At 51.7% G+C, this 61,090-nt stretch overlaps 7 protein-coding genes and 1 pseudogene across 7 annotated transcripts; 2 read left to right on the top strand and 6 right to left on the bottom strand.

Annotated features, from left to right (window-relative positions):
• Positions 1–1,068: 1,068 nt before the first annotated feature.
• Positions 1,069–3,228, bottom strand: LOC100899860 (innexin inx2). Its single transcript, XM_003747248.2, has one exon. It carries the CDS (start codon positions 2,982–2,984, stop codon positions 1,857–1,859), a length of 1,128 nt encoding a protein of 375 aa, XP_003747296.1. The 5' UTR covers positions 2,985–3,228; the 3' UTR covers positions 1,069–1,856.
• Positions 3,229–7,303: 4,075 nt separating this feature from the next.
• Positions 7,304–8,661, bottom strand: LOC100900141 (innexin inx2-like; annotated as a pseudogene).
• A 682-nt stretch (positions 8,662–9,343) lies between these two features.
• Positions 9,344–11,652, bottom strand: LOC114828423 (uncharacterized). The gene is made up of 6 exons (XM_029112559.1): positions 11,610–11,652; positions 10,675–10,806; positions 10,197–10,369; positions 9,734–10,007; positions 9,532–9,622; positions 9,344–9,383 (listed from the first exon to the last, which is right to left on the bottom strand). Exons 1-6 carry the CDS (start codon positions 11,650–11,652, stop codon positions 9,344–9,346), a joined length of 753 nt encoding a protein of 250 aa, XP_028968392.1.
• Positions 11,528–14,837, bottom strand: LOC100906279 (uncharacterized). Its single transcript, XM_003747289.2, has 6 exons — positions 14,651–14,837; positions 14,413–14,535; positions 14,021–14,280; positions 12,945–13,905; positions 12,491–12,826; positions 11,528–12,400 (listed from the first exon to the last, which is right to left on the bottom strand). The coding sequence occupies exons 1-6, from the start codon at positions 14,687–14,689 to the stop codon at positions 11,849–11,851; spliced, it is 2,271 nt and encodes a 756-aa protein (XP_003747337.1). The 5' UTR covers positions 14,690–14,837; the 3' UTR covers positions 11,528–11,848.
• Positions 14,838–15,793: 956 nt separating this feature from the next.
• LOC100906134 (lysine-specific histone demethylase 1B) lies at positions 15,794–20,255 on the bottom strand. The gene is made up of 15 exons (XM_003747288.2): positions 20,130–20,255; positions 19,847–19,987; positions 19,630–19,766; positions 19,246–19,493; positions 18,947–19,084; positions 18,633–18,837; positions 18,344–18,521; positions 18,033–18,228; positions 17,727–17,947; positions 17,514–17,643; positions 17,140–17,354; positions 16,936–17,016; positions 16,646–16,829; positions 16,370–16,533; positions 15,794–16,226 (listed from the first exon to the last, which is right to left on the bottom strand). Exons 1-15 carry the CDS (start codon positions 20,253–20,255, stop codon positions 16,026–16,028), a joined length of 2,565 nt encoding a protein of 854 aa, XP_003747336.1. The 3' UTR covers positions 15,794–16,025.
• Positions 20,256–21,644: 1,389 nt separating this feature from the next.
• On the top strand, positions 21,645–24,668 carry LOC100899481 (oxygen-dependent choline dehydrogenase). Its single transcript, XM_003747245.1, has 11 exons — positions 21,645–21,878; positions 21,961–22,166; positions 22,263–22,449; positions 22,597–22,751; positions 22,845–22,949; positions 23,058–23,225; positions 23,349–23,496; positions 23,580–23,716; positions 23,784–23,961; positions 24,053–24,275; positions 24,367–24,668. The coding sequence occupies exons 1-11, from the start codon at positions 21,767–21,769 to the stop codon at positions 24,530–24,532; spliced, it is 1,785 nt and encodes a 594-aa protein (XP_003747293.1). The 5' UTR covers positions 21,645–21,766; the 3' UTR covers positions 24,533–24,668.
• Positions 24,669–26,985: 2,317 nt separating this feature from the next.
• CCT5 (chaperonin containing TCP1 subunit 5) lies at positions 26,986–29,530 on the bottom strand. Its single transcript, XM_003747246.1, has 3 exons — positions 29,306–29,530; positions 28,616–28,768; positions 26,986–28,482 (listed from the first exon to the last, which is right to left on the bottom strand). Exons 1-3 carry the CDS (start codon positions 29,408–29,410, stop codon positions 27,112–27,114), a joined length of 1,629 nt encoding a protein of 542 aa, XP_003747294.1. The 5' UTR covers positions 29,411–29,530; the 3' UTR covers positions 26,986–27,111.
• Positions 29,531–31,280: 1,750 nt separating this feature from the next.
• Positions 31,281–34,038, top strand: Smu1 (Smu1 spliceosomal factor). The gene is made up of 9 exons (XM_003747244.2): positions 31,281–31,313; positions 31,813–31,879; positions 31,964–32,107; positions 32,185–32,350; positions 32,451–32,681; positions 32,784–32,999; positions 33,127–33,458; positions 33,549–33,650; positions 33,725–34,038. The coding sequence occupies exons 1-9, from the start codon at positions 31,288–31,290 to the stop codon at positions 33,974–33,976; spliced, it is 1,536 nt and encodes a 511-aa protein (XP_003747292.1). The 5' UTR covers positions 31,281–31,287; the 3' UTR covers positions 33,977–34,038.
• The last annotated feature ends 27,052 nt before the right edge of the window (positions 34,039–61,090 follow it).

Below are 61,090 nucleotides of genomic sequence, written 5' to 3'. Positions count from 1 at the left end.
GTCAGCGAGAGGAGCTCCTATCTCTGCTTAAGAGCGCAAATGCCTACCGCAAGGTCACTCCGCGTCGTGATGAATATAAGCTTTAATCTTGATCTCCTGGGACAACATGACGAATGTTTCATGTTGCGGCTCACAAAAAAACAGTTCTTCTCGCCGTTATCGTTTCCTTGAGAGTACAGTACGCTTTCTGTGTCATTGTAGAGAGGGCACTCGATCTTGATCAATTCACTTCCCGCAGGTGGAGTGAAATCTCATCCAACATTGGGAAATGAGTAGATATGTAGATCCGAGGGCTCAGGCTCGAGGAGAGGAACATCGATCATCTGCCCGAGTTGATGATGCAAGTTCCGTCCCTGTTCCTTCTGCTTATATCTGATCGTATATTCCCGTCATGGAGCAGCTTGAAGTTGGCATTATCAGTTATTCGATGCTGGTTGGTTGGTTGCTTGCTCTCTTCCCTTCATGCCGATCTTATGGGATATTTCGACGGCGTTTTTCGCTGAGACACGATTCGAGCTCCACGGAACGGGAATCGTGACTGTGAAAGTGTGCCGTAGTGGAGACCAGTCTGGAGAGCGTGCCTTGCTTGATTGCCGATCTATATAGGGGTCGAGACAGGAGAACGTGTCGCCGAAGCAGACAGCCGAAAGAATGAACCTCTACGTTTGCATCGATAAGGGCTAAATGAACTTGAACGAGCCAGCTGTCGCTGAGAAGCATCTTATTCCTTGCTAGCAGCTCGAATTTCAGATTTGTTGCTGCCGGGGGGTTTGACGTAATTCGAATGCTTGAGCTTTCGAACAAAGTACGCGCAGCAGTAAAGGAGGGGGATTCAGTTGAACACTTGACTTGAGGTTATCGCTCGAGACCTTGCGCGGAATTTCCGAAAGCCAGCACACCGTTTCAAAATCGAAGATGCTTCGCTGTAGCAATCTTCGCTTCAAAGTCAACGAATGACAATTATCCGAGTGTGTTCTGCAGAACTTTTTAAGTTATTGTTCGTGAGATGGCTTTCGCGGACTGAGGGCTTTCGCAAACACAATGAGAGAGCGAAAAGCAAAACGAGTTTTTTCCTACCAAAATATATCTTTATTCATTCTCGATTTTCCGATGATTGTCGAATGATGTCGTGGCTCCGGCAAGTGCCCATATATATTCATTCATATTTAACTGCCGTATCGATCGCGTTTCCATTCATTGATTCATTCATGGATTCGTCTGTTTTTTTCTGCGATCGCTCCACTCGTCTCAGCTAGCACAACAGATGTTCTTCATCCGTCCGTTCCTCCCTACATTCGCATCGTTCTCGAGAGTGCATGCGACTGTCTAGTCGCTGGAATTGCATTCACGTTTTATGAGTGAGATTCATGGTCTCGCGTGGCTTGAAAGACTGTCGGGTTGAGAGGAGCCCGCGTTGTGGCCAACAATGGAGTAGTAGAGTTCGTTCGTACATTCGCTCGTCGCTCGCTCGCTCGAATCGTAGAATCGTTTGTTGTCTACACGGAAATCTCCATCCGATCGATGCTCGATCATTTATTTGTACACTTCCACACACTTATACAATCACGCACGCTCATCCTTCATCAGATCATCTGTGCACCACACATTGGCCGGCTCGTATTCCGGCCGGCGTAAATCTCGCGAAATCCTCCCCTCGGAGAGATTTCCTCAAGGCGAAGACTGCCGTTTGAAGCTAGAATTACGACGACGCAGCGAAATTTCGGCGCGTCCTTCCTAAGTTTCCTAGTTCGATGACGATGATAATTATCTACCTTGGTTCGCAGTGTTTCTATGTTTGAATATTGTCCTCGGAAAATATTGCAGAACTCCGTTCGATCGGGAAATCACCGGAGTTTTCATACACTCGTGGTGTTCGATTCGTTCTCCTTGGTGAGGAGCCGAGATCCGTCGGTCGTTGAGAATTCCTGCGAAAGTTCTTGGAGGAAGATTCGGAAATGTACTGGGTGCATGTTCTTCGACAACTGGTAAACCAGGAACCAGTCGGCGGCGCGGAGACGTCGCATGACGCTGTCGACCGTCCGGCGGTCGGTGATCCTCGCCCGGTTCTTCAACAGAATGTGACGTAGACGCGGCATCATTATCGTGGCCAAACGATAACCGACCGCGATGCCCGTTCCCAGAGCCAGAACCACCCACCAGAACCAGAGGAATATGTAGATCTTCTCGTTGATGATGTTCTGCGCCAGAATGCACAGAGCGTCGTACTTCTGCACGTCACCGGACGTACCGAACATGTGGAATGTGCATTTGGTCAAGCGGGGGAAAATCCGGGACATGGGGTCGTTCCTCACCTCGGGATTCATTTCGCTGTGCTTGAGCACATCGGTTCCGTACGTCGTGAACATGTTCCCGAGGAAACGATCGGTGAGGAGAATTTGAGCGACCACGTTGACGAAGTTCAGCGTTTCGGTGAAGACGTACGCATAGAAGTAGCAGGCATGCAGCCCCAAGTGGGTACTAATGTATTTCGCCACGACGGCGGCTTTCCCGCAAACTTCGTTCCGGTCTTTCACAGGGCAGTCGAGGTCTTGAACGAGCTTCTTGACGAGTCCCCCTTCGTAGAGCTTCCAAATCCAGTGAGGCGCGTAGAAGGCCATGGCTTGCAGGAATAGAACGAAGCACACCCATTGATAATACAGGAAGTATGTCTTCCTCTCGCCGGGAGTGAACTTGTCGATTCCGCTGTACGGGACTCCCTTGGGTCCGACGGTCTTGTTGTAAGCCTCTGGCAAGTTGAAAGTTCCGTGCAGCCAGCAGAACGTTTTGAGCACGTTGTTCGGGATCGAGTCGTGCTGCACGCAGCTGATCGGGTCGCCGAAGTACTGCGTCGACGTCACCAAAATGCTGAAGAACACCAACAACAGCGTTGTCGCATTGTAATGCAACCTGAATAACTGATTATCTATGACGATGCTGTGGAGTTTCACCACTCGGCCCAGAGGGCCGGCGAGCAGATTGAACATGCTGGCAGGCGCTCACAGCTGACGGCTACCACGGCGGATTTGCACGACCCGAAGGGTTGTTTTTCCTTGATTTTTCCCCAATCACAGTCACACTTTCCGGCTCCAGACGATTCGTTTCCCCCTCGACCACGTTCAAGAGGTTCGAAACCTGCTAAAGATGGCGTCGTATCAAACCAATCCAAGACCGCATAACACAGCGCGGCGTTACAGGGAGGCAGCACTGATGGGGCCGTTCGTCGCCGCCGGATCTGAGCGGGCCCGACGCGCCATGTTGAACGAGGGCCAAAGCGAAAACAGGAGAGGGCCGAAACAAAAAGCAACAGTCACTTCGGCTCATCGTGGCGCCCTCCGTCGGGAGCGAATCAAGGCTCTTTTATTTGACAGACCAACGAGTCACGCTGAAACTACGCATGGGGAGCGGGGAGGATTCGGGCGCGACTTTGTCAGCGCGCAGGGGCGTAAGGAGGGGGGGGCTAAAGGAGCTATAGCCCCCTCCCAGATGATCCCTTCGTAATGCTGTAGTATAGGAGCAAATCGCCATATTGGATTTCAGCCCCATGCGGAGACCCGATCTAGCCCCCCCAAGAAAAATCCTGCGTACGCCACTGTCAGCGCGTGTGATTTAACGCGGAAAGCCTCCCAATCCGATGCGAGCCGAAGCAAATCGAGAAACGCGTCACATCGGGGAGAACCTAAGCCGTTCGTGGCCCTAGACAACTGTATGGGGGAGTCCCCCCTCGAGGCTCGGAGCGACTTACACGATAGGTCGAGAGCGTCGTCTCTGACTCGTTTTGGGCAGAGAATCATCAGTCTAGCTCTTGCACACCGGAAAGAATCTTCTCGGATTACCGACCGAGCTGTTGTCATTCACGCAATTTGCTTGGTCTCTCCTTCGATTCACCGGGGTACAGCGAGGAAGTTCACGCTCAGTGAACTTGGCAAGCTCTTTTTTTAATAATTTCTGCCATGATACATAGGAATGCGGAGTCACGGCGAGGCTAGAGAAGGAGTCAGAACGAATCGAATAGCGAAAATGGAAATGACTACACGGCAGCTGTACCACTCCGATCTGAAAGTCAGAAAGAGCGCGATAATATTCTGGTGTGAGAAGTCGGGCCGAAGCGAGGACCTGCTGGCACCGAGAGCACTCTTCCTCATAAATCAGAGTTTTTTTTACTTCGTTCCTGACATCCCCGAGAAAGGAGCAAATCGAAACGAAGTAAGTGCGAACGCCGCTGTATAATGGTGCGCGCGTTCCAATGCAAATCCTAAGTCCGGCAGAAGACAAAATACGACGCGAATCCCTCGCTGGAGAATCTTTTTCATCACCGACAGCGTCACTTCAGGAAGGCCCACTACCTCAGGTCTATCCATTTATCTATCGCTTCGGAGTCACAGGCAGCTGGCAGCATTCCCGAAGCCGCTTTTTCAACATTATGGTCATAATCGAACCTATGTCTGACTGTGAGATTGAAATCATAAGTATGATCGCGGTCATAATCGCCCGTGTGATTATATGATAATAATCATCGTCATAATCACAGAAATCACCGTTCTCACAAGCATGCGTATGATTATGATCATAACCTCGGGCAGGTCGGTATCGTTTCCTATCGGGGGCGCCGTTCATGAAGAAAAACGAGATTCACAGTTCTCTTCTCTGAGCAGAAATACGAATCACTGAGTAGCTCTCGATTGATACACTGGCTTGGTGTCGACATCAATGTTTGTTATTCTCTTTCGACTCGAAAAACAGAAACAGAGAGACAGCACGTGAAAAGAGTCGCTCGTGGGTTCACGATAAATTACTCGAATCGGAAGAGCATTCATATCATCCTCATGCTGTCGTAGCTCCGAGAGTCTGAGACGTCGCTTAATGTCCCACGGAACAGCTCGGCCGTGGCACGAACTGAATTCATTGTCGTTCTTGTTGGGGTTTCGGATGCACTAGCCTCCGCCTCGACGGAGCTCTGGAGTTCCGAAGAAATGGATTGGTTGCTTCTCGGGCGGTCGCTGTATGTATATGTATGGTTTCCAGTCTCTTGGGTTGGAGAGTGTTTTATGATTATATGATTATGTTATTTATGATTACGGTCACAATCATACGAACGAGGGCGATCACGGCAAAATCATATTCGTAATCATGACGGGAACATGCTCAACACTTCAACTTGAAACCGGCTCTTGGGAAGCGATGGGTCGGTCGGTTGACCGGCAACCGGTCGTCGAGCGCTTTGGTCGTTCGCCTGAACATGTGTCTGTGTGAGTCTTGCAGCGGGCAATGGCCGCTCGCGGCTTTGCAAGTTACCAGCACGGCGCGCTCGGGTCAGTGCCAACTTACCACTGTGGGCGGGGTTCGACGCCGTGTTTCGTCGAAATTGGAACTTTGTTGATTCTCTAGTTCTAGATCGGAATCGATTTCCTATTTCCCGTACATCGAGTAGTCCTTCGGACTTCAATTATAATGACTAGGGCCTGAACTTTCAGGCACTGAAAAACCCGAGAGAAGGCAGGACCGAGTTCGTGGCGGAGGCAATTCACGCGCGACAGAGTCTCGGGGATCGACACCATAATACTGAGAAAAGCTTTGGCCCGACACGTAGTCGGACTAGAAGAGCAAATGTAGCTTTCTCCGGTTACCAGGTTGAAGTCTTGCCCGAAGAAAACCTGCCAAGCAACATTCGAACTTGACTTTAGGGTGGAAAAGGCAAAATGCCTCGAGAAAACGTAGAAAAGGCAAAATGTCGCCAAAAAACCGGTATAAGGCAAAAAGAGGCACCTATGGCATTCTGCCTGAAGATCCAGGCTCTAATAATGACCGCCCGATGTGAACTAGACAGCGTAAGAACATTAAGAGCGAGGCCTCGATATATAAAGGGGTTTGATGTCAAGGAGCGCCTCCAAGGATTTTGACTGACGAGCGGAACTTGTTACACACTTTTGCCGATTAGGGAGAAGCTGAGAGAATAAAGAGTGAACTTCGATCCGCGGAACAAATGCTTTCTACCCGATGGCAGAAGTTGAGCGATTGCGTCAGAAAGCTCTGCCGGGACATGTCCTATGGAGGTCACGACACAGTGTATGCCTAATGGGAAAGTCATTGGTGCGCGTTCTACCAACGGCTCCAATGATGACATGCATCCGAAGCTTCAAGCAATGAAGTGACAGTTAGTGAGTACATGACGTCCGATGTCACAATGGGCCAACTGGCGATCTCATCATCTCATGATCGGAAGTCGACATCGTGGGTAAACGACGGTGTGAACGCGCGCTTGACTCACGCCGATCGGCTCCTGCTAACCACGAAAGCGAATAAGAGCGGAAGACAGGCACCGCGAAGAACATTTATCGAACACGGGATCCGCTTATCCCGATAAGTTTCAAGAGAGTCCGTTCTCAAGGCTTGAGCTTGTGCGCTCGCTCTCAGTGCGTTCTCCGTCTCGTTGGGGGAGTCTTTATCGATCCGATTTCGCAACTAAACCGGTGATGGGGCTCGCCGAACTTCTTTTCTGGAGCTATATCACATCGCCGGAAGGCAGAATACGAGAGTTCGGCTCCTTGACATGTTCGGGGTCTGCAGCCCGAGAAAATAATTGAGGAACATCAAAAAGCATTCTCGACTGGGGCAATCGGGTGTCTTCGATTCGTCGAGAAAACAGGAATTGGATCTACTCCCCAATGGGAGAACTGGTCTCGATCGTGCCCGCCAAGCTGAACGAAGTGGACGAATTCTCAAACGAATCGATTCCCATCCTCGGAAAGGGTGAGTTTGATCCAATTTCCGAAGCCCGATAGTCAGAATGAATCCCGTCTGAATTTCAAGTGTGCCCAAGGTCCGAAAGTAGCTAGGATCCGTGAATGGGTCACGAGTGGATAAATCGATTCCGAAGTTCATTCGATACACAGATAGGGCAGTTTTTCTCAGAAGAAACCGAAGAGTCGCAGCGTGTGTCGGGGCCAACTTCGGCACTGTTAACCTCTCGCTTGCTGGGTAGTACGGCATCGCACTTCTTTGTTCGAGTCTACGTAAAAGAGGCCCCTCACGTAAACGTCGTTCGAGCGTTCTATCTGAGCTTAGTGGAGCTACGCCCAGAACAATCTGCCTACCACTTTCCACCTAATTTATTATAATCGCCCTGTATTCGACCTGAGAGGGAGCGCTGATATTCCAGAGACGCTCGCTCTTTCGTTGGAAGTCTCTCGCAAAACTGATACTCCATTTTTGGGTCAGCGAACCGAGTACTAGAGCTTGTGACGTGCGGGAGGCAAGGATGGGTCGTCGAGGGCCTGAGATAGGTATCCACGGCCGTGGTCGGTAGAAATCATGTTTATTCAAAATTCAAATAAATAAGTTCAATTCGATGTTGACAAACGTGCTCATGACTGCATGTCGGCAACTGGCTGGAAGATTGGGTTTTCTCCCTCTAAGAATAAGATTGTTGCTCTAGACCATGGGGTCCACGAGCGCTTTTTTTTCGTCGTTCCGCGAGTCCCCGCCACCTGGTGAGCCACATTTCTTGCATGAGAGCTCTTTGACGACGTCTCTGAAGTGGTGCGCTTTCACGTTGTCTTTCAGCAACGACAGCATGAACCAGTCGCCGTAATTGGCTTTCTCGGTAATCGTTCTGAGTTCATGTTTATCGACCATCCTGCTCACTTTGTTCAATAGGAGATACCGATAGGTGGGAGCTTGAATGATGAATGACCGATAGATGATACTGGTCAGCGTGACGACCAGCAGGATGACAAACCAGAACCAAAGAAACACGAAAATCTTCTCATTGATGATGTTCAGGCTTAGCAGACAGATGGCATCGTGTATCTGCACTTCGCCCGACGTCCCGAAGCGTCTCAGGCGACATTTCGTCACTTTCGGGAACACTTGAGCCATCGGATCAACACGGACCTCGGGGTCCTGGGCGAGGTAGGCAATCGCTGAAGGCCCGTAGTTCCAGAATTGGAAGTTTAGGAAACGGTCCAACAAGTACAGCTGCAGGATGAGGTTGAACAACGTCAAGAGTTCACACCAGAAGAAGCGGCGCGCGTAGTTTTTGTTCTCGAGTCGGTTTTCTTCGAAGAAGTGAACGATTCTCGCGATGTTCGCCCTCCGCTTCTCGTCTTCAAGAGCGGGCTTCGACAGCTCACTGATCAGAATCTTCATTCTTCCGTGCTCCCAATTCTGCCAGAGCCATCGCGGAAATAAAAAGCTATGGCTTGGAAGAACAGAAACAGAGCCACCCATTGATAGTAGGAATGTTCGATCACTGGTTCCTTATCGGTGATTTTCCGCTGATCGACGCCGGGGGCGGCGACATCGTCCCCGAGGGTCCCGTTGAGGGACCGAGGTAAGGTGATCGTTCCCTCGACCCAGCAATAGTTGTTCATGATCTCCGACTTGTGGGAGAGTTCATAATTTAAGCAGTGTATCGGCTCGCCGAAAAACTGCGTGGCACTAACGAGCACACTGCCGACGAGCAGCAACGTTGCCGTGAACTTATAGTGGAGCCTGAACACACCGTGATCGGTTTGCACTTCCGGATACCTGAGCAGGCTTCGGACAACATCGGTCAACAGCAACCTATCCATCTTGGAACGTTGGTGCGGAGTCCCGCCGAGACGCACGCCCTGGGACTAGACGGGACCGAATGTTGTTTCGAGTGGGCAGTAAATCCTCAAGAAAGATAGCTCAAGATCTCGGAGAGAGCCGGTACCGCCATCTAGCGAGACTCAATATTTCCCCTTCTAGGTGAGCGGTCTAACGTGTCACGCCGTAACCTGAATGACGTAGCTTGCTGGAGTCTGGATGCGATCCAGGTCCGAGTCCGGTTCTCATTAGTCATGATTGTCATCATAGAGTGCTATCGACCGCGGAGGCGATGGGCCGCCAGCAACCATCACCTGATATAGGGAAACCATAGGAGTCATTTCGCTCCGTAAATCAGTGGAAATTTGGGCAACTATGGCGGTTGCTCGATCGACGGTGCAAAGGAGGGGGAATCACTCAAAAATCCGAAGGCAGCGACAAATAGATTCGGCTACCGAACGGGATTGGGATGATGTCTCGCACACCTACGAGCATCTTCATACTTCCCGGGAATCATCGTGCATCAATAGGTATTTCATTGCTTAGGGTTTCGCCAGGAGACCACGATGAGCGCTTTTCGGAATATCGAAATTCAGGAGGGATTCTGTCTCACATCCGTCAACAATATCTGACGTTTATTTTAACAAAACTGACGCTATCAGGTGTGGGATATCACGCATATTCGATACAAGCCCAACTCTCTAACTTGGTTCTCCTAAATCGTCGGCACTCTCACAAGTTTGAAGGATTCCTATCTCTATATAAGCTCTTTAGTCTATGTGAGTTTGATTACTTGAAGTTTCTTGAAAGTCACCCTGTCGAAGCATCACTTCCGCGTCCCGTCAACCGGCGACCGCAATTGAGTCATTTGGTCTACTGGTCTCGATGATCGAGCGATGTTAGCAAACAATTCTGCGCCCTCTTAGTTTATGAGATGGAAAGCGGTGATTCCTACGAGGGTACCTTTGCTCCGGCGCTGAGAGGACGACGTTGTCTTGAATCACTTTGCAGTTCCGCACAGTTGGCGCTCTCTGACTGGGAAAAGTCGTGGATCCTGGATCGAGAGACAACGCATTCAAGCTTCATACTCTTCCCCTTCAAATTTGTCAGGAGTCTCAGAGGGATGCGATTCTGTGATTTCTCGCCGTGTTCCGAGCATACTTACGAGGCAGGTGGAGACCGAAGTGGAATTTCTGTTTCCCCGAAATGTTGTCCCGGAGAAGTTTCACGTTCGACAAGGTGGGCTCATCCGGTTTGGCCACCGTCCGAGTGATATCCCGCACCCCGTCGGTGATGATCGAGAAAACAGTTTTCTCCGAGTTCACTTTGACGTGGCCACTCTTCAAGCGGCACACGACCTCAAGGACGGAATCTCGCGAGCTAACGAGGCCGGCTCGCTGCTTGAAACTGATTTTGTTTACGTACAGTGAATTGCTCGCCTGCGGATAGGGAACATTTCAGTCTTTTCAACGCAGTATGATCATCGGGATGTCGTGAGTCCGTGTCGATTGCGGGGTGCGCTGTTTTGCCCGTCAGCGTACCGAAATCGAATGACACAAATGTGTCACGAGTACAATCATATCGTGTGGCTCTGCGAATGACGGAAGGAAATCAACAATGGAGCTCACCCGCATGGTGTTGCATCCGTCGTAGGGAATGAACATGATCGTTGCCGCTTTACTGCCGCTTCCCCGCACAACACACGCTGGATTTCCTGAGCCCTCGATCCACATGACTCCTTTGAAAGCCTCGGTCGCCGGAATTTCTACTTTCATACCGGTCGATTCACAAGTGAGGCGCACTGAAAGTAACAGTAGGCAAGTTCAAGAAGTGATTATCATTTATCCGATCTTTTCCGAATACACGGTGTCCAGGCTCTGTCAGACTGCTCTCTTCCCTCCTGTTCCAATGTTCTGTGCATGTGCTTTTGTGTCTGAGCTAGCTCCCCGAGAGGGAAGAGAGCTGATCCGCGGGTCGGACCAACGTCAATTTCAGTGTCGAAGAGAATCGATTCGACGAGCCCCAGCAACTCTATGAGCAAGGAGACGATTGCGACGGATTCGCCGAAGTTCTAGATCTCTACTTTTCCAAAAATAGGAGCAGTACCTTTGTCTTTCCACTGATCGGCTTGAATCGCTCCAATGAGTCCGAAGAGGAACACTAGCACCGAGTTCATTGTCACCGGAATTGTTGAACAGCACACTTCACTCTGAACAGCGCTCACCGCAGCACCCAACACTAGTGGTCAGTGATCTCGAGGGTTTGCGATGGCTTGCACGATCCAAACTCCCGATGACGGTGGTATTCGGTGGCGCTGGCCAACGCTCTTCAGCGAAGGGTACTTGGATGGCGACGGCTCCAGACCGATTCTCTGCATCGACTGGACAGCAAGGTCAGAAGCGTGGATTCGAGAGATTTCCTCGCGAATTTTCCACCGCTTGAGCGTGAGCTCGCCGCTCGAGGGTCGACTTTCGGTAACTGCCGGTCGCGGCGCCGCAACCAACGACTTCTGAGCAGTGGTTTGCAATTTTTCATTCCGTTGTTTGTGCTGCTGGTGTCGGTGCCGTTGTTGTTGCCGGGAAGGAACGCTCTACTTCTGCCAGATGCGGATTTCTTGACGGATCAGATGGACGGATCAGAGAACTAGAGCCGCTCTGCTTTCCTTTTGATCGCCGCATCTCTTCAAGGTGATTTGGTCACGGCCGGATGATCTCAAGAACCATAGTCACCGTTAGGCAGATGATAGACATTTGCCGGACGCTGGAAGAAAGGCCAACGGCCTCAGCGGCCGTGGGAGGCTCGGCTCTCTCCGGCGTACGATTTGCGCTTCGCTTCGTACACTGATTCTGACTGAAGACTCGGGTCCCGTGATCGTTCCCGAGTCACAACTTCGTAAACAGAGGAAGAACAAGCGGAAGTTTTCGAAGAATCGAGCAACGACTCCACGCGAGGAGGTTTATTAAAATATGTGAGATTTACTCATTTTGAACGATGCATAACCAACTGCTCACCACGTGGAGATGTCCGAAACAGCGACCAACTTGACTCAGCGGTCGCGTCAGGGATCGTACGAGTGCGAGACATTTTCTGGGAGTGTGTACACCGTCACCCGGTCGCAGTTCACCGTAGCGGCTCCGGCACGCCGCTTTTCCGTGTCGGCAATCCTAGATGGACTCCCAATGACATAAGAGGCTTGATGCCCACACGCATCACTTGTATATCGGACGCTAGATCGATCGAGTGCGTCATGTGGTTCGGCTGAGACAATTTACAAAGAAACCTATTGTAATTTCATCGAGTTCACCAAGCCCCGTAGACTATCGACTTCTTTACGCGCGATCGAATTCTGCATATTCAACGACTCTATCTCCGATTCTTTAGCTTGGAGCTGCAATTTCAACATCGATACCGATTTCTCATGAGCACGATTGGTTTCGTCGAGATGGACTCCGAGCTTCTGGAGAGACTCGTCTCGATCATTGATTTCCTCCTGCCACTGTTTCTGGCAGGCGTCCAGCTCGGAGCGGGTGTCGACGAGAGCTGTCCGCTGTTCCTCGACAACCTTGCGCAAATCTTCGTTGGCGATTCTGAATTCTTGCATCCGCATCAGAGTAGAGTGCATCGAATTCTCCATGGATCTCACAGCGTCTTCGAGACGTTTATTACGCTCGAGCTCTTCGTCCAAGCGAATTTTGGACTTTGGGTCTTCCGCGGGGTTCTCAAGTGTTTTCCGACGCGCATCGAAAAGCTTCGTGACAACTTGCTCATAAGTTGAGAGAGCTTTTGCCTGACTTTCCAGGGTCTGGTTCAACCTGACCAACTCGAACGCGACCTGGAATATAGGTAAGTACTCATCTTCTTATTGATGTCACCGCTGCCTGACAGGATATCTGAGACGACATCTGGAATCGATTTAACTCACATCGTCATCGATTGATGGTGCTGGGGTTGGCGTCGGTTGCTCGCATATTTCGTCGGTCTGGACCCCGACAGCTTTGAGGACAGACTTGGCAGCCTTGGGCTTGACGAAAACCGGCGTCGGCAGACCTTTGATCAGAGGTGAGCTCACCGATGCCCTGTGTGAAGAGAAAATGGAGGACTTCCTTCCCGGAACAGTCGCAGGAGGTTCCATCTTGTCGACTGAAGGCTCCTGCTGGCCATCGTGGACTTTGATTGGATCGAACATGGCGATGAATGAGACGCGGGTGAATTTCTCGTCTTTCGTCACGCTGAGCTTGTTCGTCTTCTCCAGGGTACTCTGCAGAGAAAGGGGGAAATCCAGAGGTCGACCTCGATGATGAATTTCGCGCAGAGCCATGGAAGCTCTCGTATCAAATATCGATTATTATCATTGACTTCTGGAGAATTCTACCCACCAAGTCGAAGGGATCATCAGATTTCGCAACCGGGAGACCCGAGCTAGAGGCGAAGACGAAAGAGCCCATCTCAGCAACGCCCCCGTTCACTTCAGCAGATTTCGCAGCGGCGGAAAAATCGAAAGCGATCGATTCGTTGAAATTGATCAAGCTGGAACGAGTACTCCTGTCCGCAGCTGAGGGTGTTTTCATCTGGAAGTTTCCTCTCTTCGGCGATGAGACGAAGCTCAGTTCTAGAATACTGCTGGTTCTTTTGGCGAAAGAAGAAGACTTCCGTTTCTCTTTCAGGAGGCTCGTATCCTCCTCTTGAGCAGGCTGTTCCCCCGAGAGTCGAGTTTGTTCTGGGAAATCTTCGCAGTCTTTCTCGCCGATTCCGTCGTACGTGAAAGTCCCTCGAGCCTGTCTCCTGACCGGAGTGGACATTTGTTCGTTGAGCAGACACGATGCGGCGGCCTTGCTTTCCTCAGGCTGACAAGTCGAATCCAATCTCAGATCCAGATCTGGCGATCCACTGCTCGAGACCCGGATTCGGGGGATGGCGTCCTCTACGATTGAGGGTTCTTTGTCGAAGGTCTCGTTCGCTTTGGATTCGACGAGCGACACTTCCGGCTCGGGCTTGTCGAAAGTTCCGTTGAGATCCGCCTTCTCATTGACCGGAGATGCCTCGTAAGACGACCTAGCTTGCTTGTGCGCGCTGTCCCCAGCAGTTCCTTGTGTCGGGGTAAGGAATAAGTCGTCTTCGTCATCACAAATAGACGAAATGCGTGCCGACAAGGCGCTCTTGTTAACAGGCGTCAGGACGCTTGACCCTCGTGACGGTAGCGACGCAGTCAAGTTGAAGTTTTCGTTCTCGCAATTCGAGCGCGATGTGGACGCTGGGTCCTCAGACGGATTCGAACATCGTGAAGACAAATCCTCCTTTTTAAGAGGGTTGTCACTCCCGCCAGATTCGGGAGCAAGTCTGTAAAGTGAGCTCGGTCTCGTGAGGATTCGAAGTAACAGCGGATGCCGAGAGCTTTCGCGGACGCACAAATGAATGAGATCACTCTCTACCGATAGCATGTAGAGACACGTACTCGAGAGTGGGCGGCTCAGGTCCGAGATCGACGGACATGTGTCCGTCGACGCTCATCATGCTGACGTCGTGAAGGCAATCTGCACTCGGGACGTCCCCGATGGATCGCCCGTCAGTGATCGCTGGGCCTTGGTGCTCTACCTCCGTCAAATCGCCGTGCTCGTCTGCCGGACTCGCAGATTTGCGGACCTCTGCGGCGCCCTGTGCGATCACTTCAGCATTCGGACAGCTGTTTTCGTCAGCTCCGGCTGTCGGAGTCACCTGCCGAGTTAGGAGCCGCATAACTTTCGCACTTCATACTCATTAGAATATCGCCCGCTCAGTCTTTCGTTGACTGAGCAGTTCACGACAAAACTAACCGAATAAAATGAAATGAAAATCGGCGGCACTCACAGATCTGTCTTTCTCTGGGGCAGTCCCAGATTTTACGAACTCCACACTGGGAGTTCCGCTTTGGGAAGGAATGCGCTCCTCAAACGAACTCATGACGGACTTTAGCCCGGAGTCTTCCGGAAGCTGGCCCCCGGAAACAGTAACCAGATCAGAACCGATTCACAAGAGTCCGAATTAAATAGCTATAAGTTTTCCCGCGAATACAGTACGAATGACGGGACTTAGGAAGCATTCTCACCCCTGCGTCCGTAGCCTGAAGTGTGAAGGATCCCGACATGATCTCCCTAATGATTGATACTCCTGAAATCTCTGTCCAGAATCACAAGTCGGAGATGGTCTTCCCAGGGGAGAATCGAGCGAGTGGGTGCTTTCAATTGTCAATTGCTTCGGATTGAATCAACAACCGCCACTGGAAATCCGCGCTGCTGAGAACAGATACAGACCGAGACTCCCATTGACTCGAGGAGGTTTTGAGCGAATTCCAGCCCTAAGGGACATCTGCTACTCCGATTCAATCCGGGATGTCCGAAAATCTCTCGACTGTCTCATGTTGAGTCAAATGCTCGGCTCGTCAGAAAGGGATCCGGACAAAAATGAATTCCGGGATCGGAACCGAGTTGACTCGCGGCCCTCGGGGGTTCGAATTTGACCGCGTGCTGGCATCCCACAGGGAACGAGGTCCAGCGACGCCGACGTAGGCAGCACCGAGAGTCATGAAGTTTCTGACTCTTCCCCGACCACGATATCCGCTGATGAATAAAGTTCAGCTTCGCAGTCTCCTTTTAAATCTCGACACTCCCAACTTACTTTTTATTTCTCGATCGTCGGGCTCTCCGATCCGGGAAGAGCCTCTCGGCAGGCGCATTCGATACCAACAATCCTTCATGTTCTTAGCTGTGCCAGAAGTTGTGTCATTGTGAGTTCTCACTTCACGATGGCCGGGTCGCGCCCTCTGAAATCTGAAAGGATGCCGCTCGGAGGAAAGTCTCGAGCACGGGTGGGCCACCCCGCCGCCGTCCGACTACCAAAAATGTGATTTCCCGAGAAACGAAATTTTGCGAAGAGCGTCCGCGGTAGAATTCTTCGCTCATTTCTAGTGTTGATGAGTGAGCGATGATGTATGCATATGATGATATATGTGAAACATATGTGAATGATATGGGCGGAACCCCAGGCGATCGCACGCTTTCTCATACGTGATCTCCTTTCCTACTAGACGATCCATCCATACCATCCGGCTAAATGGGGAATTTTGGCAAAATCGAATTGACCTTAAATTTCATCGACTCGGGATTTTCGGCCATTTATTTGGAAGAGTTATCCTTTAGGGTTGCATATGTGTCCGAGCAATATGCTCCGCGTGCAGCCCATGGTTTTCCGATAGAACCGAGAGCGATTCCTCCGGCGATGTACTGGCATCTCTCCCAGATCCAAGGACGATCGTCGCCTGAGCTCCACCGTTCCTCGAGACTCCTCGCGGCCATCGAGCTCGGCAGTTCTTTCCCCTCTTAACATATACAAGCTAAATACGTCGAATAGTATTTACATGTCTTTCGCAAACGATAAGTTAGATTCCAGAGTTTGGACGACTTCACATTATATTCATAGGGCTCTCATATCCCGCTCTGAATAAAGGGAACATCGTCTCCGTACAATGAGCGGTGAACTATTCGCGCAGCGGCGTCGAGTCCGCTTAGATAAGCTCCGGCTAAAGTTCTGCTGAAGTTTTGACTGAAATGTTCCCCTGCGAAGAACACAGTGTTATCTATGACGGGATCACAGGTTGTTCGGAGGTCCTCGTTGTTCGGAACCACCTGCGAGTGAAGGGAAGGCTGTTTTCAGGTCGAGAAATTTGAGCGAGACGATGGATGGCTGCGATCCAAGCATTCGCCGTCATTCGCATCCTATCCGGTAGATATAGTGTTCACGACATCATTTCTCCGAACGGGTCCATTACCTTAGGATAGGTGTATGCCATGCCAATGTGGTCGTTCGATGCGAAATTCGAAACGACGTTCTGAAGAGGTTCAGGTATCTCCCCGAAGTACTTCCGCAATACGCGAATGTACTCTGAAACTACATCGGCTTCCGGGAGCGACTTCATCTTCTTCGCCGTGGCTCCTGAGAACGAGATAGAGATGTGAGATAGTTGGTGCATCGAGCCGTCGCAGAAACGATGTAAGAGATTCATGGGACGAGCTCTTTCTAAGTGTTCGACTTATCCCGTGCTTACCGACTATGTAGCTTTTGAGAAGAAAGCGTTCGACGCCGTCTTTGTCGTAAGCGGATACATCAACGAAAAACGGGAAGAGACCACGCTCGTCATCGCCCTGGCTATCAATGGTTCGCATGATTAGACGACATCGATGCTCCTCATTCGAGGGACGCCAGAAACTGTGAGGGAACTCGGCAATGATCTGGGGATGGGGAAGAAGAGAAACTTCATTCGGAGGATTCCCGGATCCGTATTGCTCGTATTCGAGCTTGAATCGGATGCAGAGAATAATGATTCGCTCGGATTACCTGCTCCACCATTCCGCATCCGAACTGATTGATGAAGTCGATTTGCCCCGCGGGCAGATTCGGCTCGAACTTGATTTTGTCCTTTCAATTCGAATGAGAAATATTATTCTTGGGATCCGCTCCCTATGCCAATACAATCGTAACTTCAATCGAAGAGCCTCCGCCCTATTCGAGAAGAGGAACTTCGACGTCCTGCCGACTCACTTTTTGCAGCACATGCAAGGGAACAGCCACCACAACATAGTCGGCATCAATATCCTCCTTGCATCCATTCTCAGCGGTGATCTTCACCCGAGCTCTGCATTCGTCCGAATCCACGAGTCTGATCGACTCAACTTCACAACCAAGTCGAACTTCGAGTCCCGAGGAGAGGTCCTCCAGAAGCGGTCCTATCCCGCCGGGTACCATGGCCGAACGACCTGCAACGGAACAAGCGGCATAAACTGGGTTGATCGTTGCTCAAGCCATAAGGAAATTCGCAGTCAAGGGATCGGGAAGAGTATAGAAACTTGAGAAGGAAAGGGCTCGAGAGAAGAATGAGGGAGGAATGCCGAGAGAGTCTCGGAAGAGGTACTTACCCGAAAACTGTGAGCTGAAAGCTGTTTGCACGGACATTTTCGCCGAGATGTTGGACAATGATGTGCCATGACAGATTTCCAGCAGTGCCTTGTAGGACTCTAGGACCTGGACTTCGTCTTTCGTCAGCGTCTGCAAAATTTCGTTCCCGAATCATGCGATGCATCGACGAGGGATCGTTTGACGCGTGGGAGGTGTGACGGAATAAGACTAACCTTGTTGAGGCTCAGCTGCTTCAGAGTCTCTTCCAGCTTGGCTTCGAGGCTCTCGTCCCGGTCCGCTTGAGCCGACGCGAGCTGCGCCGCGCTGGATTTTTTGTTTTGGCTCTGTTTAGCCGAATGGAAATCGAGATTCTGCCTCCATTCAGTGATAGAATTGATAGCCGAACCGAACAGATCGTCTACGACCTCGTCCGATGCTGGATCTACGATTGTACCTGGAAAAGGAAATTCCTCGATGAATATATTCGACTATCCGAACTCGGTCAGCACGATGCGGTGGACACGAAGAAGGAGACTCACCCCCTGGTTGGAGTATCATTTGAGTTTCATCTTGCAGTTGGAGATTTACCCCACATTGGAAGGCTAGAGATGCTATGGGATTATTGATCACGCCAATAACGCGGTCGGCTCCAGAACATATCGTCAAACCATCATCGGGATTTTTCAAGCACTGCACGCGGCCGCCGATTCGATTACATGCTTCTAAAACTGTGATCTGCAAGTTCACGATAATCGTACGTCAAAAATTATTCACGAGCAGTTCGTGTCCATCATGATTTATGATGTCTCAAGCATTGTGGTGGATGTTGTTTCGTAGCATCATAGCCCACCTTCATCCCTAGATTGCTCAGATGCCTCCCAGCAGCGAGACCGCTGACACCTCCCCCCACGACGATAACCCTGGTGGGCGGTAAGCGAGGGAGCTCCGGAGGCGGTATCAAATGACCGTGGTTGACGATACCTCGCTGTGTCAGGTGGTGCAGTACCCGTTGAGCCTCGTACACGCATCTGGGGGAGAATTCGATTTTTCTTCATCCTGCCTCTTTTCCCTTTCTCGATATCTATTCGATTAAGAATTGCAGAATGAATTTTTTCCGAAGTTCTCACTTCGATGCTTACCTGATTCTCGACAATCCTCTACATAAAAGGTTCTTGGCGACTTCCTGTATCGTTAACCATCGGGTTGGGTCTCTCATCCACAGTGTGTAGATCACGTTCCGGAGACAAAGGTACATGGCCTGCTCTTTCGAGTACTCTGAGAAGATGAGTTTTTCATGCTCTTCCATGGCGTCGGGTCGCATCGCTAGCGCGATGTGCTCTTCTCCTGAAAATGGTCCGGAGGACTCTCTCATGAAAACAAAAAGCTCATGGTCTCCATGTGCGAATTCGAATAGATTTCTGGAGCGCTCGGGAAAAGCCGATGGAAGCCTCACCAACGTCGAGAAACGGATGCGTCAGTTCCTGTTTTATCAGATCCAACTGATTATCGTCCGCGTCGAGGAAACCCGGACAGAACGATTTTCGCGATTTACGAGCTTCTTCCACCTGCTTCTGGAGCTCCAGATATTTCTCTGCGAAAAATCGTTACGATCAGACTTCTCGAGCATCGTGGAGAGGAGTGCTCTGCACCGATTTTGTGGCTGATTCCACACCCATGGATTTCATGAGCCCTTTCTCATCTAAGAGTCAGTGAGTGGCACGATCGACGGATTTTCTTCTCAAATTCGTTCACCTGTTAAGCCTTCAGAGAGGTATTCGAGCTTCGATGCTGTCATCCCGAGAGCGACCGGGCTGTAATTCGTCAAAAGAGGAAACGCAGGACTGGCTTTCAGCATCGGTGCTAAGGATAGAGTATTAATCCAATGCGGAAGAACGGCGTTTTGAGCCTCCGTTGCTTCGGGTTGGTCACAGGGAGGCCCGGAACTCGCGTAGATCTGATCGCAGGTGAAATCGTTGATGAGATCGGGCGTCAGGTCTTGACTGAAAACCGAAGGCACTCTCCTGCTAGTCTATTCATCTCACTCATCCTGATCTCTGCTCCAATCGAGCATTTCGAGAGCCGCAAGGAGACGATCGAGAGTTCATAGCGAAGTTTCATGGTCGTCGCCAAACTTACTCCGATGGCAGAAGTCTCCATTTTTCGCATAATGTGCACTGCACCCAGAAAGGCAGAACTTGATCGGCCATAAACAAGCGTATGGCGGCCTCTCCCTTATAGTCGCGCATCCAGAAGTCTCCCCACAAGTTGTAAACCTGAGAGACATCATACATCATTGAGCATTGTTTTTCCGGTGTCCCTTTGAACTCTCATTTCCGAAGAGCTCAGCACTCACCGTGTACCCTGGTCTGTTGTTTTTATAGAAATGTTCGGAACACTCGGTGCAGTAATGCTCATCTTCACTCAGGTGATACCACCGAGGTGTCCAGAAGCTTCCGGTGCATCTTTCTGACGCTTGAGCGAAACAGACAGGTTCCTGAGAGCGAGGGAATCGCGGAGCGGTTATTCGTCAGCCTGGTGATAAGTGATAACCCCAGGCTCATTGAGAGAAGGCTCCACTGGGGGGAGCTCGGGAGAATCGACGATTCGCTCCGCGCTATGACAATCGCGATACTTGCCTTGCACGGACAGTGTATCTTCTCGCATGCTTTCTTTTTCCGCAGGAGCGGGAGAGAGTCTTTGGCTCTTTTTGAGGCGATCGAGTGGTCCGATTGCTTCGAGGATGGCCGACCTCTTTTCACCATTTTCGGGACTTGAGCGTGTCAGTCAGATAGTGGGTCTCCACATTTTTCTAAAACTGAGTTCTCCCAACTGTCAACAGCCAAATCTTGGTTCCGATCCTGGCGGGCGAATCAGCTCGCTGGGAAGTCCACCACGGGTGACAGAAACACTTCACATGACTCTCCACGACTCTGGAAAACTCGCCGCGTCCCGTGTCTCACATGCGACGGGCTCCCGTAACCATTTCAGATACAAACGTATAATTCTGAAGTGAACACCTGATTTGTTTTCATTCTCTTCCCGCTTGGGTTTCGCGCGATGAACGCATTTCCGAACTACGTTTCGAATATTCGCGCGGCGCGAAGCCTCTGGGTATGAGGAAAAGAACTGCCCCAAACCTCTGCCTGAGAGACAAGATATTTCCCGCTGAGATGATCATCATCGCACCTGCAGGTCTACCGCGATCAATAAATTGGAATCGGGGTTGGGGAGCCAAATGACAAACAGCCGTTGCCTGGAAATTGTGATAGATCGCGCCTTCGTGCCAGGGTCCTTTACTCTGAATCAGTGCCGGGCTCGGGTGAGTGCCCGAATCCTGAACCGTAGTGAGCAGAAACCGTATTCGGGGTCTTTGCTCTCTCTCCGGAAGAGCTCCAGGAGCTGATCTGGATGGTATGATCCGACTGCTGACCACGGGGAGCCGGGATTCCATGGGGAGTCATGCCTCGCACCGCATGGCGGAATGAGTCAAGTCTCGATCGGCTTTTCTCGTTCAGCGGTGGGCGTTTTCGGTGTATTCAAACGTCTGAAGTGCCGTCTGCCGAACTTCATAGCTGATGCTGTTGCAATAAACGATGCGCGCTTTCTAAGGACTCAGATTGGCTGCGGCCGTCAGCTTCGCCACGATCACAAGGAGCTCAAAGTCGATCCGTAGAGACCGATGAGTAGTAAGTCTCTTGTTCCCGATCGCGACGCTCTCTTCCGCAGACAAACTGAGCCTGAGGCACGACAGGAGGGACGGAACGCCCTGTGTTGCAACGGCGGCTGTAGAGGTCTGCTGTTGTGAGAAAGCACGCAGTCGCTCTTCCCCTCTTTAGAATTATCATGGGGTCACCCCTTCGCGGGCTGCTCCGCCAGGAAAAAAAGCACGGGATCCGCCTGCGAAATGCCAGATCAGAATGGTCTGATCCGCTGGCTTCGACGGAGGCTGTCGCTTCGAGGACAGACCAGGAGTTGGATCTGTCCTCCTCTTTTGAAACGGTCCCCAGAAGTTATTATGCGATATAAACCCGGTCGATTCAATGGTTCAGATTACCAATATCTTGCCACAATCCAAGACATCGAAGATCAATCACTCAATCGATCCCCTCTCCAAATGCGATCAATATAAGATAACGCAATCGGTAGAAGCTATTCTTTGAGGGTACTAAGCTTCCTTAGGAAGAATGGCGATCGCCTGGTAATCGATCTTTGAAGTTTGAGCAAATCAGGGAGTTCAAGAGTTTCAGTACACCGCTGCGCTGTAAGGGACGACATGAGACCTTTCTTGCTTCTGAGCCTGAGTCTCGCGCTCTGTCAAGCATTTCATGCTGACTTCAATGGCACGAGTATCCGTGATCTCAGAACCGAATACGATTTCGTGATCGGTGAGTAGAAAAATTGATATGAACAAAAATGCCGAATGCCTCAAGGGCTAACCTGCTGCTGCTTCTCGTTCCCGGGAAAAAGTCGGGGGTGGCTCCGCTGGATGCCGAATCGCTGATGTGCTAAGCTCGAGCGGGGAATTCACGGTTCTGGTGCTCGAAGCCGGAGGAGTTCCGCCAGAGTCGTCGAAGATCCCGCTCCTGGCGTTGATGCCTTACAACTCTAAGGAATATGACTGGATATACAGAAGCGTCCCGCAGAAAACTTCGATGCTCGCCGCGAAGAACAAGGTTATCTCTTCCTCGTAGAAAATTTATTCCCTCGAGCTTCCTCCTCCCAGTTGCTTCGAGCCGTTCCCTTCTGATCTGAGCGCCATGTGACCCTAGGTGCGGACATTGAACGCCGCCAGGAATCTTGGCGGAGGCTCCACCTGGAACATGATGTACTACCAGCGTGGCAATTTCGAAGACTACGATCGGTGGGAGAGAGATTTCGGAGCAAAGGGCTGGGGTTCCAAAGAAGTTTTGGAGCTGTTCAAGGAAGTAGAGGGCGCGGATGACATGGAGCTCTCAGGTAGACTCCTGAATTTCGATGTTCCCAAATTAAATGTATTTCTTCGAACCGCGACACCTGTTTGTAGGCGAATCGATCGAGGAATCAGCCTTCATCGTTTTCTGTGATATACGATTTCAAACGCGATCCCGTCCCTTCAACCCTCAGACGATTTCCACGGACGGCATGGACCCTTGGGTGTGACGACGTTCCGTGACGAATATCCACTGAAGGAAGCATTTTTCGAAGCTGCGGAGAAGACACTTGGTCTCAATTACAGTGATCAAAACGACGGGAACCACTGGGGATCTTTCCACTTGACTGTAAGCTACCTGATCGAGCTCTGCTCGAAATACCTCATACAAATGCTGAGACGCTCTTACTTGATACTGATCTTATCTCGAACGTTCCCAAAGGCAACCATAAAGAGAGGCCGACGTGTCTCGTCCTTCAACGCGTTCATCGAGCCCAATTTGAATCGCGGGAATTTGCACATATCTTTGTACTCACAGGTCCTGAAGGTAATGCTCGGAGTCCCCCTGTCAACGGAAGAAAATGTCAACGCTGCGCTGCCAATATTGCTTTGTTTGATTATCCCTTGATTTCGTAATTTGCTTCCTGATCCGTAGATCGATTTCGAAGATAAACGAGCGAGCGGCATAACAATCATCAAGGACGGTGTTCGGAGGAGCATTCGAGCCTCCAAGGAAGTCGTTTTGTCGGCAGGAGCTTTCCGTTCGCCTCAACTGCTGATGCTCTCAGGTATCGGCGACGAAGCTCATCTCAAAGAATTCAAGGTCAGCAGGTCTCCACCGTGAACCTTCATTCCGGCGATATACCGAGAGAATATACGACTTTGTCCCTCGGAGCTCTGATCAAAACATGTCAAGGTACCATGGTCGAAACAAAGCTTGTTTCAGATTCCGCTGAGATCACATCTGCCCGGGGTCGGTAAGAATCTCCAAGATCATTTCGGACACGTTGGCATCCTGGCGAAGATCCCTGACGACGACGTGCCCGATTTCGACGACGTTCGTGGGCTGAAGCAATGGTTGTTCGATCAGACGGGTGAGTGCTCACCTCCCAGCTGTATCGATTCTATCATTTATCATTCCTGGATCACCCGATTATGAGGTGAATTTTCGCCCCAGGACCCTTCGCAAAACCTCCTGGAGTCGGTTTAGGTCTTTTGTATACATCGACGGGAGCTGATAAACGGAGCCCCGACGTGGAGCTCATCCCGCAAGCGGCTAGGGAGGATCTTCTCGGCTCGGATCTCCCCGATGAGGTAATCGATCGTGGCAGAAGAGTTCCTTCCACATTTATACTCTTCGACCAAACTTCACTAATTGCAGATGCTGAGAGAATACTACGGCGAGTTCGCGGGACAGAGTATGCTCTCTTTCATACATCTCGTGCAGAAACCTAAGAGTCGCGGCGAGCTTCGCTTGGCCAGTGCTGATCCCATCGATTATCCCCAGATAGACATGAAATATTTCAGCCATCCCGACGATGTGAAATCTGCTGTCAGTGGTAAGATGCCAATCTTCAACACGGATTGGACGATCACCTCGCAGGAGGAGGATGCGGATCAATGACGATGGATGAATGCTTATTCCCACAGCTGCAAAACAAGTGGTAGAGCTTCTCCGATCCGATACAATGAGGAAAGCCGGCGTTCGACTCGTCGAGAAACATTTCCCGCCGTGCAAAGAATTCGATTTATTCTCGGAGGAGTACCTTTCCTGCCTTGCGACTCATCACACTGTGCACGTCTTCCATTACTGTGGAACTTGCCGGATCGGTGCTCAAGGGGATCCCTTGGCAGTCGTGGACGAGAGACTGCGGTGAGGATCACCGGATTCCAAGGAAGATCTCAAGTACTTGAGCATGGGTGTCGAATGTTCCCATGAATTTCAATGGTTTCTCTGACTATAGGGTGCGTGGCGTTGACGGTTTACGCGTGGTCGACACTTCCGTGATCCCTTCCATTCCCGTCGGTCATCTCAATGCACCAGTCATCATGATTGCCTCCAAAGCCGGGAAAATGATTCTCGAGGAGTACGACGATTCCCGCCCCAGGAAGGCAGCCGGGGAACTTTAATTCGAAGTCGCAGATCGATGCTGAATTGCGTAGGTGCAGCAAAAGGCACGAGGACCCTCGGCTTGGTCTCGCACATCGGTAGCGGCCGCAGAGAGCTTGAATAAATGGGTGTATTTTCTAAAAGAGACGAACCGAATGTGCACATGTATTCCTCTCCATCGGACAATGACCGGTTTAAAAAAATGTCACATTCCCGCGACTACGGGCCTCGGCGTTGACGCTCGTGACGATCGGTTTCTCGAGCTTACATTTGACGATTTCCCCTGGGGAGCTCGGATCCAGGGTGCAGTATTGATAGGCACATTCAGTTGGTCACTCTGGAGCCCCGCTGCGTTGTCCGAACCCGGCGGTTTCGCAACAATGTCAAGGACATACTGTGTTCAACATCAGAAGACTCACTCTCATCTGGGGGCTGTCATGTATGGGCTCGAGACATGGCAATTGATCCTCCTGAGTGCATTCACACTCCAGATCCGACCTCGGAAGCAATGGAACCGGCTCCGATGTGAGACCCCCTGCCGGATGAGACCTCCCGAGTCACGTATCAGACCTCTCTCTGGATTCCCCCGTACATGCTCTTATTAGACAGCTTTCACTGCATACTGACGATTTGGTAGCTATCTCCATACAACCTTCAGCGAAGGAACAAGTCAACTCTTCCGCAGAGACCAACGGTGACAAGCAAGCGATCGAATCCACCAATTCATCGTAGCTGACAGAATCTATTCTGGCAGCTTCTCCGAGGTGACACAATGGCGGCGATGGTCGGCTCGGGCAAAAACGGCTCTCTGTCGGCAGTCACCGTCAAAAACACAACACACACATCGCAATTTTGTTTTCGCGATCTGGTACATGTAGATCATCCATAGGATTGAGCGCAGTCCCAGAAGCTTGTCGATGCGACGCCTTACCCGAGCGGCTAGAGACCGCTTCTTATTCCCAATTCTCTACAAACTCAAATACAACACGAATGATGAACATTTATTCATTGAACAAGAGTGTGCCCGGCAAAAGACGCCAGAATCATCCGATCTGCTCCGTTGTCAAATTCCCGGGGGAAACCCCCGCGAGCCGCGAGTTTTCCCAACGATCTGCTACCGGGAGGCGGTGGAACGACTCACTTTTCCCGTCAATGTCGTCTCAAGGGCAGTAGCACACCGGGCACCGACCGTCTGGTCTGAGTTTCTTTGTGATGCGACAATTCCTCCCACATTGGCAATCTGTTGGGTAATCCCTGCAAGAGATTATGGATTTAGGTCTGAAGTCAAGTGACGCCATCGGAAGGTGCGGAACTTGTTGGCTGGCCAAAGCCCCGGTCCGAAACAGGCCTCGGAAACTAAGAGCTCACCTGCAAACCGGGTTGATTATTCCGGGGCTGGATTCGAAAAGGAAACACCGACCCGTGGCGCACTTCACACTATCGCACCCATTGATCGGGGTAGCGGCTGAGACCGTGGCGAGACTTGCACAGAAACTCAGCACCACGAGCAGGAGGACAGCTACGCAAGCGTTCCGCATTTTAAATGTGATTATGAATTGAAAACTTCAGTCTCCTGGAGTCGCGATGGTGACCTACGATTGCCAACATGTGTCTTCTCCAGCGGTACTAGAACGTGTACATAGTGGATTGCACCATCGTCGGTCGGATCGTCAACAAGAGAGGAGAGTTTCTGCACAGATCCCTCACCGACGGAATGGTCTTGATACCGCTCAGACCGTCGCGCACTGCGCCTTCCACTTTTGCCGCCCATACCGTTTGATACAATGAATGAGTCACCTAGCATTGTCCTCACCTGGACGCAAGCTCAGATTCTGTGAATTTCCACCGGGTCTCCGCGAGGTCATTCTTTACCGCTGTTATGTTTGCGAGCCTGGGATGCGAAGAAGGGAGACGGGTCATTTTCGACATTTCTCTCCATCTTTACCAATCTAGTTATGAATGCCGATGATCAGAAAGCCTTTCGGTCTGCACCGAGAAATGGATTGTGGATCCTTCAGAGGTCAGGAGAAGAACGGCATCGGATCTTCCATCGGAACACATCCTCGCAGAGGATGCGTGCGAAGTAGCGCCGCGAGCGTCATTCTCTGGCACCGTCGTTGAAATCCCCGAAGGTCTCACTAGCCAATGTTTTCCAGCCTCACAGCGCGAACGGCGACTATCCGGCTACATCCCACAGCGATAACAAGTTTAGCGCCCATTTATACCACTCGCAGATGATCGCCTCGCATACCGCAACGCTGGACTCCCCTAACGCGCCGGACGCTCCTCTCGAACTCCATAATGCAATCAGGATTGTGTCCCTTGAACAGGCCCAGATGAGAATCATCGCCCGGGATTTCGATCCGGATCGAATCAGACAGCCGGAAGATCAGGGGTCTGGTGTCTAGTGGATCATTGGTCATTGCTCTTCTCTCTCCCGAAACTTCCAGGGTTATTCTTCGAAAAACGCCACGTTTGTACCGCTCGCTCAGTGAAGATTTATTCAGCGTTGGATGTAACAAATCATGCCATCGAGCAATAAGTTAGAAATGATTCTTCAACTGTTCGCGCACGAGGTGTTATGTACAAAGTCCGAAGTCTACTCCACACCCATCGGATTAGCCGGCGAATGGATGTCGTCGATTTTCAAGATCATGCGTACGAGTTGGGTGGCCAACATGATCTGCTGTTTCTTGCCGGCTAGGGTCTCGATGACGTTCTGTTTCTTCATGTCGAACGTTCCGGTGAAGTTGCAATCGATTCCCAGATGCGGGTTCTTCTCTTTAGCTTGACGACTCTTCACGGCCGTGACCGTTTCGATCGGAGCTAGTCCGCTGTTTTCAGCCAGAGCTAATGGAATGGTTTCCAGAGCGTCGGAGAACGCTCTGAACGGATACTGCTCCAAACTTCCGAGACATCTGTCCGCCTCTTCGGCAACGGCCAGGGCGCATGAGATCTCAGACGCGCCGCCTCCGTAAACGACTCGGGAGTCGCGGACAAGGTTGCGGATGACACACAAGGCGTCGTGGAGCGACCTCTTGGCCTCGTCGACAATCATCTTGTTGCCTCCTCGAATGAAAATAGTCACGGCTTTCGAGTTTTTGCATTCCTCGATGACCAGCATACGATCTTTCGTGGTTCCGAAATTCAGTTCCCGAACCAGTCCGGCAGCGCCAAGCTTGTCGGTGGTCAGTTCGGAGAATCTGGGTACGATGCGACCGCCGGTGGCAATGGCAATCAGTTCGATCTCAGGTCCTCCGACCCAGCGGACGGCGGGCAACTCTTTCTGCAGAAGTAGATGGTTCGCTTCATCGTCGAAGCCCCACTGACAGATGACGAGGTTGGCTCCGGTCGCCTTAACCTGGTCGACCATCTCCTCGAATTTCTCGGCTTCGTATTTCCTCAGTGTCTCGTATTCCTCAACGGAGGTGACGTCCAACTTATGCTTGGTCTTGGGCTTCGGCGGCTCGAACGGACAGGTGAGGATGGCCAACTTCACGTCCTTCAGAGTCTTGGGCATCTGCGGATGGGACATGTCCTTGTCTACGATGACCCCCTTGACCAGAACGGTATCTTCGAGTTTACCGCCCTGCTTGCCTTCCACCTTGATGAGTTCGAAGTTCACGTCTTTGCGCTCGGGATCGGCAACCGCCATCACCGCATCGACGGCGATCTCTGCGAATTGGCGGTGACATTTGTTCACGATTTTCGAACCCAGAGTTGTCATGGCCACCCGGATGAGATTCTCCCTGTCGCTGACGGGGAAGGAGTCGGCGATTCTATCGAGGTTCTCGATGGCGCACTTAGCGGCCATGTCGAAACCGTCGGCGATACGGATCGGATGAATTCCTTTGTCGAGCAGCTGCTCGGCCTGTTCGAGGAGGGCTCCAGCAAGGACGACGACTCCGGTGGTACCGTCCCCGATTTCATCGTCCTGCGACTGGGAGAGCTGAACCAGGAGACGAGCGACCTGGAAGCGAGCAATCGATTCAAACTCCGTACATTGTCCCCTCGAGCTCGCAGGCTCCTGAGCTTCATCACGGCAAGGCACTTCTATGTCGGGCAATTCATCGAAAGAAATTGAATAGGATTTTCTGACGCACCTGATGATCCACATCCATTTTCTGCAGGATGGTGGCTCCGTCGTTGGTGATGCACACGTCCCCATCAGCAGATACCATCATCTTATCGAGTCCCTTGGGTCCCAGAGAAGTTCGGACGATGTCTGAGACCGCTTTCGCGGCGAGGATGTGCGACTGCAAAGAAGGAATCCGTCAGCTTCAGCATCTACCAATCACAGGATCAAGAAGCTGGAATCCAGTATTGGGATGGCAGCTCCCCGTGAGGGGGAATCCGTGAGTTTTCCCCGTGATTCACGCTCCGTCCATGACCCAGCCCGAGTAAGCAGTTCGTAAGACGAGGGACGCGGACGCTCGCAGAAGTTACTGAGTGAGCCGAGTCAGGTCCCGGAAAAGTCATCGTTAGAGGAGCCCAATAAAGATCTCGGCCCCAGGAATGTCATTCTCTATTCGTCGCTATCGACGCAACGAATTCGACGGCGAACTCCTTTACGAGAATGCTAGCTGGGAGGCCCTGTCATGGAGCGCTAGCCTTATATGGGCAGAACAGTATCCAGGCCCTGAAGGAAGAATGTCGACATTGTCCAGGCGCGGATCCTCGCTCTTCGGGGCTGAGTAGCTCCATGCGTCCCACCGCATGCCTTAGCTCACTCTGATTAGGATTATAAGGAGACCGAAAACCACGACGCCCGCGTGATTGTCGATTATGCGTACCTTGATAGCGTCGATGCCCTGGAGTCGCCTTTTCTTGTCTTGATCTTTGATTATGATGAACCGACGACCGAACTCATCACATGCCAGCATTCCCATCGCCGACATCTTGAGTCGATGAGAAGAAAATGACTTATTAGCGAAGAAAACTATAGAACGCTTTCAGAGTAGCCGGGCCTTGCCTCGCTCGTGGACACACCACACAGAGCTCTGTCGTCTGCTATGATAGCGGGCCCATTCCCGCTAGGCGGCCATCTTAGTCGAGGATCAAAGTATCCCGCCTCTCTCAACGTTTCTATCGGTAGGAAACCATGATCCGATATCCTGAGACTGAGGCAATGTGGTCTCTCTCAATGATTCTTACGGTAGAAGACCGCTATCCGAGTTCCTGAGACTGAGAGACTGCGGTCTCTCACACTCAGTCCACCCACAATCCTTCATCATCATATGTCCAACCTTCCCATATTGGTAGCTCGTTCCGCTGGATTTCCTTCCAGTCCTCGCATCATCTTACCTCCTCGTCCTCGAATCATTCGACTTCGGCCTCTGGAACTACGTCCTCTCACGGCAGGTACATGACGTGCTCGGACGTAGTCAGCTCGGCGAGGTAGACACTCCGAAGAGCTTTGGGATGAGGAACCCGATTGTTGTCAGACTTCTGTCCTGAACAGAGCTCGAAAACCATAGGACTACCGTTCTCAGGGCTTGGACCCCTGAGCGAGTCAAGCCCGGAAATCATAAGGCTTGCTTACTCAGAGCATGGACCCTCGAGAGAATCAAGTCCGAAAATCATAGGAGTATATTCATATGGGAGCATTCTTCCCAGTACTTCATCATGGTGATCGGATCTAACACCGGAAGCTGCGGGTGGTTCGAACTCGAGCTCCCGCTGCCCTTCCGTCGTAACCTCCGGGACTCCGGTACACCAATGTTGGCGCTGCATTCGCAGGGCCTCGCGGTGGCGGCGCGGTGCCAGACTTCCTACCGGGTCGCTGGAAAACAGAGACCGAGACGGTGACCAGGAAGTGGATGACGTTCAAAATTTATTCCTATGACAAGGATTCATGCTTATCTATCCATAGGTTCTATCCACCGTCGCCGGATTATCTGCGCGTATTTCTTCCCGACAAGTCGACTCAGGAGCTCTCCCATCGCATGGAAGCATTATGCGACCAGCTACAAATTCTCTGTCATACCTCATACTCATCTGCTAGGACGGCCTTTCGATCTCCCAGCTGTCGACTGGACGTCTGACATCCGTCCCGGCTCAGGAGACTGCTGAGAATACATGTCCAACTCCTTCCGCCTCACAAACGGACTCAGTCAAGTAAAGAGAAGTCCCGCGCGCCCTTCCGGTACCATTCTGGACGTTCTTCTTATAAACCAGGACAAGTCCCTGACCGCCGTAAACGGAGACAATCCTATACCTACCGACCGTTCGGCAATGCACTTCGATATAATCTGTGAGCTCTCATTTAGCAGCTCTCCGCATAAGCTCTCGTTACTTTTCTGATCGGGTCAAACTCAATCCTGCCCCAACCTATTACAGTTCCTTCCTCTCGCCTTCTGAAGATGTCCACTCAATGTACCATTCGTGTGATTTCACCCCGTGTTCCTCTCCAACGCATACCTCATAGATTCTTCAAACGTGAAAGCGTACGAAAATACGCTCTAAAACGCGTACAAGTGTACACGCCGAATTTCATGTCTAGCGCCACGGTCGGGGCGCTGATCCAGCGGGTCGGCCATCTTGCTTTGCGAATAAATGACATGCGCCTTCGTTGGGTTCTAATCCGAAACGAAATCGAACGCATCAGACTTCGCTCAAGCAAAACTTTTGCTCGACTCGGATCTCGAATTGATACTTGCTCGTGACATTTTCGAGCGGCTTACGATCCTCAAGAATTTTCCGATCTCAAAGTTCTGATCGCCGCTGCGCTCAACGTGCGACAGTGGCGCCCGGTTTGTTTTCATAACAGAGGAAGATGGCGATCGAAATAGAAGCGGCAGAGTAAGTTTTTGGCTAGAAAATTTAACTTTACGCCGGCGGGATCGCAGATTATACTGTAGAAGAGGTCTGGGAAGTCCCTCGCTGCTTCTCATGGGAGCGTTTCATTCTCAATCGACTGGGAGTCCGAAAATCATCTATAGGAAGTTTTACCGGCTTGGAGCTATACGAGATACGAAAGGAACTCGACGTCGCGAGACTCCATTTTCAGCTTCCCTTTGTCAGGACTATTTGGGCTCGACCCAACGATAGAGCTGAGCTTGCTCCGGGGGAGCTATCGGCGACCTTTGGAGAGAGCTCGAGAATTGAGATTGTTCGAATTTCGCGCGAGATGGACCGCCGCTTGATCGCGAGTCAGAGTGACGGAGGGAAATGACAGTATACGGGCGGGCGAATTCCTTGACGTGAAAATTATTCCTGTCATAATCAAGAGGTTGGATGCGCGTGGGCAATCTCTCGATTGTGAATGGCTTTCGAATTAATGTTGGCATTTTTCTCGTAGTGTGATTCGGCTCATCCAACAGTACCTTAAGGAGAGCAACTTGCACCGTGCCTTGCAGGTCCTACAGGTAATTCCCTATGTAATACACCTACAGTCTGGAATGATTCCCCTCATATGGACTGACTTCTGAAGCGGATTTCGAAAATTGCAGGAGGAAACCTCGATCTCACTCAACACGGTCGACTCCATCGACTCTTTCGTGCAAGACATACACCTGGGTCATTGGGACACCGTGCTCAAAGTCGTACAGAGCCTGAAACTCCCTGACAGAAAACTCATCGATCTGTATGAACAGGTAATACCGATCAGAGGTCATGAAGAATGCCTGTTTCCTGTCCGAAAACACGGGACCAATCGGTCATTCTTTTCCAGGTTGTGCTCGAACTCGTCGAATTGCGAGAGTTGGGAGCAGCTCGATCCCTTCTGAGACAGACGGATCCAATGCTGAAGATGAAAGCCGACGAACCCGAGAGATATCTGAACCTCGAGAGCTTGTTGAACAAATCATTCTTCGATCTCTCGGAGGCCTATCCTGCAGGTACGCTTCTCGGAGGTTGTTCCCCCTCGCCTTGTGATTTGTCATAGCGGATACAAAGAGCCAGTCGGGAATCTCATCATCGCCATTCATTTGTTTCCAGGCAGCTCAAAAGAGAAAAGGAGAGCTGCCATCGCGGCGGCGCTGTCCGGCGAGGTATCGGTCGTTCCCCCGTCCAGGCTGTTGGCCTTGCTGGGGCAGGCCTTGAAATGGCAACAGCACCAAGGTCTCCTACCACCCGGCTCTCAGATCGATCTCTTCCGGGGTAAAGCTGCTATCAAAGAACAAGAGGAAGAGAAATATCCCACAATGCTCTCAAAAACCATCAAATTCGGTAAGCGGGACGGGATCGTTAGAAACGGATAAAGCTTATGAGATCCGAATGGATGCTCTGTCGATTCGGAAGTGCTTCCGATTGAATGTACCTTCTTCCCAGGCAAAAACAGTGCCGAATGCGCCACTTTCTCGCCAGACGGCCAGTTCCTAGTCACAGGCTCCCTTGATGGGTTCATAGAAGTTTGGAATTTCGTCACGGGTAAAATTAGAAAAGACCTCAAGTATCAAGGCCAAGAGAATTTCATGATGATGGAGGACGCGGTACTCTGCTTGGAGTTCAGTAGAGACTCAGAAATGTTGGCGTCTGGAGGTCAAGGTGTGTGCGATCGGTGGAATCATAACGATTCTTCACGTGTGGTTCCGTCTCGAGAACATATTCCACGTGCGAAGGACAGTGGAAGGAGCTGACAATTTCAATTCATGGAGGCTTGTTCGATCCCCAGATGGAAAAATGAAAGTATGGAAACTCCAATCTGGACAATGTTTGAGACGCTTCGAAAAAGCTCACGCGAAAGGCGTGACCCGCATCCAGTTCTCAAAGGATTCGTCTCAGATTTTATCATCGTCTTTCGATCAGACGATCCGCATACACGGCTTGAAGTCAGGCAAACTGTTGAAAGAATTCAGGGGTCATACGTCTTTCGTGAACGACGTCGTGTATACCGTCGACGGTCATCATCTTCTCAGCGCCAGCTCCGATGGAACCGTCAAAATGTGGAGTATAAAATCGACTGAGTGCTTGCAGACATTCCACGCTTCATTGGGAGCTACTCAGGTAATCACCGTTCGAAAATAATCATAATTCAGCAGTGGTACCATTCATCGATGATGTGGGGACTGCTTGATCATACGTTTCATCCAACAGGGAGCGGCTGTGAATTCCATTCATCTTCTACCGAAAAATCCGGAACACTTCGTGGTTTGCAACCGATCGAACACCGTTTCGATTATGAACGCCCAAGGACAGGTTGGTATTGGAACCGAGACAAAGGCATCCATATACGAACCTCTGAGCGAACTGCAACTGATTGCGTTTTCCAGATTGTCCGGAGTTTCTCGTCGGGGAAACGAGAAGGTGGAGATTTTTTGAGTTGCGTCGTTTCTCCTCGAGGAGAGTGGATCTACGTCGTAGGTGAAGATAAAGTGCTTTATTGCTTCAACACATTGACGGGGACGCTCGATCGAACTCTGGCGGTCAGCGACGCCGAAGTGATCGGCGTTTCACACCATCCCCACCAGAACTTGATGGCCACATACTCCGACGACGGTCTTTTGAAGCTTTGGAGAGCCTGAGATCATCGTTTTCGTCTGGAGGCGAGTTCACTCGCGGGGGTGTATGTTGAATGAATGTGGAAAATCCCTGGACTCGTCGTGCGAGTCCCTGATTGACTTGAACTGTAAATTTTGAGAGATGAGGCTTTGTGAATTTTTCTTCAATATACGGATGGTTTCATACCGCGGCTGGTTCTATTCATTAGGCATCGCTAGTTCCCATGGCCAATCCATCGGTCGACCAGGGCAGTGCTCGACGCGCATCCGCGGTCAGCTCAGGCGGTCTTCGGGTGATAATCAGGTCGAGTTCCACAATTACGAATAGAGAACGGTCGAATCCGAGCGACCTGCGGGCTTCTCGATGCGAACCAGAGTAGGACATAGGTTAAAATGAGCTCGAGAATCTCCCCTACCCGCACTAGGCCAATCCATAAACTTTACCTCGCTCTCTTTCCATTTCCTCGAGTCTCTTGACCTGGACGTGATTCTCGAAGACTTCGGAGGATGACCTACTACTCTCGGTATTAAGAGTTCTTACTTCTTCTCCCCTGTTCAAAAAAAAGTTGGAAAACCATCTGTCTCAGTCAGGCCTAAGAGAAATCTCGTTCTACCCTTCTTCCTTCTCCCTATATTCATATGCGGCCTATACCACTATACGTACGAATAAATACTCGTTCTCGAATCGAATACCTAGGCCGCATTCGTCATGAAGTTAATCAATTGATCGCCAAAGTTGCGAAGTAGATTCGATGCGCGGACTCTTGATCGGCGCGCGACTCGCGTCTCGCGTGTGGCCTACCCTCGCCGGAAATCTCGGGGACGTTTCCAATTATTTCCGAATCGATCATTATTGATCCTCGAACTGATCCGAGAACGGCCCCGCTTAGGTGGAAGAGATCTCTGACGAGGACGCCCAGCGGATCTCTCGCTGAGATTGTATCACTTCCCATCCGAAGCCATACTTTCCATTGCCGCAGCCGATGAAAACCCCACAGCTTTGGACTGGACAATCCCTCTCCCTAGAATTTCGGCAGCTGTCTCCCGAGTAATTCCTCGTGATGGTGAATAGCGCTTGGAGAAGGCACATTCGAGATATTTTCTGCCGAGATCGAGATCGGTGATCTATGGATCTGAGGTGATGATCGAGCCGTCATGCGTTCCGTGGCTCGCCCTGCAGATGATTTAATTCTAGTACCACTGACGGCTCCGATCGGAACGGATACTCCGGATCAGAGGGGGATGCCAGCAGAAGAAGATCCGCCTTCGGGGACGATAGACGGAAGCGAAACGAGCCGAGGGCGCTCGGAATACCGCGGATGTCGTCTCCGCATCCCATCCCGAGAACAAGGAGCTCGAGTGAAGGAACCCACCCCACCGGAACGAGCACAGAAGTACATCATTTTTCAGTACAGTCGAGCCATCCGATCATTAAGAATTAGAAAGAAAAGGGGTCGTGCTCGCGACCCACCGAGAAGTCGGGATGGGAGATGAGCGGAGATTCGCATTGAATGACTTGGGTTCCGTATAGCGGAGTATATCGAGGAGCAGGAACTCTGAACTGCCGTCGGAGCCGAGCGCGACGTTGTTTCCCCTGAATTAGTTTGGGGAGTATAGGGAAGTCTCGGTTACATAACGCTGACGCGAGGATCTTCGCCTTGGTTGGAGTGCAATACGGCCATGTCACCGACCAAGGGGGTTGCCGCAGCTATACCACCAGACCTTACCGGGATGGATTCCACACGGCGCGGCGTATCCGAGGGGGGAGGTCGCAACATCGGAACAGGCATGATCCTAAAGTTTTCCCCCTTGCCATGAACCAGAGACGTAAAGCGTCTCCCCGATGAGGCAAGGCGCCCCACCACGTTCGTGCAAGCCGACCCGGTATAGTTTAATTCTGGAGAGCTCCTCTCGGCCAGGTCCAGCTGTGGCGTTAGAGAATATTATCTTCTGCGGGAACTCCGGGCCCTTCAAGCGGAAGGCAATGCACGCGAGCCAGTACATGCATTTGAGTCAGTTTCCTCGCTATTCAGTCCGGGACGAGGGGCGCTATCTGGGAGGTCGTTCATTACTTTTTATCGGGGAGAGATACGTCATGAGAGAGGAGACTCCCCGATCTGACCGAGACAGCGTGCTCGAGCCTCCTCCGCCAGGAGTAGACGAGGATCTAATCGAATGAGAATGATTCGTAACCCGGAAATCTCTAATCGACTGAATCGCGCTCGTAAGGAAATTTCGTCAAACTGTTTTGTCAACTCACCGAGAGACCCCAGTGAGGAATGGTTCGTTGGTCCCGAACTTCCCCGTATCTCCCCGTCGATGTCTCTCTTTTCGGTGCCGTTCTCATCTCCAACTCTCAATGGTGTCCGTCTCTCACGCTGCAGATATACGGCCATTCGATAATCATCACTGAACAATCGACCAGGAACCTTCAAAAAACGCCCAGCGTTCCGAGCAGAAGCGTGAAGACATAATATTACGAACCCTGAGGACGTGGACGGAATCAGGGACAGAGCAGGAACTGCAATACAGTGAAGACAGGAATCTCGGAACGCCAATATCGAGTCCCGGCCTTCGCTCTTCTTCCGATCGACCCGTCCGAGTGACTGAGCTAATATGTACAGTCTGACTGCGAGTCGATCGATCCCCCCGTCAACCTCAGGACCGGCGGTTCCGATGGCTCTGCGGCGACCGTATCTGTGGTGGTGGTCGTGTTGATGGTGTGGTAGATCTGTCCGTCCGTCCGTCCATCCATCCATTCGTCCGTTCGTTCGTTCGCCCGCCGGTCGTCGCGTACAGAGCGAGTAGAAACGAGCAGAATCAGCAGAGGAGTGTTTGTTCCACTCGCTCTATGTTTCATTTGTCGGATGGTGACTAGGTGGCGCTGCGCGAGATCTCTGTGATTGGCCGACCGAGAGCCGAAGAGGCCTCCCACCTTTCGGAGGGCACAAGCTGCCTCTCTACGACGACGGCGGTAGCGGCGGCGGAGCAGCGGCGACGATCGCGCGGCTACGACGGCGACTACGACGAGGGATCAATCTCATCGCGAACGAAGAAAGAGAAACACCATCTACCCCGCCGTCAGCAGCCTACCGGCGGCGGCACCGAAAAAAACTGAGGTTACTATTGTGGTTCGGACCTACCGAATCTTCGAGGGACCATCGGTGAGGACGACATCGGCACCGGCAGCAGCAACAACAGCAACAGCTGAACAGGCGACTCTGGACGCGGGTTTGGAGCTGCAATCTTGTAGGAATGCGCTGAAGAGCTCGCGCCCAGCCTTCGCCGGATTCTCTCCGTTTGAGACCGCTTCGAGCAACCTGATTCCGCGGTCCAACTCCGAGACAGAAGTGCTTCTTGATCCGCGTGCGTGCGTGCGTGCGAGCACCAATCGGTCCACCTGTCTTCTGCCCGCGCGACTCCCTGACCACTCGAGCGCTCCTCCGGGTCGGGCTCCATCGACGACCATTCGAACAGGTCCTGTTGTGATTCGGAGTGATTCGACATCTACTTTCGAAGTTCGTCGCCATTTGTTGTTGTTGGCTGTTGTTGCATTATTTTTGCCCCACACACTGTGAAATATCCTGTTGGAGAAGTGAGTGAAAGTGCGAGTGACTTGTCTGACTGAACGACATCCCGGAGTGAATTGTGTTTTGCTTTGCCGCTCCTTAGGATGAGCTCCGGATCGCTGTCCCAACATTACTCATCATCGAGCTGTTTCTGAAGACTGATAGGACTGGGAAAAAGTTGATTGACGTAGTGGAATGCCTTTGTTCATATCTGCTCGGATAGATACGTTCTGGAGCAGCAGCTGTGTTGGACGACACGTGCGTCTCGTTCGTCTGAAGTGAAGTGTTGACGCGCTAGTGAGTAGAAACCAGAGACCCAGACAGGTGGAAGAGTCCGCTGGGCATCAGCTCTGAGCAGCATCGAATCCAGACAACGAAACAAGTGATCAAGTCGAACATCATGCCATCGTCCGTCAGCGAAGCTGCTAATTCTTCAGCCAGCGGAGGTGGGGACGATGCCTTGGCTTCGTCAGATGAGATCAAAGTCTTCGATGATGAAGGTGGAGACGAAGAGAGATCCTCAGAAAATCTCACAGATCTCAAGTCTAGTCTCATTACCGAGGGTGAAGGGGTGAGTTCACGTAGGAATCCGCTCTAGAGTCCGTTACTGTGCGCCGTTAGTTCGGCGCGAGAGGAAAATCCGAATCGAGCTGACACCCGAAACCTGGAGTCAGCTGGTGAAGCATGTTTTTCTAAGTGTGGTTCCGCGCATAGCTCTCGACCCAGCGGAACGGAGTTAGTACCGTTGCGGCGCGATGCTTTGTTTTCTTGATCCGTTCGATATTGACGAACGAATGAGAACTATCCCCTCTAGCCACCCGCTGGAAGAACTGCTCTTCCGTCAAGTTCATTTTCTGTGAGGTTTCCGTTTCCGGAATGCGTCTTCCCCCCAAACGATTAGAGAAGCTCCAATTCCGAGGCTTCTGTGAATGTCATTGGGCCCTAGGATGCTGTCGAGCTCGACCTGGATGATTCGGGACCGAGTTTTGAAAGAAAAATATTCGACCAGTCCGAGTTTTTTCTCGCCTGGTGCGGCCCCAGAGCAGAAGCAGGGGTAGGCTAAGAAGTTCACCATTGTGAACATGCGGCTCGGCCCGTCGTCGAGAGCCTTTATGGCCGAGAAGTGGGTTCGTCAACGGCGCTAACACATTCAAACGCCTTCGAACTCGTACTTTCTTCTTCCTCTTTTTCGCCATTTATTCTGTCGTAACTCTTTGTCCACACTTCGACTTATGTGTTTATGACTGCGCAGAACAAGCATAACTCCATTAGGTCGGGACATGAAATCACGGCTGTATGGGCAACGAATTCGTGATCCATTCCCGTATTTCATATCTACTACGTAATCATTCAGAATAATTGCAATAACAATCGAACGCTTTCAGGATAAGGCCAGCTCCTCAGGATCCTATGCAGGCCCCGGGGAAGCGGCTCCATCCGTTGAGCTCTCAACGCCCGCCAGTGATGTTGGCAAACCACGGCTGCTTGCACCCAGGCCGGAACACCCCCTGTTCGGTGAGTATTTGCGATCGTACTCGAATTACCCCGCCCCGTCTCGCCTTCCCATTCCCGTATTCGGGGAACATTGAGCCGAGTATCGTTCAAAGTTTTCCGCGAGAAAGGACACGCGGTGAAGCTCCCGTAGTTCCTCGTGGTTTAAGGTCGCTGATTTATGGCCGCTATGTTTGCTTGTCTCATGTGCGTCCGTGTGTCTGCGTGCTGGCGTGCGTGTGTCAGTTCGTACGCTTCGGCTTCATGAGCCGATAGGGAGACTTATGAGACATTTATGGAGTTCTGGTGAACGATGGAACCACGTGTTGAATCTCGGAGGGGCTTGGAAGCATGGAGAAGCTATTTTATGTTAGAAACATGCTGGCCTCTTCATCAGCGGTCGTCTCCCTTCTTTTTCAAAGGAACCACTTGATCTTTTTCTATGCGAGGAAAATCACGGTACGACACCGCGGGCACTATCTTCATTCAGAGTAGGCATCTACTTCTCGCATCACGTCGAAAACGGAAAACTCTCTCTGATGCGCATTGTCCGTCGGCTTTTGTGTCGGTACCTGTGTATCCTGACACTCGGGTGTCGGATCACCGACCGAACAAGCGAAAGGCCGTGTGTGTGTGTGTGTACATACATACACGCATGCGTGCATGCATGCACACACTCCGAGATCTCGGGAGAAAACCATCCGACAAGTGCCATATTTGTCTTGAGCAACGCTATCTGATCTTAAGTAATCCATGATACCTCTAAGGTACTCGGGGTTCAGACTCCGGTATGTGGTCGTTTGTTATCGTAGCGAGAGATCTCCGATAAGAGAGCTCGCTCGCTCGATGGCTGGCTAGCTCTTTTGCTTACTGGATGGGGCCACGCATTCTCAGAAGAGGTGTAAATTGTTGCCGTGTTCAAGCGGGTGTCTGGACTGCCGCGGAGCCGGGTGGATAGCAAGTCGATGTGGTCTGGTGAGCTTCTGAGCGCAGAGGTCGTGTTGATTTCTGTTCGTCGCTCCATCTATCCATCGCTCCGTTTGTCTGTGCGTCCAACCACGCTATCCACCGGCTCTGTGTCTCAGCCGCGGGAATACGCGTGGAAGAAAAGAAAACAGAAAAGGAGCCATGCGAGCGATTATTATTCTACATGCATATCGATCTAATGCCTGGTCATTCGGAACAAGCGGTCGACCGGTCGGTGAACGATTTGAATAATCCTTTCGAAGAGCGACGGGAAGAAAGCTCTTGAGAACGTTCGCTCCGTCTGTCCGCGCGAATCGAACATGACACAGGAAGTCTATGCTTTTTCGTCGACGACGGCAGGCGCCATGCTCTACGCTATCGGCTGGTCATTCGCTTGTTCGTTTGCTGGGGCCTTCACGGCTGTATTTCACCGTGCGTCAATAGTTGGCGCTGGCAATGTCCATAGACTCAAGGAGTGTGGCCGCGTGAGTGCGCCGTTCCCTTTCTTGCTACAGCTGATGATGATGGTGGTGGTGGTGGTGGTTGTGGAGTCTTCTAGTTGCCTGCCTGCCTACCCGCCCGCTCCTTCGTTCGCATGCCGGTCCGTCTGCATGCCCTGTTGCCGGGACGGCTATCATCTCATTGTCGACCACTTGGTGAAGAGATATCGTCAAGAGTAGAAGATCATGGAGTAGGTAACCCAAGAAAAGGAAGAATAGAGCTCGAAGAAAAGGCTCAAGCGAAGATAGCGCGATATCAATCGGCCGACCACGATGATGGTATTAGAACTCTAGAAAGATCGACAACGACGCCAACGTGCGGGGGGACCGTGTTGGAGTGGGGCGGGAAAATGAAACGCGAGCGTGGAATTCACCGTTCATCAATCTAAAATGCATGAACGTGAGCCGATAGCGATGCGGCAAAGGCGCCGGGAGCAGCGGGACGGCACTGGCGTTTTGTTGTTAACGACAGCGTTTTGACGATCGGCCGATATGCGCCAGTGGTGGCCAATGTTCGCCGATGTCGCCTCGACTGCTATTGATGACTAATCAGCGCTATTCATGTTTCAGGCCTCGACACATTTGGATATCCAGGAGGATGGACTCTCGGCGGAGGAATGGTAAGTCACAACAATTTCAAGCGTATCAAGCGGCAGCAGCGCCTAAGAAGATTAGTCGGGGACACGGGCTTCGACCGATCCTCAAACGACTCGAATTTCTAGACGAGTGTGCAGCGGTTTCGGGGAGGGTCTCGAAAGAAGAAGCTCGCTGGAGCTTCTTCTGAATCAACAGGTCCAATCCAAGTTCGTTTCTGCGGCCGGCGGCAGCAGAAGCTTAAGACAAGGGCCGAGACGAAGCTGTGTTTACTCTAGACCCAGTAGATGGTTGGCGTCTCAAAAGCGAACTCGAGCGCGAAATCGGGCCCCTATTTATTCCCTGTCTCATGTGGGTTCGGTCCTTCGAACGTTTGGGGCAGCCAACGCGATTGCAGCAGCCATCGAACTAGCGTAGCAGCCCAGTCATTGTGATGGCCGCGGGGGTCGTCGAAGAGCAACGAGAATACCGGCATCGAGTATTACAATATCGACAATGTACCCAATGTTGCGGGCGGACAATGCAAGCCGACTAGAGAATGGTAGCGAGAGAGGAATGAAGGGAGACAACTGAGACTGCGAAGTGCACCTGAACGCGTAGGAATTCCATGGGGCCTGACCTCGAGTTTCTCACAGGTTACTCACACGGGCGCATGCATACACAAACGTTTACATACACACACTCGTTTGCGCGCACGATGCTGAGCTGGCCCTGCATAAATATGTATGTTGGTGCAGTGCTTTAGCCGATGAGCGAGGAACAGGGCAGGATATACGCGATTTAGATCCCTTCCTGAAGTGCCGGACGAAAAACGGTAACGACTTGGGGAATTACTTGGTCACAAGGACATTCAAAAGAATAGGACGCAAAAGCAAAAGAGCAGTGAAAAGGAAGAAGAAGAGAACGACTGAAGAGCCACTTCAGATGTCTTTGATTTCGGGGGAGGATGCGTCGAGTTGCGCTGATTGGGGACAATGATACGATTAAGAGCTGACCGTCTGTCGCAGGCGAACACACAGTTCAGGTGGCCCTTGTGCCGGTCTAGCTGGTAGGACCAGGCCAGGCATCCTACTTCGAACTCTCTTAGGAAGAGCACGTTTTGCTGAACGAGCGCCTTTGTGACTCGTCTGCGAGATCGTTGCGAGGAACGAGCGGATTTTCGCGAAACTCTCGGCAACCACTCGAGGCGTCCAATAAAGGAAAGTTCTATGTGGACTCATCGAGAGGCGGTGTAAGCAAGCATCTTAGCGTCTCGATGTCCTTACTGTGTCACCCAATGAGCCGTCGCTGTCGTCGTATTTGGCACCGACGAGCTTTCTCTTTGTACTCAGACTCCCCCTCTGTCCCGTTGTCGTCTGCGTTTCGTTCTCGAGAAAATTATGCGTCGGCCAGTCCCTACACAGGTCGGAGTAATGAAGTACGATTCTGAAACCCGGTCGGGGCTTAGCTGCCGCTGCGGCTGTCGCTCTTGTTGTCACCTCGCACAAGACAGCCCCGATTGTCTGCCCGGAGCCCACACATAATGCAATTCTGTGACGCTGGGGGTTCCGGGCCAGAGATATTGTTTCGTAAACAGTGAACAAGACACGCACACGGCGCGCATTGAATGGCTGTTGTCAATCACTGGAGGGGAATATTACGAATCGAGTTTCTCGTGAGCTGCCCAGCACCGTCATACAGTCATAGTAGTGAAGTAATCTAGTGAAGAAAAAGGTCCCGCTCGGCCTTTTTTCCTTTGCCTCCGACCAGGTGTCACTTCGTTCGGTCGGCCGACCGACCGACAACTGGCCGCTCGTTGGCCCGACCAACTGGCTGCCGACATCAATGCCGACTTTACTAATCAGCTCCGTGGGGTGCTTTTGCGTGCGGAGCTTATTCTGACACCAGACAGAAATGACGGGACGCATCCGTTACGCCGTGTACAAACATTTGAAAAGCCTACGGCGGAAAACCTGTTGAGTGCCTTTTGTTTCGAGTGGCGTATCGAACCAATGTGAACATCGTTCAATGGCGCCGTTGAATGCCGTGACCAGAGAACAACAACAAAAAGAAGAAGACCATTCGGTGAAGCAGTCTTCTTCTCCTCGTCGATCGCGCTCCGCTCTGCCAACAAAGCGAACTCAGCTACCGAATTCGGGAATAGAGGTGCATAAGCGCCGAGCTCGGGGAGGTTTTCTTCAATCCAACAATCCTCGTGGTCGTGGACCATGGGATGAGGGGACGGTTTGTTGTTGTTGTCTCCGTCATCGTCCTTGTAGTGGGCGAAACGATGGGGGATGATCTTCGCAAGTATTTCACACATTCGCCATTCTCTCTGCGGACACAATACCTCCCTGGACGTCTCCTACTTGTGCTTTTTATTTGTATTTGCTTTTCGGCTGGAGCTACCACGCAGCTGCTACTGAACTAGCTCGAAATCGATGCTCCCGGTTGATGTCGTCCATCCGTTTCTCCCGCCGGAAACTCGCCCATGTTTCCGTCACAGCCCCGTCGGTGCACTTGACTCGGGTGGAAATCCGCAACGTTCGGATTTGATTAAACCATGGAAAAGGCGAAAAAAAACGAGGCGAAACCGCTACCGACACACGCGCTCCGATGAACCCTCATTGTGACCGCTCGGTGCGTGACTGAGTGAGACTCGACTTCGTCTATATGACCAGTATCGCGGATCGCCGTATCCACAAGAGCATTTGAATTTCGCTTGTCTTCACCTCCCAAGATGTGAGTCGAGAAACGAGAGACGACCGACTTCGCTGTTGGATCCGACGCTTTATTTGCCGCTTGGCGCGAAATCGTCAAGATAACCACTGGCAGGCCGACCGAACGGCCGACAGGCAAGCAGATACCCAGGTAGACACCACCCGTTTCCCTCACGGCGGCGCCGGCAAGGGGCCCTCTTCGGCCGGGGGCAAGCATTGATTTAGACAACCGATTCGAGCGGTTTTCCCTTCCCTCCGTACACAAACATACGTAAACTCGTTCGTTCGCGGCTCAAGAGTGCAGAAATCGTCTTGCTCCGGACCAGCGAATCAGGCATTGACGCTGTCCGTCAGGAAGCCTCAAGAGAGCTCCTCTCCCCCTCTGACGTTGCATGCTTAGCGGGCGAACATCAATAATTCAAATTGCACCGTTATATCATCAAATATAGAATTACGAGCCCCGCTAGCGGAAAGCGAGAGTTGCTTGAATCCGCGCCAAGTGAGAGCGTGTCATCGAGCCGCTCGCTCGGCTTCGCGATCTGCATTGCAACTGGGCAAGCCCACTCATCGTGCTCTCCGAATCGATATTTTCATTGATTTGGCGCGATTTGTATTCCGACCAATAATTTGTTTTTGATCTTCCGCCCGATAATTCGTTTTTGATCTTCCGCCCTGATTACGCGGCTCGAGCGAGAGAATCTTCAAGATGCTCTGGGATTCTCGAGCAGAACGGATATGAATATCTGATTCAGTCTGATCGGGCATCCGATCATCTCTGACCGAGCGTTGTAGCTCGGGTTGCTCCTCTAAAGCCCTGGGAGGATTTTTCAGAGAACGATGCCGCAAGACACCCTAGCCGAATGAGTGCACTGCTGCTTATTGAGAAGCAAACACTTTCGGAAGAACATCAGAACAACTTTCTCCGAAACGACAGTTGTTTCGAGTAGGAGGCGGTTTGTTTTTATTGTGGCTAACCCGGAGCGGCGGCTACGACCCATCCAACGAGTCCGCCACTCGACTTTGCTAGTTTTCAACAGTTTCTCATGTTCAATTTATCACCCTCCACATTCCGCTCCTCAATTTACCCAGGCAATCGACGACGAGCCAGGCAGACCGTGGTCTGCTTCTCACCAGACGCGGTTGGCTTTGCCGTCTGAAGAGCGCGGACATCACTGGGTACTTTGAGCATCGCTCTGAACCATTGCATCCGATCAGAATACGGGCTCCGAGACGCTTCTCTCGTCCCTGCAGCGAGATTCGGACCCGGCTCGATTTCACCCTTGTGAAAAGCGAACACTACCGAATCGTCGGCTCCCCTAACTACGGAATCGCTGGAGAACCGTCGATGCCGTCGGTCTCGAACGGACGCCAACGGTTCTGTTCGTGAAGGAGAATCCAACGAAACTAGAGTTCTAGACTCATGTGACGATGAGATCAATTTACGAAAACAAACCGACACCGTATTCAAGCTCTGACTGCCGAGATTCACACGAACGAAGCGATCGTGTCGATACCGAACTCTCAGTCAGTTGAAATTTCTCTCATATTTTCGTCATGGCAGGCCTGGCGACGCCTCCGTTATCAGTGTTTCAGATCGGAGTCAGACGCGAGAAGCCTCGTTTCTCCGAAGTGCGATGCGGTGGCCGACGGTCTACGGCGTTCTAGTTTGAAGAAAAAAGAACCACTCATAGAGATTTTCCAGAGTAATCCACGGGGATTCGTGCGGAATGAGTGAGCGCCCGACTCGGTGACGACCGCTACCTCTTGCGTAGGCAAGCGCATTACGAGAAAAGCCTGAGCCATGCGTTGACGTCATCGACCGCGAGAGTTTGCTCTCGGTTCCCGGCGGCCGTCGTCCAAGAGTCATTCCGCCGAGTGCGATGATGCAGTTTCAGCGGAATCTCCGGTGGAATCTGAGCCCGAGCCACTGGGAGTGAAATCGTTCCGGAACGGACCGCGGTTCGTTCGCCTACGCAAAATCTCAAACGTCACGAGCGTGTTTTCTTCTTCCACCGATCGGCTTGTGGTGGTCGCTGTAGGCGGGGAGGCATTTGATGTTATTTGCCTCGGCCCGTCGTTCTAATCCGGGGGCTCAGATTGTCGGAAAATGAATATATACGCCTAGCAGGTAGATGCTGCTGATATTATCTGATGCTGATCTGTGGCGATTGACGGCCGGCCTTCGTACCTGTCCCCCTATTCAACTGAGCGGCTAGCTGAATCTCCGACCGAATGAAACAACGGACTGAACAACGAGTCAAATCCGAACAAGTGGTGGCGGACGCTCATCCAGCCATACATTCATCCCCGCTCGGTTGTACTCTTACATCCAAACAAATACATAGTTCGCGAAGAGAAGAAGACAACGGAGGAAGTCATTCTGTCGATGGCGAAAAACCCCTCTCGAGTTGGTGGAGAAAAGAGTGAGGACGCGACCGACCGACCGAGCGCTTGTGTGTCTGATTCTATCGACGGCGCCACAAAATTACCGAGTGAGCTCTCTTTCGAGGAAAGCCGTCGGCGCGCGTTGAAATTCACGAAGAAACGGGTTGATATTTAGATCGCTGCCAGTCTCGGCTGGCTCGGCGGCAGCGATGAGGGAATCAGAGACAGAATCATCGTAGACGATCTCGTCGTTACACCTAACGCTCGTATAGTTCCTTCGAGTCGTTCTCGAGTGCGTGGGCGGATCCGACAGATTGAACGCCTAGTCTACCTGCCAGACAGTCAGTCTCTCCGTCTGTGCCCACGTCCGTCCGTCAGTCAGTCAGTCAGACGGTCACTCAGTCACATACATTCGACTCCATCGGCAAACAATTCTAGCCTATATACAATTATTCTACCTCGATCAACATGCGAAACCTGTTTTTCTGTCTTGCCCTCTCCTCGTTGTCGGGAGCGAGCATTAGCCTATTTGTCCGGGGCTCCGGATCCGGACCGGACTCGCGAGAAAAGAAATCTCGTTCAATCATTGGTTCCACGGTGTCGCACCCGACCCTAGCGCACATGTCATAATAACATTCGTGGTAAGCTCAGCGGCTATGGTCAGCTATGTCGTTTCGACGACGATCCCAATCATGAGCGTTTTGATCGCCGCCGTCGTCGTCGTCGTTACCACTCCGGGTTTTTTCTCTATTTTTTTCTTCTCCCCTGTCGTCATCGTTAATCGATAAGAGCGCGGCAGCAGCCGCACTTTCAAGAATTGGTCGCAGCCGTTCTATTCGCGTCGTTGCGCCGCGGTCGTCCGATATCATCCGTTCTCCATTTCATGTCCTTCCTCTTACTCACCACGCTTTCGAAAACCAGCGAACAGCTATTCAGCTAGTCGGCCAACCCGTTAACCATCGAGCCAGTCGTCTAGCCTCTCGAAACGGAGACCAGAACGACATTGGCTTGACGTCAAGTCGGCTAATCGTAGGGTAGTTGGTTGTGGAACAAAACCAGCTTCACTCGGTCCGCTTGACTAAAGTACGTACTCTAATATTGCTGTAGGAGAGACAGATTATCGGCCGAGTGTCTTGTCTCTACGAAAGGCCGCCGCGCCGCTGTCGCAGCCGCCACCGGCATCATCATGGTCGCTCGAGCGGTCACCGGTTCATTTGGTTTGGAGTATCAGTGTGGCATCTTCGAAAACTCTCACATTTCATCTCCGGGCGAGCAGTTCGTATGGAGCTCGTCCCGCGGAACGAGCCGTGGTATGGGACGATTTTTCTCCGAACAACCGCTCGCTCTGGCTTGTCGACTGATTGGCCGTTCGACCATTATTACGCTGTTGACACAAACAGTGATACTCGAGGGAAGACTCAGATGCGACCGGCTATTCGGCCTTCTTCGACCGAGGATCTAGAAGAATCAACGGTCGAGATTGTGCGTCGAGCCGCGTCGAGCACTTGGTCATATTATCGGTCCTCTTCTCCCCCTGTCATCAGTTGTGTAGGTTCGATGATGATTAAAAGCTTTGTTCGTTCGGCGTCTACCTGACGGCGCGTTTGTGCGAATAAAATTCGTCGTCTCTCTAGCTCTTATCTAGGCCTGGGTCGCCGACTAGGGGTTCGACCCAAGATCTCATCCGACCCGGAGGGTCTCCTCGGCTCCGTGCGGGAGCCCCGACATGCGGTTTTTGAATTCGAGCGGGATTTGGAATCCCGATCTAAATTGATCGATTCGGGGGTGAATCTTCCAAAGTGCAAATCAATTTTGTTTGATTGATCGTGCTGCCGGCCGAGGATCGTCAGCGCGGAGACTCCGCTGAATCGAGCGATCGAGAATTATTCGAAGCTCGGGCAGAAAATTCCTGAGGGGGTCGTCTGCAATTAACACGAACGGACGCGTTTTTTGTTTGTTCGTTCGTTTCGTTAACCGAGTGACTGATTAGCCCGCGAACTGTCTTACAATTTTGACGCAGTCGGAGCTGGAGTCATGATCTAGGAGTAGATAACATTTTACCCAGCGAATTTTCATTGCCCTCTTCGTTGATTTTATTCGTTTCTCTCCTGTCTCCCCCTGTGACTCTCTTTTGCGTCTGGCATCGCGTCTCGGAGTCACCAAATCAAATCAGAAACGAAACTCGTCGTAAAGGGGCATCCCGCCGTTCGTTCCTTCAGTCGGTCGGTCGCTCACTCGTGGCTCCTGCGTCGTCGTCATCATCATCATCACCGGTGGTAGCCGTTGTCGCCGACCACGTATTTTTCCGCCGTGCGCCTGGTGGCCATCAGACCTTGTTCGAACGGTAGAGACAGTAATCTCTGATCCGAGGTTCACGTCTGAATCCGTGAAAATCAATGAAATGAATCGATCGCGGCGAAGTAGCCATCATCATCATCATAAGCCATCATAATCGATATGGTCGCTCCGGGCATCTATCCGTCAGGCAATCTCCATCACCAAAGCGATCTGATCGTCGTTTTTGAGAACTCAAATGGGTCCTCGTATCGACGATTTCATTTCTGAATGATCGTCGCACTTCATCCCTTATCCGTCCATGAGAGCGGAGTAGAAGTTACCAAACCAATTTCCACCGAGTGGCCGCGAGCCGCGATGATCATTCCGAATCTCCGGCTCTGAACTGCTCTCCCAACCGGCTGGTCCCGTCTAGTTACATTGCTCGCTTCTCGGGCTTATCGTTCGCCGTATTGCGGTTTATCTGGAAACGATTGGATAATTGGTCGATATGACGCGGCACCGGTGCGCTGTCGCCTTTTCAGAAGAGCGACGCATGACGTGGGAATCGACTCTGATTCTTCGCTCCTCTCCTTTTTTATACATCGATGCTGTCATCACCAGAACTCAGACTCTGTGAGCAGGCGAATATCTGCCGATAGCCGGTCGACGACGATTAGAGAAAATGAGAAAAATATAATTGATGGGATGAAACGATGACAAAGATAAGTGGAGCAATGCATTCCCTCTCCCCTCCGATGCATATCGTAACGAAGGAGACCGTCGGCGACGCTTGAAGCCCGCTCATGAAGATCGAAGCCCCATCAGTAAACGGTGGACAGAACAAATGGAGGTCTTCTTCCATGAGATCGGAGGCAACCCTTGATTTTAAGAATCGAATTCCCGGGAAACCAAGACAAATCCCCGGGTTTAAGAACTGTTCAAGTGCTCCCGAGCTTCAAAGGTCAAGGATTACGACGACCGAAGTCGGAAAAAAAATGGAGTCACGGACAGGATCACCGACCACTGTAGCCAGCTGTAGACGCTATTTGCGCGGATTCCCGTTCGAACTCCTTCGGCACTGGTCTTGTATAAGACGACAAAGTGTCGCACGCGCTCGGTCTTTCCGCTCGCTATCTCCTTGCCAACGTGTCATCGTCGTCGTCGTCGTCGTCTTCGTTGAGTGAAACGAGAAACGCTGATACTGCTGGCTGCCGTTGCTGCTGTGACTACCGCCGCTGCTGCTAAGGCTAAAACGATGGATGGAAAAGCGAAATCCGTTTTACGATTGGATTAGCGAGCGTTCTGTGGGTCGGTACGTCCGGCGCTTTGTCGTCACTTGAACCTCTCTCTGGCCGCCTGTGTCGTCCGACGGGTGAATGAGCAGGTTGACAATCTCGGCTTTCGGTGGAAGATCCGATTCGAAGCGAGAACTCACCTTCAATCGGAACGTTTGTTCAAAAAAGCAGACAGGAGGGGGATTCCATTTCTCCGAATGTTTTTCTGTCAATGGCGTTGCTTTGTTTCTCTGTTGTACGTCGACGGGCAGCTCGTAGAGCCCCTCTCTCCTCCCTCGAGCGAGTCAGCCAGCCAGCCTGCCTACAAATACCAATAATACCAACGACATAAACAACAACAACGACGGAGACAGGTGACAAGGTGAACGAGCACGGAGAGCTGCCTTCGCGCAGTCTCCTGAAGGTGGCGCGATATCTGATCATGACACTGACGTTTTTGGAGGCTCGGTGAACGAGAACTCGGTCGGTCACTCAGCTAGGCGAGCACTCGATAATGGCTGATGATTCTCCTATGGGCAACCACGTCGACAACAACAACAACACCACCACCACCACCGACTACGACGACAACAACAACAGCGACGGCCACGGTGCATGCAGTGATTCCATCCCGGACGCGGCTCACCCACTGCGCCCCAATGGACGTTGTAGAGATGATCATTTGTTAACGCCGTCCAACATCTCGGGCAAGTGAGCGAGCGAGCGAGCAAGCGAAGTCATGAAGAAGACGAAGAGTCTTCGATGTTGCCTCGCTACCCCATGCTGGACGCCTCGCACAAGTACCCCTGACGGAGCAGCATCGTCCATAGACACCTTATTAGATGGGGCTTCAGTCACGAAGTGTATGAGATGAGTTGCAAAGCGAAGATGATGACCAGCTAAGAATTCGACTCTTCAATCTTCACTGCGCGCCAGAAGAGCGTGTGCGCTCTCTTCGCTCCGACCGACGTTCGCTTCTTACTCGCTCTATTCATTCTCGGGTTCTTTCAAAACCTGATTGAGGCTTCCGAACGAGTCATGTGCCTTTGAGGCGAGTCGAGTAAATAAGTCGATATCGAAACTCCATCGAGTCGTGGGCGCCGGCCGGTCTGACACCTCCGCTGTGGACTTTGGAAACGACCCTAGCGCTCTCTTGTTGCGACCTTGGTCTCGCTCGGCCTATCTCTCCGCTTGTCAGGATATCCCTCTCGAGATGCACTGGCCAGAGACTTCTAGCTCCGAGGCTTCCCGACGAGGCTGCGAGTCTCGTATTTCGAAAACTATACAGTTTTTCCGAGAGCACCTCGCTCTGCGCGGTTTTCGAGCACTGAGCTACTCGCGCGGTTCTGGGCAAGGCTCCACAGACGGAAGCCATCGCGGGTTTTTGGCAAAATGAAATGCACTCGTCATCTTCTGCGGCGTGTTTCCGTGCCGACATTGGCCCCTCTAACAATGAGATCTCCTGATGCCGCTAGCTGACAAACCGACTCACAGACAGACGCCCGAACGGATGGCTAGACGGACGGGCGGACAGACGCGCGGATGGGCTGTCGATCAAGTTGGGGTTCTCGGTTGTTGGTGAACACCGTAATTGTCGGGCAGTCGATATTTCTTCGGGACCCAAAATCAACGGTTGACATTTGATGGGAGAGGGAGAAGCTGTCGAGAAGACTTTATCTTTAAATGGAATATATATATATGTATAGGTACATCCTTTTTGTCTCGATGTCGACGTACCGAGCTTTCCCCGTGAGAACACTGAACAGAGCCGGCCATTGTCGATCGATGTCAATTTCGTGTCTCGAGAAAGAAATTTTATTCCATTTTCTTCGCTCCGCTTTCCAATCACTCGAAAGCTCCTTAATTCTCGGATCGGGGATTCGGCGGAACAGCTTCTTCGCTTCACTTTCTCACAGTTGTGAGAAGGCGAAGAGATGGTGCCGTGCGGCGGTGGTGTTGTTCTGCCTGAGACGGGAATGTCCTGAGCCTGAGTGTTCTAGCGAAGCGTTCAAGCATTCGAGCGAGCATCTACTTCCAAGCTATTAGCCACGACGGCGACAACAACCACAACGCAGCCGCCGCCGTCGTCGTCGTCGTCATCAACAAACAAGAAGAAGAAGCAGAGAGTCACCTGAGCAGAGAACGCGCACCCAACAAGCGATAAAGGACAACAAGAAGGCCGTCTCAGTTCCACGACAGCTCGTTTGGACCGCTTTAACAGCGGAACGTTAATATTTCTGCCGCCGCCGCCAGCCGCTACTGCAACCGCCGCGATTGCGGTTCGGATACGACCAAAGAACGTAATTAGGTGACGAACGAAACGTAGGCAGTGGTTGGCCGTCGTCTTCGTCGGTCAGAGGCAGCTAGCTAAGCAATAAGCCGAAGTGCCAACCCGAAGAGGAAGCCTCGGCTGTTGAGGTCGCCACTTGAAAGCCAGATGCGCGAAGGACATCATTAGGTGCAGAAATGGCTCCACTCGGACCCACTTACTTCTGTCGACGTCGTCGTGATGGACGAAGTATAATAATTGAGGCAGAACCTTATATCACACCGTGTTTGATTTCTCTCGCTGTAAATCGGATCGAATCGACTATGCGGGTCGGAGCTCGGATTGGAGTGGAGAGTTCTCGAAGATCTTCGGAGTGTCCTTCGGATGACAAAAATCGAAACATAGATCAATGTCTTCCAGTGGAAGGGGAATTTTAGCGCAGAGCAGCAAAGACGGCCACGTGTTCATTATTATGAGTGGGGATTCCTCCCTTACACAAAAGGGGCTCCGGGAGCGCTGCGGGCATGATCCCGATCGGAGCCGCACGTTACGCCTTCTCTCTTGAGCCCCTCTTTCCGGATGCGATTGCTGGCTTCCAAGACCTCCTCGGAGGATGAACCTTCTGATGCGACAGAACTTTATGTTCGCTCGTCTCCACCTAGCTCATCATCGGTCTCGATTCAGGAAAACGAGCGCGTGCCTCCGAATCCGAATACAAAGAAAGAGCTTCGGGCCAAAGATATCCTTGGTAGGAAGGAGGATCAGTCGGGTTCTCGTGTCCGCAAGGCTAGAACACAATTTATTTCAATGAGATCACTGAATCGATCGTCGGCAATAGACTCATACTGCTCTCCAAGAGGGAACACCCATAGGAAGAGATGTCCATTAAGCGAGCGCCGTTCATTGATAGCCACGATTTCCGCCCGACGCGTAGAAACAAGGAGATATCGGAGGATGCAAAACATCGCTCATGACTGACGGAGAATAGAACATTGCTCATAGGATATCCCAAGCTTCCGCATCGACTCTGACGGACGAAAGGACGAGCGCGCTGATGGCAGCGTCAGATTGACAGTCGCGCTCGGTCCCAATCAAGTGGAAGGCCGCCGCAGTCACGCCCTCCTATTGAGACGAAGTTCTGCGCGGACACTGAGCAAGCTCGAGAGCGCGTGTTGAAAGGATGCAGCTTCCGTTGGGATCGCATTCTTCTCGGGGCTATCGCGGGGCATTCTTCTGCGGCTCGAGAATCCGGTGGCTACTGTCGACAGGCTGGCGGAAGCTCCTTCGTTTCTCGAGAATTACGACCGTGGACGATCCCTTCCAATGTCGACTGTTGGCGGCCCGGGCGCTCTTCCAGAAACTTCGCTGGAGCCGTCCCCGCTTTTTTCCTCCTGGAAAAATAAAGCAACGGACAGACGAACAGAGGGACAGACGTGCGGGCGCGGCCAGTTATAAACTCCATGAAACCAGAGTGGAGAGCCGAGATCTTTTTTGAATACACATTCCTCCGGGGTTTCTCATAGCGGAGCCGAACCCCCGTAGAGGCACGCGGTGCTGGACGCCGCGGTCGACAGGAGACACGTGATTGATTCAAAAATTTCTTCTTCTTTTTGTTTATTTTCGCTGCGAAAGGTTTCAGAGACGAATAATCAAACAGCAAACAGAAGAGAGTAGTTGAGCGCCAGGCCAGAAGACGCACAATAATCGTCGTCGTCGTCGTCAACGTCGTCGTCGTTGTCGTCTCTGTAGGAAGCTTCCCGCTGAATCGAACGAACGATGAACAGGGGGGCATGGGTTTCAAGTCTGGGTTCCTGCATGTCGACTCAGTGCAGAAGAGCAAGAAGCCTCGACGTAGCCTGCAGAAAGCGTCTTCTTGGTGCTTCTTTGTTACAAGCCAGTCAGTCAGGCAGTCACTCACTCACTCACTCAGTCGATCGCTTCACCGGTCAGCTGCTGTGTTTCGATACAACAATGAATGTTTTGAGTACAACGGTTCCTGGGGAGGCTCGGATGACAATACGGGGGCAAACTCCAGTCGAGAGATATGTGTGAATGCAAGGAAAAAGATCCAGAGTCCTTTCCGAGAGTTTTCGGATTGCGGAATGCCCTCGATAATGCGGCGAGGATCCGAATAATCGGATACTCCGAGCCGTCCGTGGTATTAAGGAAAAAATTTCCAGTCTTCTCGGATGCTTTTCGCTTCTGCGACTTCGTTTTGTCAGTCCGACAAGACCCTTCGGTAGATGGATGTGTCGTCGTCGCGGCCAGATTCGTTATCACAGTGAATGTTCGATGAAGTCAATAAATTCGGAGTTTAACAGCGATTCAGAAGAGGACAGGAAAATAAAAGAAAGGAGAAGCTGAAGTCTGCCGCGAGTTCGATGGTCTGGTGTCGTCGTTGTCGACTCGTTCGCTATCGACGGAAACCGATAAGATGTCACCGAAGAATAAGAGACTCACAAAACTGAAGAACGCCGGTCCGATGTCCTATGACGAGGCTTCGAGACAACAGTTCTACGACAACTTGTATCGGATGTAGCAACGTATTCGGCGTCCTAGCTCTCCATCATGCAGACATTTGCTCGCAGTCCGGCGGAAGAATTGCTGGGGACATCCTCGTAGGGTCCTCTTTGGCACCAGTGCCCGAGGATTAAATGATGTTCGATTCGGACTCGCGCGAACCGATGAGCTTGCTAACGGATCGGACGAGCCGGTTATCCAGCAGAAGCGTCGATGGCAGCCAATACTGCACATCTTTGTCCAACAGATGTAAAGTGAAAGAGAATCGCTTTCTCCCCGGGAGTTATTAGCCGATAAAATCCCTGTGAGCCGGGATAGTTATGTATTCTTTTAGCGTGGCTTGGACACATCAAAACGACTCCAGAAAGAACCCTGCTGCTCGAAGGAGGCAAGTTGTCACTGCGGGTTCCCCACCGCCACCGGCGCCAGAGCCACCGAGTGAGCGACAGCATCGGACTGAAACAACGACAACTTATGGATATTTGTTTTGTTAAGAAGCAGTCAGTACAAGGGGAAGGAGGCAATCGTGTAAAAGCAGAAGAAGTATGATCCTCACTCCGGGTGTCATGTGATGCAAGAACGCTGCGGCGGGAATTCTGTGAAGCGCGTTCGAAAGAAAAATCCGTGCTCGAAGGACCGATGTGAGGAAATCTCGAGAGACCTCATGCATATGAAGGCTCAACGGATGGACTCATGGGGGCAAGGGAGCGCACACAGATCTCTTGGACGTCGAGCATCATTACGCCCTTGTTGAACTCGTTCCTTTCCTCTCGTTTTCTGCTCGCTTAGATATCCGTCGTGCCGTCGATTTCTCTCGGCGCGTGAGACTAGCGGGATTGTGGAAATGGAGTATCTTCTGCTTGTCATCATCGAGGTCAGCATCATATTCTACGGTCGAGTGTTTGCGAAGTACAAGTTTGTCGTCCGCGCGTGTCGTCGATCGATGGAAATATTAACCAAGCATCAGAACAGGACGACTCCCGGGCGTGACGGCTAGGGCTTGAGATTCTATCAGAATATCCGAGCACGGCAGAAGAGACCTGGTCCACGAACCAGATTCTCTTGGGCGAAGGTCCCAGGAAAATTATCCATCTGCTTTTCTTTTCGGCTTCTCCCGTCATGTGATCTACAATAGCTGGCTTCAGGCGGATCGGCGGCAGACAGTTACGCTCCGTAAGGTTTTGAGTATTTCCGGAGTGCAGAGAGATTTCGATGGAGAAGGGACTACGATTCTTCCAGTGGAAAATGTTTTCCCCTTTTTGTCTTTTGGCGAATCGTTTTGTGGGAGAATCACTTTGTGCTCGCTCCGCTTGACGAACATTGAACAACAGAGGCGGTCGATGACATCCTCACGTTCACTACTGCTCTCTCGGAACATATGCACAGCCGACATTCATCCGTGCCAGAAGGCCAGAGATTCATTCCTCAATCCGCTCGCTAACTTGAATGCTTGCTCCGCTGGTTTCACCGCAGCGGATACTCGAATCTAGTCCCGCCGCTAGTCAGAAATCATCTCGAGGGCAGAGTACACAATTCTGTTCAGGAACTCTCATCCTTCTCGTCGCGATGGTAGTCGCTGGCGCTTATTTCGTTGTTGTTGCTGTTGTCGTCGTCGTTGATGCCGCTGTTGCCTATCTCGCGCTTTCGCTAGAAATGTTCGTAGTTAGCGATGAATCTCGGTGAGAGAAAAGAATGCTCGAACTATGCTAGGGCAAAATAGAAACTAGAGCACCAACCGACGTGATACAAACCGGCCACGGAAGCGTGAGCTGAGATTTGTGACGACTGCTCAGCAACAAAATGGGGTGTCCAAAATATTCCTTGTTGGCGCCCGAGTTATTTACGCGCGAATATTCGTTTCTGCTGTCCGATCTGGCTGCTCTCGGGAACGGACGGTCCGTGGGGCGAGCGAGCGTGAGGGAGAAAGAAACCATGGAATGAACTAGCCGTACAACTCGGCTTGGGCATGTGTTTACATTCGGAACGGCTAAAGGCTGCAGGCGATCTTGAGAGCGGTCGACCAGCTGGGCTGTGCCAGCCTCCCGTCTGCCCCTGCTTAATCCTTCTCTGGTTCCGAGAGGGTTTGGCCATACTAGTCCAAAGCCAAGTTGGACGTTCCGAGCCGAAACTGGGTCCGGAACTGGGCCGAGCTCTGTAGATTCTAGGAGTCAACTCCTCAGTACGACAACGACGGCGTCAGCGGCGGTGGCCGCGTTCTAGAATGAACCAACTTCCGCACACATGTCTTGTAAGTTGTTGGGTGCTGGAAGAAAGCGAACAAAACGACAAGCATGCGTGCACTCAACGAGGAAGTTATAAATCAATAACACTCACGCTGGCCATCTATCGAGACTCAGTCAGCAGACAGCTGAAGAGGGGGATACACGAGCTGGCGAGCGAAGGGACGAACGGATGACGCGAAGATCTGCTTCCTTTATACATTTCGCATGTAAGCCAACGAGATGAGGAGTGACCATCTCCGTGATGGATCATGCCACCGACGAGGCCGGGGAGGTGACACGGCTGATAGGGTCAAAAACCATCCGTGTTCCCCCATGCCGGCAGATTCGACACATTGGAGGGGAAAGATGCTCATTATAACGCCCAAAATCCTCCCCGTATCGCAGTACGGACAATCGAAACAGAAGTCAGACCATCCTTGATCCGTGGAGATGTCCGATCGAATTGAATCTGGAATGATTGCTTCAATGCTGGAGGCCGAGAAGTTAACCCGGAGCCAAAACTAGAATGCGCCTCGCTCGGAGAGCAGGACCGCTGTCGACAAACTCCGCACTGAAAATTCTTCCAAATACACCGTGTCGGCTTTGCTCGGCAGCAAATAGGGGGAAATTGTTGTCAGCTTCTTTGAAGTTCGCTCGGATGACAAGATCGTGGAAACCGTGTCGGAGCTCGTCGACGGCGAGGGTAGCGATGGCGGGTGTTGGGACACTCGAGAGTTCACGCCTTCTTGCCACTTCTCCCGTGGACTCTACGAGCCGACTGGCTGGCTGAGTGACTGAGTGAGTAAGCGAGTGAGGTGTCGGATTTCGTGTAATCTACACCCGAGAACATATTCTCATAGAGCGGGAGAACTCGACTGAGGGGGAGCTAAAGCGACAGATAGGACCGCCCAGGAGGGACGAGGCTCGAGGTGTGAAGAATGCAGATTTATTTCAAAGAGGGCACTACCTCTCCGCCGGGAACAACGCGCGGAGCGGGCTCAGCGCAAGGCTCCGGTGGTCGTCCGCCGAGAACTGGATGAGATTTCCTCTCGACAAAGAAGTAATGGCGAATCCCTTGGAATCCATTGGAAACATCCCGAAACGAGGATCGATGGCCAGATGATACGTCGGATGATATGGCGATCCTGGCTCTCGACACCCTCTCGCGAGCGCGGTGCGACGCAATCTCTGCTCGTTGACACGCCCCCCAAGTTTGTCGCGGGAGATGTCGCTTTATTTGATTCCGATCATTTCATAGAAGACTCCGGCGGGCGGGAGGGCGAGTGAGCCCGCCGCCTGGCAATCTTCCCACCTTCGCGCCACGATTACATCAGACAAGTGACTGGGTGACTGATAGGAGGACGCGTAGTGGTTTCTCTCCCCTTCGCTCTACGCGTTCGTCTCCGTCCGGAAGGCTGTCGTACTGTTCGCTCGTTCGAGCATGTAATTGACGTAGGTTTCTCAGCGCTGCTCGTATCGCCGAAGACGAGCACATCAACCTGAGCACCAACACCGTCTGAGCACATTCGCGACTACCACTAGGCACGACCAACACCACCCAGGAAGCAGCGTCGAGTTCGCATGTGCGCGGAAGTAGAGTCTGTGCGCGAGCACGGGATAGAATAAAACATTGCGCACATTGGAGTCGACTGTTCCCTTCGGAACACAACGGGCTTCTTTGATCTCTCGTTGACGCTCTCTCTGCGCTCATTCGACCATTCTCATCCGTGGTGCTGCCGCTGCTGGTCGCGGTGGTGGTGGTGGTGGTCGTCGAGACGGTTTATTTATTTACGCCCGGATCAGCCTACGGGTACCTGCACATGGAGCTGCATCGTGACAGCCACGACCCGCGAGCTTTGGATTGAGGAGTTTCTCGCAGACACGTATCGACTCGACGGTATGCATTCGGGTCCGAATTCACCGGCGCGGAATCGAGAACGTACTCCTGAAATGGTTCCGCCAGCGATTGAGGAATAGGGCTTCAGAACTCGAGGGGACCGACTACGGTAGACGAACGAAACCTGTCACGGCTGGTTACATCCATGAGGAACAAGTCGTGAACGCGAGGAATCGCAGGTACGGCGCATAAGTAAGACACATGAAAAGAGAGGATAAAAAAAGTTGAGGTGTCGTTCCCTGCGTGCTGTTTCTTCCTCTTGGAACGCCCTCTGAATTGTTGCTTTGAACTGGGGCGTATCGTTGACTCCGAGGGCCCGTTTCTTCTCTATTCTTGTGTCTTCCTCGGTCGAGATTTGGGTAACGCCGTATCGTTTGTTCGCAGCTTGTCTGTCGTCCACGCCGCGAACAAACTACGATGGTCGACATTAGCTTTTCTAGTCAGTGCGTCGGTCGTTCTTCGATTCGTTTGTTGTTCCTTGAGCCCATGATGACGCGAACGCCTTCGAGCCGAACCGGGGGATCCTAAGCTAACAGAAATCGGGCAGGGCCCACGCTCGTTGCGTATTCTCGCTGCTGATGCGTTGTGACTGACGGCGGGGGGCTGACTGCAGAAGCTGCGGGGCAAGCAACCCGACCAGGGAGGCCCCTCGTTGCCCAGCTCGCTTGTACTGTTGTTTAATAAAATAGAACAAGCACAGGACAACTAATGGCAGCCTGTTAACGGCTTTACAACCACCGACTCCGAACAGTTTCACCGGTCGTCCGACCGAAAGTCCGTCTGTCAGAGTCGAATGGCCGCAGAGTCAAACTGTTTCTTGGCTCTGCCCCTCCGAGGGGCGTTTTCTCAGTTTTTCGGACCCGTAAGCAACCCGCCGAACAGTGAGCGAGCTTGCCGAACCGCGAATCTACTGCTATTCGCGCTCAACGAAGGAGGTGATTGCTGTAAGTTCAGTCTTCGGCGACATCCACGGTATCGGGGAAGCGGGAAAAAGTCACGTGGATCGCCGAAGGTGACCATTATAATATAGGCTAGATATAGAATTGTCAGCTCGGCCGTTAGACATCAAAACGCTCGAAGCGAGAGATTGGAAAAGCAAACCACTCGATGGCGTCGGCGGCGACTATTCAACCAAGCGAATCTAAGCAAGCAATCGACTAGCTCAAAGGTATCGGATTTCTCCTACTTCCATAAACACAACCTCTGGAATCCACAACAGCTCCCGTAGCCGTTCACCAGTCAGATCGGTCTGCGGTATGAAATGGCGAAATGGATGGATGAATAGATGTATCACGAACGTCACCGCGAGTGACATTGAGACACCAGTCGCCATTGTGACCTAAATGCTCGCCTAGTGCGGTCTTCGAGTACCCTTGGCTCCAGGGGACGTCTACGAGGCTCTGATCGGTGTACTGCGATTTATTCGCGAAATGGACACTTCCCGCCGGTGAGCGTGAAACGTACCGCCCATCCCATTTCTGTAATTCGCTGATTGGAGGGGAAAATTCTCTTCAATGCGGAGCATAGGAAGAATATATCTCGAACTTATCTGTAGACTCTGGGATGGGAAGAATGAGGTGCCGAATTCTCCTCTGGTTAACAAGACGAGTATGATTCCGTCCCGCCTCACCTTGTGCGGAGTTCATTGTTACCGTCGTCATTGTTCTCGTGGACATTCTCATTAGGCTAGATTTGATAAGCGTAGCTTTCATCCCTATGCAAAATCGAGTCTGGAGAAGCGTCTCGCTCAAACGAGCTGACCGGACTCTCGCTAGATCCTCCGCGTCGGACCGACGGACCTACCGCACGTCAGACCGTCCGTCCATCTTTCGTAATGACATCGTTATCTCCTTCAGTCTCCAACGTCGCGTCGTCGGACAGAATACAGGGGACGATTGCGAGCGAAAGGAACGCATTCCAATCCGAAAACAGATCCAACGAACTCTTCGGGTTATCTAAATATATCTTTCGGATGAGTACGGACGACGACGACGACAACGCCGGCGACTGCGTGGCCATAAAGATTTTCATTGCGGGATCGACGATCATATCTCCGAGCAGCAGAACCGGCAGTCGCAACCGCAAAAAAGGAGAACGCCAGTGACGAATATTATGAAGACAACGGCCATGCCTCTTGCCCATTTCCATCAAACGAATTGAGTGAACGGAAAAGTAGCGCACATGTCACCACATCCATAACGAAGAGACAGTCAGCGTCGCACAGTGGTCCAGAATCGGCAAAAAAAAAGTTCGCCACCGAATGCTTCCAAAACGATTTCTCAGCATAGGTCTCGATGCCCGGACTCCATTTTGGGTCTCGGAGGCTGCGCGTTCGGTGCGCGGAGCATTCCAATGGCGATGTTCTCTGACGGGAATTCATCCCAGAATATGGTTGTCCGAATGAAAGGAGAAACATTCCCCGAAGAGAAAAGGAAAGAAAAAGGAAGAAAAAACGAAGAAAAAGAAAGAAAAGAA

The sequence above is a fragment of the Galendromus occidentalis genome, unplaced genomic scaffold (assembly GCF_000255335.2).
Source record: "Galendromus occidentalis unplaced genomic scaffold, Mocc_1.1 scf7180000077515, whole genome shotgun sequence".
In the NCBI taxonomy this organism is placed as follows: domain Eukaryota; kingdom Metazoa; phylum Arthropoda; class Arachnida; order Mesostigmata; family Phytoseiidae; genus Galendromus; species Galendromus occidentalis.
Note: the sequence above shows the minus strand (reverse complement) of the source record. Positions and strands in the feature narration are given on the sequence as shown.

Bases quoted from the DNA above. Each gene is read 5' to 3' on its own strand.
- LOC100899860 (XM_003747248.2), bottom strand. From the start codon at position 2,984: ATGTTCAATCTGCTCGCCGGCCCTCTGGGCCGAGTGGTGAAACTCCAC.
- LOC114828423 (XM_029112559.1), bottom strand. From the start codon at position 11,652: ATGTCTCGCACTCGTACGATCCCTGACGCGACCGCTGAGTCAA. The intron at 10,008-10,196 runs GTGAGCTCCATT...CCCTATCCGCAG, and splicing joins ACGGATGCAACACCATGCGG to GCGAGCAATTCACTGTACGT. The intron at 9,623-9,733 runs GTAAGTATGCTC...CTCTCGATCCAG, and splicing joins CTTCGGTCTCCACCTGCCTC to GATCCACGACTTTTCCCAGT.
- LOC100906279 (XM_003747289.2), bottom strand. From the start codon at position 14,689: ATGTCGGGATCCTTCACACTTCAGGCTACGGACGCAGGG. The intron at 14,536-14,650 runs GTGAGAATGCTT...TCCGGGGGCCAG, and splicing joins TTCAGGCTACGGACGCAGGG to CTTCCGGAAGACTCCGGGCT. The intron at 12,827-12,944 runs GTGGGTAGAATT...CTTTCTCTGCAG, and splicing joins CTGATGATCCCTTCGACTTG to AGTACCCTGGAGAAGACGAA.
- LOC100906134 (XM_003747288.2), bottom strand. From the start codon at position 20,255: ATGGTGAAAAGAGGTCGGCCATCCTCGAAGCAATCGGACCACTCGATC. The intron at 18,838-18,946 runs GTGAGGCTTCCA...GACCATTTTCAG, and splicing joins GCATCCGTTTCTCGACGTTG to GAGAAGAGCACATCGCGCTA. The intron at 17,948-18,032 runs GTGAGTCTCCTT...TTCCTTTTCCAG, and splicing joins AATGATACTCCAACCAGGGG to GTACAATCGTAGATCCAGCA.
- LOC100899481 (XM_003747245.1), top strand. From the start codon at position 21,767: ATGAGACCTTTCTTGCTTCTGAGCCTGAGTCTCGCGCTCTGTCAAGCA. The intron at 22,450-22,596 runs GTAGACTCCTGA...TTCAACCCTCAG, and splicing joins GGATGACATGGAGCTCTCAG to ACGATTTCCACGGACGGCAT. The intron at 22,950-23,057 runs GTAATGCTCGGA...CCTGATCCGTAG, and splicing joins TGTACTCACAGGTCCTGAAG to ATCGATTTCGAAGATAAACG.
- CCT5 (XM_003747246.1), bottom strand. From the start codon at position 29,410: ATGTCGGCGATGGGAATGCTGGCATGTGATGAGTTCGGTCGTCGGTTC. The intron at 28,769-29,305 runs GTACGCATAATC...CCTTCTTTGCAG, and splicing joins AGGGCATCGACGCTATCAAG to TCGCACATCCTCGCCGCGAA. The intron at 28,483-28,615 runs GTGCGTCAGAAA...GCTCGCTTCCAG, and splicing joins AAATGGATGTGGATCATCAG to GTCGCTCGTCTCCTGGTTCA.
- Smu1 (XM_003747244.2), top strand. From the start codon at position 31,288: ATGGCGATCGAAATAGAAGCGGCAGA. The intron at 31,314-31,812 runs GTAAGTTTTTGG...TTTTTCTCGTAG, and splicing joins ATCGAAATAGAAGCGGCAGA to TGTGATTCGGCTCATCCAAC. The intron at 32,351-32,450 runs GTACGCTTCTCG...ATTTGTTTCCAG, and splicing joins CTCGGAGGCCTATCCTGCAG to GCAGCTCAAAAGAGAAAAGG.